Source organism: Miscanthus floridulus, chromosome 17 (assembly GCF_019320115.1).
Source record: "Miscanthus floridulus cultivar M001 chromosome 17, ASM1932011v1, whole genome shotgun sequence".
Taxonomy (NCBI): domain Eukaryota; kingdom Viridiplantae; phylum Streptophyta; class Magnoliopsida; order Poales; family Poaceae; genus Miscanthus; species Miscanthus floridulus.
This window is the reverse complement of record NC_089596.1, coordinates 86,999,016-87,071,104: the sequence shown is the minus strand read 5'-3', so window position 1 is coordinate 87,071,104 and position 72,089 is coordinate 86,999,016. Positions and strand designations below refer to the sequence as shown.

The following is a 72,089-nucleotide window of genomic DNA, read 5'->3' as shown; positions in this document are numbered from 1 at the left end:
ACGTGGATGTTTGACCAAGGCCCAGTTGATCCTAATGCCGTATCCATCATAGAAGTCTAGGAACTTCTTCCTGGTGAAGTTAGTTTCTTGGTCAGTGATGATATAGTTAGGAACACCAAAATGATAGATGATGTCAAGGAAGAACTTGACTGCCTCTTCCGAGCAAATGTTGGTGATGGGCTTGGCCTCTATCCACTTGGTGAATTTGTCCACCACTACTTGTAGGTGAGTGAAGCCACCCGGGCCCTTTTTGAGGGGTTCGACCATGTCGAGGCCCTAGACCGTGAATGGCTAGGTGATAGGGATGGTTTAAAGCTCCTACACTGACAAATGAGTTTGCCGAGTGTAGAACTGGCATCCCTCACACCTGTGGACAACCTCCTCTACATCTTGCAGCGTAGTGGGCTAGTAAAAACCTTGATGAAAGGCTTTTCTGACTAGAGACCTTGGGGCCACGTGATGCCCGCAGATTTTGGTATAGACCTCAAGGAGGAATTGTTTCCCTTGGTCGGTAGGGATGCACTTCATGAATACTCCTAACGGAATTCGCTTGTAAAGTTTGTTACCAAATGCAACGAATGTCTTGGCATGTCGAGCAATTCATCGCTTTTAGTCCTTTCTAGTGGGAGAATGTCCTCAAGGAGGTAGGTGAGTAGCGGTGCTCTCTAGTCAGCTTGATCGAGTGCTACCATGGCGATGTCGACGAGCGATGTCGTCATGGAGGCACCAAGGCCAGAGCCCCTGAGTGATAGATTAGCATCAGAGTGTGTCTGGATCGGACCTTCTAGGATGTGGGCAGGCGGCTCATGAAGGTCATTGATGAAGACCCCATCTAGAGACGAAAGCCGCTTGGCAGCCAATTTTGTGAGAAAATCAGCGACATCGTTGTCCTTTCAGGGGACATGATGTAGTTCGATCCCCTAGAATTTTTCCTCGAGCATGCACACCTCTTGGTAGTATGCTGCCGTGAGGGGGCTTTTGCAAGAGGATTCCTTCGTGACTTGGTCAATGACCAATTCCAAGTCACCGTGGATGTACAACCGCGTAGCGCCGAGCTCAATGGCAATGTGCAGTCTATTGATTAGGGCCTCATATTCCGTGTCATTGTTTGAGGTCGAAAAATGGAGGTGGATCACGTAGCGGAGCCTGCTCCCATCTGGGGAGATCAGAACCACTTTAGCCCCTGAGCCAGACGCCATCACAGACCCATTGAAGTACATCGTCCAGTACTCATGGGTGACGTCTAGGGTCGAGAGTTGGACCTCCATCCATTCAGCGATAAAGTCCACGAGAGCCTAAGACTTAATAGCGGTGTGAGGGATATACCTAATGTCGTGGCCCATTAGCTCGAGCTCCCACTTAGAGATCCATCCTGCGGTGTCATGGTTGTGGATGATGTCTCCCAGCAAGAATGAAGTGACGACCATAACTTCATGGTCGGTGAAGTAGTGCAGGAGATTCTAGGTCGCCATCAGCACGGCATATAGAAGTTTATGCACCTAGGGTTACTAAACCTTGGCATTGGTGAGTACCTCTTCGATGAAGTACATGGGTCATTGGACCTTTAGGTGGTGTCACGGCTCCTCCCTTTCGATGACTAGGGCAGCATTCATGACGTGGTTGCTTGCCGTGATATAGAGGAGGAGGGGGTTCTCCCCATTCAGGAGCGATGAGGATTGGGGCCGACGTCAGTGATGCATTGAGGCTCTCCAAAGCCTATTGTGCTTCCTCGATCCAGATGAGCGCGTCTGTCTTTTTTAGAAGTTTGTAGAGAGGCATCCCCCACTCGCCTAGCCAGGAGATGAATCAGCTCAGGGTGGCCAAACAGCTAGTGAGCCTTTGTACTCCCTTGACGTTGCATATAGGGCCCATGTTGGAGATGGCCATGATTTTTTCGGGGTTGGCCTCGAAGCCATGTTCGGCCATGATGTATCCAAGCAGCTTCCCCTTCGAAACCCTGAAAACATATTTTTTGGGATTCAATTTGATGTTGAACCTTCGGAGGTTTGCGAACGTTGTGGCCAAGTTTGCGATTAGGTCACAAGCTTGAGCCATTTTGACCACTATGTCATCTACATAGATGGTGATTGTTGGTTTTGGCCACTCGACTTGATTAGGTTGGTCGAGCAAGTTGATTTGGTCGGTGAAGCATTGCTGCATGCACCATTGATAGGTGGCGCCAGCGTTCTTTAGATCGAAAGGCATGGTTACATAGTAGTACAAACCATACGGGGTGATGAATGAAGTTGCGAGCTGGTCAAACTCTTTTATCGTGATCTGGTGATAGCATGAGTAGGCATATAGAAAGGAGAGGATTTCACATCTTGAGGTGGAGTCGACTATCTGGTCTATTCGTGGCAAAGGAAATAGTCCTTTGGACATGCTTTGTTAAGGCTAGTATAATCAATGCACATTCTCCATTTCCTGGTCTTCTTTTTAACAAGAATAGGATTAGCTAGCCAATCAGAGTGGTATACCTCCTTGATGAATCCTACTACCAGGAGTTTGGCGACATCCTTGCCTTTGGCCCTACGCCTCTTGTCGTCAAAGCGATGCAGGCATTGCTTGGCGGGCTTTGAGCTCAAGACGAGGCATAATGCATGCTCGGTGGCTTCCTATGGTATGCCTAGCATGTCAGAAGGTTTCCATGTGAAGACATCATGATTAGCGCATAGAAAGTCAGCGAGCTCGCATTCCTATTTGGCCAAGCGCTTGGCCCTGATCTGCACCATCTTGGTTGGGTCGATGGGGTCAATCCCCACCGCCTTAGTTTCCTCGAGTGGGTGAAAGGCAGTCAAGGAGGTTGGCTTGTTGTAGTCTAGGACTGCTGGAGTCAACGAATTTCTGAGCTGAGGGAGCTCGGCTGAGTTGATGACTGCAGTGGAGAGCTCATAATGCTTGTGGTCGCACATGTAGGCATGCGAAAAGGTGCTACCCACAGTGATGATGCCGTTCGGTCCCAACATCTTCAACTTGTGGTAGGTGTAGTTTGGGACTGCCATGAACTTGGCATAGCATGGCTGCCCTAAGATGGTGTGGTAGGACCCTAGGAAGTCCACTACCTCAAAGGTGAGGACCTCTGAGTGGAAGTTGGCTCGGTCGCCAAACATGACGGGTAGGTCGATCTACCCAAGCGGGTATGCCTGCATCCCAAGGATCATGCCATGGAAGGGAGAGCTTACTGGGCGGAGCTCCGATAGGGGGATGCGCATGGCGTCGAGGGTGGTGACGTAGAGAATATTAAGGCCACTGCCTCCATCCATCAGCACCTTGGTGAGGCGCTTCTTCTAGATAATGGGGTCGATGATGAGCTAGTAGCGACCCGGTCTGGCGATGTGGGAAGGATGGTCCCTCTGATCAAAAGTGATGATAGATTTTGACCTGCTAAGGAAAGAGGGGACAGCCGTTTCAGCGACGCATGCCTCTCTATAGCGCACCTTGTGCTGGCGCTTAGAGTAGATGGCATCAGATCCCCCAAAGATCATGAGGCATTCCTCGAGGTTAGGAAAATCGTCATCATCCTTGCCTGCCATGCCTCCTTTCTTGGCCATTGACTCCCTTCCCTTTCCTTTCTTTAGCACACTGGCCTGCCATAGAAAGCGCTTGAGGAGTTCACAGTCCTTGTAGAGGTGCTCGACAGGGTAGGCATGGTTGGTGCATGGGCTCTCCAAGAGCTTGTTGAGGTGGTCAGGCTGGCCCTGCTAGGGCTGCTTGCTCGCACGATCAGCCGCATCGACCAAAGAGGAGTTGGCCGATCGGTGCTGATCCTTCTTGTTCTTTTTGCCCCTTTGCGTGGAGGGGGCCTTGTCTTGGTCCATGCGCTTAGCCTTTCCCTTGTCCCGGCCTCCACTAAAGACCACTCTAACTACCTCCTCACCAGAGGCATGGTTCGTGGTGATGTCAAGCAGGTAGCAGGTGGCACAAGGCTTCAGACAGCTAAGCTTATGGATCAAGGACTCATAGGTTGTCCTAGAGAGGAATGTGCTGATGACATCCGCATCAACAACATTAGGAAGGGAGTTGCATAATTTTGAGAACCTATGGATGTAATCCTATAGGGACTCATTAGGCTCCTACTGGTAGCTCTTGAGGTCCTAGGAATTCCTAGGGCGGACATACGTCCCCTGGAAATTCCTGATGAAGATCCTCTTGAGATCCGCCCAGTCATGGATGTTGTCAGGCGAGAGGAATTTGAGCCATGCTCGAACATTCTCCCCCATGCAGATGGGGAGGTATTGAATGATGAAGTGGTCATCATCCACTCCTCCAGCTCGGCAAGCGAGACAAAAATCTTCTAGCCATATACCAAGATTCGTTTCCCTAGTGTATTTGGTGATGTTGGTAGGTGGTCGGAAGTGTTGTGGGAATGGAGCTTTCTGGATACGATGGCCAAAGGCCTATGGTCCTAGGCCGTCCGAGCTGGGACTCTGGTCATCTAGTCAGTGACCATGCCTGGGGTGCGTTTCCCTGCTCCCCTTGAAGGTTTGACCGAGGCCCGTGACACCTGCTCTTACCACCCCTTAATGGACATCATCATCACACCAGGCTTGACACTGATTGTTGATGATGCTACGAGCATCATGGTTTGCCCTGAGCCATTCACGCATAGGTGTTGGTGTGGAGCAGGCGTTGAGTCAGACCATGGTTCAGTTGTGTCCTCCTGTTCCACGCTCGATGACTGTAGTAGTGAGCGGATGGAGCAATTCGACTGGTGCGCCCCCATTCCTCTGGTAGGGGAAGAGGCCCCGAGCCGGTGTCGTGACGCAGAGCTCTTCGCCTATTGAATGGCGGTGGTTTCCACTAGCGCCCAGAGGTTCTGGTGGATCGCCTGTTCCTAGGGGTCGATAGGCTCGAGAAGGCCGCGCAGAAGCATCGCCACAGAGGCGATTGTCTGGCCAACCCAAGCAAACTGTGGGGATCGTTTCCTCCATCCATGATGTTGCATTGGACCTAACGGGCGTGACCTCGAGCGCTGCTCACTAGGTTATGCACACATGGCATAACGTGCTGCGCCGAGCATGCCAGCGTAGGTGGTAGTTGGCTCTACCGCCTTTGTTGCAACTCTTCGCCATGCTCCTACACACGAGCGAGGGCCTCCACAAAAGGGTCTAGATGGGTGTGAGTCTATAGGGACTCCGCTACCATCGATGGCTATCCTAGAGCGTCCGCCATAGCGCACTCCTGGGATAAAGGGTGGCTAGGTGCCACGATGTCACCGATGCTGGAGCCGTTGCTTTCAACCTCATCCTCCATGAGGTCATGGAAAGAGGTGGGAGCGTAGCCTGCCATCCCCATGAATTTGGATGTGAGAGGGGGTGGTGTCAGCATCTTTCAGAGCCCCACACGTACGCGTCCATGAGGGACATGAGGCCATAGGGGAACCAGTCGCATGGTGGTTGTGGTGGGGACAATGGGGTCCCTTCAGAGAGTCGGCAGAAGATATTAAATAGTGAGTAAAGAACAATATGTATGTTACTCATAGTGGGGTTTGAGCCTAGCGTGGGCTCAGAGCGAAGCATAGGTGTCTCGTCATTGAGGTCGTCAGGTGGCCTGGAGTCGATGGAGGGCGCTCCTGCTCCGACAAGCGCCAGGACAAGTGCCTCCTCGTGAAGGGGAAGCATGCTGAGCTAGTTGGCGATGAAGTCCAGGCTTTCGAAGATGGGAGGAGCCCACATCCCAACAAGTGAGAGCATGGGAAACTCTAGCGAGCTAAAGCCCATCATGATGAAGATGGTGGAAAGGTGGGCCATCTGATGACAAAAAGCATGAACATACGGTGTCCTCCCCACAGACGTCACCAACTATCAGTGCAAAAAGTGACCAATAAGTAAATATTTGTAGTTTTGCCGTACGTTATGATAGGATGTGGCCTATCACTCAATGACATAGGGTTTATACTGGTTCAGGTAATGTGCCCTACGTCCACTTCTAGTCGGTCGGTGACTTTATTCTTGAGCCTAGGTGCTCAAAGTTTATTGTGGGATTACAAACGAGTGGGAATAAGAAGGGGGTGTTAAAGGTCCGATCGGGCTCTGAACCAAAGGGCCAAGAGTGATAGGTGCTCCAACATGCGCTAAGTACTAGAACGTATGCTCTATGTAGTTTTAGAGTTCTAGAGCTATGCGACTGTTCGAGTGCTTAGAATGTCTAAAGCTTAGCAGAGAGAGAGAGAGAGTCGGAATGACTGTCCTCCTTTTAGGAGAGAGCGCATCCCCTTTTATAGGTAAAGGGGATAGCCTTACAAGTTAAGAGAGAGAGAAAGAGAGTGTGTGTGCTTCCTAGTCTTGTTGCCCACGTCGTCGGGTACAAGATAGTTTGTCGGCGCCCACAATACTATTGATGCCTAGATGCATGTGGCAGGCTCTATCGTGTTCTTCTGGTATGGCAAATGTCAGTGCCTATCATACTATAGGACAAATGTTGGGGCCCACAACACTGTTCATGTTCTGACATGTCTAGAAGGTTGAAAAGCACCCTTCTGGCATGGCCTGGTGGTACTGTCCTATAGGTGTGCAGGGTATGGTCTTCGGTATTATGGTTGACTTGAGCGTCTTGCCTTATCTGCTCCACCTGATTCTTGGGTCCTCACCGAGCGGGTGTCCTAGGTCGATCATTCCCAGTCGACTCTGACCACGCCAGTCGGAGAAGAGCTATAGGCAGAGGTTTGGTGTATTCCTGGTCGGAAAAGTGGGTCGTTGTCAAAAGCAAGTGTTGTCCCCTCCTTGGCTAGGTCTTCTGGTCGGAGACTAGATCGCTCTTCTGGCCTATGGTTAGGTATCTGGGCCGGCCTAGGAGTTGCGCGTTTGTTGTAATGTCATCTGCTGGGCCAAGCTTTTATTGGGAAGCGGGCCCTTTGGGGACCCTAGGTTTATGAACCCAACACTCAGAGTTTCATGAAGGTCTGCTCTAGGTCGGCTATGACCTGGTCAGTTGGTTTGGATTTGACCACGATGTTGTTGATGTAGGCCTCAATGGTCTGCCCGATGAGATCCCCAAAACACTTGAGCATGCAGTGTTGGTACGTAGCCCCCGCGTTCTTCAGGCTGAATAGCATTGTGACATAGCAGAATGATCCAAATGGGGTGATGAAAGATGTCGTGTGCTGGTTGGACTCTTTCATCGTGATTTGATGGTACCCAGAGTACACATCAAGGAAGCAAAGGGTTTCACACCCTGAGGTCAAGTCGACTACTTGGTCTATGCGTGGCAAAGGAAACCGATCCTTTGGACATGCTTTGTTGAGACCCATGTAGTCAACACACATTCTCCATTTCCCACTCTTTTTTTGTACAAGATTAACCACTTAGGGTGGTATACATCCATGATGAACCCCACCACCAAAAGCTTCACAATCTCCTCGCCGATGGCCCTACGTTTCTCCTTGTCGAAGCGACGTAGGCGCTGCTTCACCTGCTTGGAGCCTGACCTAATTTTCAAGGCGTGCTCGATGATTTCTCTCAGAATGCCTAGCGTGTCCGAGGGTCTCCACGCAAAGATGTTTCTATTGGTGTGGACGAAGTCAGCGAGCGCGCTTTCCTATTTGGAGAAAAGCATGGTGCCGTTGCGTACCACTTTGCCCTCGAAGCCACTGGGGTCTACGAGGACCTCCTTGGCACCCTCTATAGGCTCAAAAGACCCAGGCGACCACTTGGGGTTAGGTGCTTCTTCGATGACCTCCTCCCTCATGGCCGCAAGCTCTTTGGAGGCGACAATTGCCGTGGCGTGTTCGCAGCACTCGACCTCGCACTCGTAGGCACGCTGGAAGGAGGTGCCAATGGTGATGACCCCTCATGGATCTAGCATCTTCAACTTCAGATAGGTATAGTTGGGGACAGCCATGATCTTCGCGTAGCCTAGACATCCCAGGATGGCGTGGCATGTCCTGTGGAACCCGACCACCTCGAAGGTAAGGGTCTATGTCCTATAATTGGTCGGATTCCCGATGGTAAAGGGCAGATCGATCTGCCCAAGTGGCATGGCCTGCTTTCTAGGCACGATGCCGGGGAAAGGCGTCCCAGTCAACCGAATGCGTGATCGGTCAATGCCCATGGTGTCGAGCGTTTTAGCGTACATGTTGTTGAGGCCGCTGCCTCCATCTATCAACACCTTGGTGATCCGCTTCGTGCCAATGATCGAGTCAACCATGAGCGGGTATCTTCCCGGTTGCAGGACGCTTTTTGGGTGGTCGATCCGATCAAAGGTTATGGCGGACTCCGACCATCGAAGGAAGGAAGGCGCGGCTTGCTCGGCCGTATAGACCTTGTAGCACACAAGCTTTTGGCGGCGCTTGGAGTCGTAGGCCGCCGACCCTCCAAAGATTATGAGGCAGCCATCCAGCGTCAAAAATCCACTGTCTTTCCCCTTGGCATTGTCTGCGGCTGGCTTGGGCTCCTTCCTATGCTCCCTATTGTTGGAGCCTCCAGACAAGAACCGCTTCATGAGGATGCAATCCTTATATAGGTGATTGATGAGGAAAGCATGGTTCAGGCATGGCCCTTCGAGCAGCTTCTCAAAGTGGTTCGGGGTGCCCTTGGTGGGGTTTTGACCCCCTTACGATCGACAGTGGCCATGAGCGAGCCCTCGCACCGCTGCTTATTCTTCTTATTGTTGGGTTGTTGGAGGCGCCTTCGCTGGCATCCTCATCCCGCTTTGCCTTGCCCTTGGGGCCGTCAAAAATTGCCCTGTGCCTCCTCGCCTGATGTGTGGCTGGTGGCGATGTCGAGGAGTTCCTTGGTAGTTTGTGGGCCCTTATGTCCTAGCTTATGAACCAGGGACTCATAGGTGGTCCTAGATAGGAAAGCTCCTATGATGTCGACATCGGCGACGTCAAGCATCTCGTTTAATTGCCTAGAGAAGCGCCGGATATACCCACAAAGAGTTTCCCCAGACTTCTGTCGGTAGTTTTTAAGATCCCATGGCTTCCTAGGACATGCGTATGTGCCCTGTAAGTTTCCCACAAAGATCTTTTTAGGTCCACCTAACTTTGGATTTGGTTGGGCGGAATGTGTTCCAACAATGTTTGTGCCGAATCAGCCAGGAACAATGGAAGGTTGCGGATAATAAAATTATCACTGTTTGCTCCACCGGCTCGGCAAGCAAGCCGATAATCCTTGAGCCACAGTCTAGGGTTTATTTCCCTAGAGTATTTTAGGATGTTGGTCGGTGGTCGATACCGCAGTGGGAAGACGTCGTTGAGGATGTGTTGGCCAAAGGCCTAAGGTCCCAGCAACTCGGGGCTCGGGCTTTGGTCCTTATCGCTGTCGTAGTGTCCGCCACGACGAGGGTGGTAGCCACGGCTAGCCTCCTCCCTCTCATCGCCATAGGCATGCTTGCGGGCATCGAGGGTGTTGCGGTGTCACGGTGGAGGCTGAGACGCTCATGCACCAGGGCCGTGGCGCATGGCCTACCGTCTCACGGCGCTTGGTGGACTGACACATCCTTATCAGGTCACTCTGATGGCACGCATTGGCTGGCGTTTAGCTCATGTTGTCGGGATAGCGAGCTCTCGGCCTGCTACACCCGCCGCACGCTCGAGTAGCATGCGAATTTCACGATGGGCCCAACAATCCTTGGGTGTTGCGGGCTCTAGAAGCCCTCGGAGCAAGACCGTTGCGGCAGCGATGTTCTGGCTTGCCCGGATGAAGTGTGGGAGGGCTTCATCATCCTCGATGATCCTTCGGTTCATGTCGTGGGCCATGGCGCGCACACGCCCACCGTCTCCATGGTGCTCAAACTCTCCCTCAAGCTCCACGTGTTCCTGCTCGAGCTGGAGTCGTGCTTCTTCGAGCTCTTGGTGCCGTGCCCTCAACTGCTCTACCCATAGGCGAGGTGAGGCCCCTACATCCCCCTTGACCTCATCATGGAGGTCGTCTGTTGGGGTAGCCCCTCCCTCATGGATGCTTTTGATGTATCCCTCAGGGGTACCTGCCATGAAACATTCTCATGAGGGGTGATAGCTCCCCCTGCTGTAGTCAGAGTCAGAGGGCGACTCCGATTGTCCTACGAGAAGGTCATGGAAAGATTCTACGACGTATTCGATCATCCCCACAAAATCATCGTTCGTAGGGGATGGGGGCGTGTGCTGCGCCACAAGGTCATTCCCATGAACTCGTCATTTGTAGGGGATGAGGGCGTACGCAGACCGAACGGGAGCACTATCAGGGCGCTCTGAATGAGGTATTCCGAGGAGAGCGGCTCTCCTATGGCAAGCTGCGCCATGACATTGGTGAACGAGAAGGTGAGGCGACGCAGGTCCTCCCAAGACAGTCGGGGTTCTAGGAAGGTGCCGAGCTAGCGCTCTAGCCTCCCGTAATCGAAGCCAAGGAGCTGATCGCTTCCGAGGCCGTGGGCCTCCGATGCGTGCAGATGCAACTCCTAAAGCGCCTCGACGATCGCATCGAGGCCGGTAGAGTGGAGAGGCTGGATGGCGGTGGGAACCTGCGCCACCTCTCCCTCCATCATAACGATGAAGTCTAGGTTCCCAAAGCGCACGTGTGCGCCCGAGACCCAGCTGATGCCGTGACTAGCCATCTGAGACCTGATGTGGACGTCGAGACTCCCAAAAAGCTCCTACCTGGAGCATCAACTGTCGGTGTTTTTAGACCACCGATGAGTAAATTTGTATTTACGTGTCTAGCTCGGATGGTGTGCTCGGAGGATACAAGGGTTTATACTGGTTCGGACAGAATGTCCCTACGTCTAGTTCGCTGTTGCTCGTGTTATCGGCACTTAGTTTGCAGTGGGGTTACAAACAGGCGAGAGAGGGAGAGGATCCCAAGTCTCTGGTGGAAGTTGTGAACTGGTGCTGAGAGCTCGCTTGTCGCTCAGCCGTGTGCTCGTGTCATGCTTTTATGTCTAGATCCCCCCTTTCATGGGGCGCCCTGCTTCCCCTTTTATAGGTGAAGGGAAAGCGCGGGTTTACAGAGGAGGAAAAGGAGAAGAACGAGAGAGAGAAGAAGGCTTCCAGGGTTGCTAGGTCCTTCTTCTTCTTCATGTGGGTCCCGCCGATCCTGTAGATGTCAATAGGGATGGCTCCATGTCGTGGCCCTGTTCGGACGAGACAGAGCCCGCACCCAAGGGGTCGGGCGAGACGGAGCCCATGGCCTCGAGGTCGGGCGAGACAGAGCCCGCGGCCTCGAGGTCGGGCGAGACGGAGCCCGCGGCCTTGGGGTCGGGCGAGATCTTTTAATGCGTCTCGAGCCATCCGGAAAAGTCAGCGTGGGCGCTAACTTCCTTGCTTGAGTATCCCTAATATCTATACCCGACAGAAAGCGAGTAGAAAAGCGTGCTATAAGTTGTAAAGTAGAAACATAACATGTTGATCTATAGAATTAATTTTCATCTTTCACCTTATAATTTGAGTAGCCTTATACGTGAACTTTGGAAAGTTGTGAAATCTCAAATTCCAAGGTAAATAGCCTAATCCTTTAAATAGATTCCAATTCCTCCAAAATGAAGAGATTCAAACACTCCCTAAGTGGAAAGGGTAGTTTAATCTAAATAAAACCTTTTCTCAATCATCGATTATAACTTTTGTGTTGTATCATCAAACTTACTTCCTCAGCAAAAAATGTCATTAAACTTACTTTTAAAACTCCCCATTTAATGAAAATGAAACTTTTCATTGAGATTGACCTTAAACACATATACCTCATTTGTATACAACGGTGACACATATGACCTTAAAGACAAATTTTCAACAATGAATGTGCACGTCTCTCCACTGAGCCACCCACTAAAAGTGGTTGTTACTAGAATGGTTACTCAAGTTCTTTTTAAGAGGAAACAAAAAGAAGATAGAAGAAAAGAAAAGAAAACGCCTTCCCTACTCGATGATGATTAAATTGAATGCGCAGGATATGGTGTTGTAGCGCATTTAGGTCGTAGTGCAGATCTGTGTGTGAAGCGCAATGGTCCAAACGCAAGCTAGCTGTGAAAGATATGATTCGGGTACGAGGGTCGGAGCTAGCTGAAAGGATGCCATCATCGTTGCCATCATTAGAGGCGAGACCACGGCCACGACCACTCGGCCGATTAGTGGGGGGCCATGCATTGCATGATGCCCATTAAAAACGGTGGTGACAGTGAGCCCGATCTTCCACGGGAGGCGTGATCGTCCACCATATGGCTTCTCTACAAAATTACAAGCAAACAAAACTCCTTGTTGCTTCATGCATGGGGAAAGCCGTGTTGGAAGCTCGTAATAATTTCTACCGGATTGAGAGGGAGGGAGAATGACCTTTTGGAAGCTTATTGCATGGTTGAATGTCAAAGTTTAAAGCTCTATCTTTTACATCAACCGATGCGTCTTTCTCACCTCAGGGCACTCGTAATGGTTCGAGCTAGGTACTAGCCTGCCAAGCCAACTTCTTCAATAATGGCTAACTTCAGCACATATTTTAACAATGATAGCTTCCACATGACACTCTCACATAACTTTAAAATATGTGCAAGAGTATTAGCCCTCGATCGAAGAACTAAACTTTAATATCTCTTCTATGGAATATGAGATAAATGCTTAGAGCTGCTTAAAAATCAACGTTGGAGCTGGCCCAACTTTAAAATTCTGGTAGAACTTTTTTTTAACCTTTGGAAGCCGTTATTACAACTTTGTAGGGAAAATTAGACCTTTTGGAAGCTTATTACATAGTGATGTCAAAAAAAGAAAAATCTTAAGGAAAATGACATTTTGGAAGCTATTACATGTTTTATTATATTTTTTTTTACCTTTTGGAAGCAAATTGTAGGCTAAGTAAAAAATCATAATAAAACATACCGATGCGTCCTTTTCACCTTATATAACTTTAAAATTCTGGTCCCTACACTAAATTGCACACTCACTCGAGTGCGTTTGGTGGTAATATTATGGGTTCCCAGTACATCAGTGAAAGCTTAACCGCTAAGCTACTATTATACATGGCCCAGGCTCGGTAATCAGTGCCCCTCCCAACGAAAACACACGACCAAAGGAATTTGCCATGGCCCACAGGCCCAGGAGCCCTCTTGCGACAAAAGCAAAACATAGTTTTTTTTTGAAAAAAAACATAGATTTTTTTTAGTTACTACGGTACCGTTCAGTTCCCTCCTAAAATGCTAAATTTTTTAAGATTTTTCGTCACATCGAATCTTTGGACGCATGCATGAAGTATTAAATATAAATAAAAAATAAAACTAATTACACAGTTTAGACGAAATCCACGAGATGAATCTTTTAAGCTTAATTAGATTATGATTGAACGCTAATTGTCAAATAACAACGAAAACTGCTGCAGTGTCATTTTGCCAAATTTTTCGTCAGCTAAAGAGTCCCTACTTTTCGATTTGACGACTTCCCATGTCCTTATCGGACCGTGTGTTCGATCGTCTTTGTCAGTTGTTCACATCCCTGCCCTTGCAGGCAGAACGCACGCGCTCTCCTGTCTGCTGTCCCCTGAGCACGAAGCAATCGCACGTACATGTACGGACACGCCATGAACCATTGTAGCAGGAGCTCAGAAGAAGACGACGAACGCCTTGGTGTCACTGGCCTGCACCTGGCGTGTAAACGAGCGGCTTGACATCGCTGTGCTGTTCGTGTTTCGGCCTCATAGGGCAGGAGCTGCAACCAACACAACCACCTGCTCACCTGTTTGCTACCAGGCCTACCCGTATGGCCGTATGTATGCGCACGCGTCCATTGCTCTGCAAGAACAGAGATAGCACATCTGCACATGCACAGTTTTTGTATTTGTATGACGTCAGAATGATACAAGTTGGCACCGGTGTGCCGGCTCGGAGTGACAAACGATTGTGTTGGGAGAGGGTGCACTGTAACCACTGGTAACATTGCAGATACGAGGCAAAAATGGCGATGCCAAAAAAAAAAAACATGTCTTCACTGGAGTAGCGATTGCGACGACACGAAAAATGGCGTGGTACAATGTCCCGACACCAATACAAATTAGGTTAGGTACTCGGTACTCCTTTCATCCAGGTACGATGCTCTGAACGGCAAACTTCGTCTGTTTGGAGCTATTTGACGACAGGATCAGGCTTCGTCTACTCAAAGAGGCAACGAAACTTGTTCCATCGCCGTTTATTTTGGTATTGGTAGAGAGAATGCTCAGAACTGGAACTGCATCTCCTTCGTGTAGCCGAGATCGTCCAGGTGCGCAGCCATGGCTTTGTTCATGGGAGGAGGGCCACATCGCAATACCTGAAAACGGAAACCCCCCTAGTGTCTGACTTCACCGAGCAAAACTGATGGCTTCCAAGTTCCAGCAAGTGCTTTCAGTAACTGGAAACCTTACCTGGATGTCAGCAGCAGGCGCTGGGCAATGAGTCTGGATCATTTCCTTTGACACGAACCCGACACCACCGTCCCAGACTTCAGGAGGCTGCACGGAAACAATGCCTATTTAGTAAGACACAGACGAGCGAAACATAGGGTATCCACTAATGACAGGTGACTGGCCAAACTACTAATTCATAGAATAGAAATAAACCTGATTCAAGACATAGTAGATCTTGAAACGATCGGGATAGTTTTTGGCCATACTGTCAAGCTCTTCCTGCATCAAGCAAAATGTAAGCGCACAAAAACGATACTGTACTGTATAATAGCCCAATCAGTGGCACAAATGCATGTCAAACAGAAAATTTCCTTCGATTGCGATGGTTTAGTTTAGCAAACAAACAGGTGTCTATATACAAGAACTGTAGACAAGAGTTCCGAGTTCTACTGTGGAGGAACAAATCCATAATTATTTCTAGACAAAAGAGTGCTGCTTACACATGTTTTATAGAGGAATTCTTGCAAGAGGGCATATATAGAATTCTAGTAGCAAATTACAAATTGCCTGGTATTCTGTGACATGTTTCTGTTCTTCATGATATGATCCGTAAATTATGTGCAAAAACCAGATTATTTCCATATCTGAGAAACCAGCCCTACTAGTTTTCTATTCGTAATATAAGCTAGACAGATGGAGAGTAATGATATCAGTGTACTGTGTATCACCAAATAGGCATCATCAATTGAACCAGACCATTCTACATACAGATATATAACTGCTATCAGGCTAAGAGTCGATGGAGTCTTATCCTCTTAATGAAACGTGCGTCAACGGATGCGTTCTCGAAAAAGAGTCAATGGAGTCTGTCAGCATAAAAGGCATACCTTCAGAACAATATCCTCATATGCGACATTTGCATAGATTAGGTGTACTTTCGTATTGTCTTTTGGGTTCTCAAGAATTGCCCCTGTGACCTATAGTAAGACAGAAAAAAAGCGCTGCTGAATACTAAAAAAATATCTCAACTTTTATGCCACAATAGATAACTTAGGACCATGTCTTATTACTTGGAACATTGGAGTAATGCCTGATCCTCCGGCTATCATTCCAAATGCTCTCACTTGTCCAGGTAGGTACTTGAAACAGCCCTAGGTTAGAGAAGCATTTATTTAACTTCAATATTGAGCATATCTATATTTTCATTAACAAAATACACCCTATGATTCAAAATAGATGTTGTTTTAGCCTTCTCAACTTCATTCAAAATGTAAAACTTCTAGGTATCTTTTTGCCATTTTGTTCATTTGTTGCCTTTGCTAAAATAAATGCTATCACTCTCACAAAACAAATGAACGCCTCTTTCCAATGTAGCAAAAATGAAGGTAACAAGGTATTTGGGCCATTTTTATTTATCTTTGTGTACAACCACAGAATGACAAGTGTGATGCCTAATAATACTCAGTAACTCAGTATTATAGACAAAACAAAAATCAAGACCAAAATATGTATCATGAGAAAGGACCAAATTGAGCATGTATAGTGTGTTAGTTCGGACATGGAACATGCAAAATCTACGTACAAATACAATGTGATACAGGTATACCTTAGGTCCCTTCACAGACAGATAATCACCAACTTTCATCTCACGGAAATGATGAGACATTCTTCCTTGGAGATACATCTTCATGATGGGAAAGAAAGAAAAATAAGTGGTCAATCACAACAGTGCACAAATAGTTGCATTGATGACCAAAGATGCATAACAACACAACTGAGGATAAGATGAATGTGTCGGGTTCGTAAACCCGGGGTCCCTCGCGGACCGGCTTCCCAACAAAGACTCGGCCCAAGCAGACAACGCGCAGCTCGTGGGCCGACCCAGGTATCTAAATGACAGGGTGGAAGGGTGATCCAGTCACCGACCGGAAGGTCTGGCCGAGGAGGAATGGCGCCCGTTTTCCGTCTCCGGCCCACCTCTCCGACCGGAGCGCTCGCTTCGGTCTCCAGCTCACCTCCGGACGGCCTCTCCAACCGGAAGGCCTAGCCAAAACACTACTACCGACTCCGACCCGCGTCTCCGACCGGGGATGCGCCAAACCCATGCTCACTGCTTTTCTCCGACTGACGCGATCAGAGCCGACTAGGCCTAACCGACCGGGGACGCCCGCTCTGTAAGGACCAGGAAACAGACGAAGAAAGTAAGGCATGGCGCACAAGTCAAATTGCAACACTGGGGACCATACTCTGTACACCTGCAGAAACAGTACTCTGCAACCTTCCTGGCACAACAGAGCCCAAGCAATGTTGTAGGCGCCGACATTTTCCCCTACAGTATTGTGGGCGCCATTAACTCCCATACGGTAAGGCCCCCACGTGCCTTTGGGCATCGACAGTGTTGTGGGCGCCGTCCTTTACCGTACCAGGCGAACATGGTAAAACCCCTTACAAACCTCCAGGTATCAACAGTGTGACAGTCGCCGACGTCTGCCATACCCGAAGAAAACAACACAACCTCCCACGTGCATCTGACATCCAACAGTGTTGTGGGCGCCTACCATCATCTTGTACCCGTCGGCGTGGGCAACAAGGCTTAGAAACATACGTACTTTCTCCCTCTCACTTGTAAGGCCATCCCCTTCATCTATAAAAGGAAATGCGCTCTCTCCCAAAAGAATCAGTTCATCCAAGTTCATTAAGCTCAGTCAGATTCATTCGGATCGATCAAGTTCACTAGTTCACAACCACAGAACCGCCAGGTTCGAACCACAAGCACACGCTTGAACACTTAGCTCATAGCGGGGCTCCCGTCACTCGGGGCCCTTCCGACCGGAGTCCGACCGGACCTCTTGTACCCCCATCTTTCTTCTTCTCGTTTGTAACCCCACTGCAAACTTCGAGCACCTGAGCTCAGGAATAAAGTCACCGACCGACTCGAACTGGACGTAGGGCACGTTGCCTGAACCAGTATAAACCATGTGTCATTGAGTGCTAGGCCACCTCCGATCACAACGTACGGCAAAACTACAAATATTTACTTGTTGGTCACTTTCTGCACCGACAGTTGGTGCCGTCCGTGGGGAAGACGTTGTACGTTCAACACTTTTTGGTCATCGGATGGCCCACTTTTCCGCCACCTTCGCCATGGTGGGCTCAAGCGATACGACTCGCTTTGGCTCACTGGAGTTTCCTGCACTCCCACCTGTTGGGACGTGGGTTCCACCCGTCTCTGAGCCGTCCCAGTCCTTCCTCTTTGGCAACCTGGACTTCATCGCCAACCGGCTCGGCGTACTACACCTCCGCGAGGAGGCACTTGTTCCGGCACCCATCGGAGGGGCACCCTCCATCGGCTTCGGGATGCACGACGATTTCAACGCCGAGGCATTTGTGCTTCATTCCGAGCAAACTCTCTGTTCAAACCCCGCTGTGAGTAATGCACATACTGTTATTTACTTACTATTCTCTATTTTCCGCTAATTATCCGAAGGGACCCAGTTGCCCCCGCCGCGACCGCCATGCGACCGGTTCCCCTACGGCCTCGTGTCTCCCGTGGATGCGTATGCCCGGGGGCTCCGAAGGATGTCGACGCCGCCCCCTCTCATGTCCGAATTTGTGGGGATGGCGAGCTATGCTCCCACTTGTTTCCTCGACCTCATGGATGACGATGTTGAGAATGACGGCTCTAGCATCGGCGACGTAGCGCCTAGCCACCGTCTGTCCTAGGAGTGCGCTATGGCGGACGCACCGAGACAGCCAATAGCAGAAGCAGAGTCCTCGCAGACTCATGCCCCTCCAGACCCTCGGGCGAAGACCCCTGTGCTCACACGGGAGCACGGCGAGGAGCTACGACAACAGCGGTTGAACCAGCCGCCGACTACGCTGGCACGCTCGGTGCCCCACACTATGCTCTGTGCGCATAAACCGGCGAGCGACGCCTGGGGTCATGCTCGTTGGGTCTAGCGCAACACCATGGATAGGGGGAACGATCCCCCATAGTTCGCTCGGGCCAATCAGAACATCGCCGCTGCGGCAATGCTTCTGCGTGGCCTTCCTAAGCCGAACGACCCCCAGGAACAGACGATCCACCGGAACCACTGGGCACTAGTGGAGATTGCCGCCGTTCAATAGGTGGAGAGCTCCACATCGCGACAATGACTCGCGGCCTCTCTCCCCACCAGGGGAGTGGGGACGCACCAGACGAATCGCTCCACCCACTCACCGCTACAGCCGCCAAGCGTGGCATAGAAAGCCGCATCTCCGCCTCGTCTTGACTTGGCGACTGCTCTGAACTAACCGCCTATACATGAGCAGCTTGGGCCAAACCAAGACGCTCACAGCAGCAACCGAAGTCCCAGCCTAGATGACCCAGGACCACAGGCCTTTGTCCAACGCATCCAGCGAGCGCCGCTCCCGCAGCACTCCAACGGAGGCTGAGGCAAAGGCAAGGCAAAGCGCCAGGATCAGGACGAGGGCCCCTCCACACAGAGGGGAAAAAAGAACATAAAAGATCGCCGCCGACCGACCAACTCTGCGTTAGTTGCCACGACTGATCACATGGGCAAGCAGCCCCAGCAGGACCTTCCGGGCCACTTCCACGAGCTCATGGAGAGCCCGTGCACCAACCACGCCTACCCCATCAAACACCTCTACAAGGACTACGAGCTCCTCAAGCGCCTTCTACGACAGGCTGGCGGGCCGAAGGAAGAAAAAGGCGAAGATGCAGCGGCCTAGAAAGGGGGCGTAGTAGGAAAGGATCCGGACGACTGAAGGTCAAGGTGATCCAACCAGACGCCTACCGACTAAAGGACAACAACGACGACATTCTCACCAACGCTTGGAACAGTTATGTTGTTTCTTCCCCTAAAATTCAGTCTTACCATTGTTTACTTAGCGTTTGCTCCTATAAGAGCACCCCGACCAGAACACTTTTTGGCTCGGATCACTCAGGGTCTCCACGAGGGTGCACTACTACCTCTCTTTTTCATTTACTATCAGATGATGAAACTCCTTTCTACCCGAACAAAAGGGTAGTTCGTTCCTTTAAATTGTCTTACGTAGCTTTACTTTAAAGTATTCCGACCGATCGCACCCTGCCTCTACCTACGGTTATGAACAGCTAACCTCGCAGGCCACGTCCCGAGCTTCTAAGGTTGCAGCCTACAGGACGAACAGGCAAGTACGAAAAAGAAAGAATAAAAACCAAAATTATGCTAAGGTAAAACTAAGGAACAAAAGGGACAAGCTTCCCCAAACGGAGTGACTCCATCACAAAAAACGAAACCAATTGTAGTCATTGAGTACACAAGAACGTTTACACGGAGGCTCCCCCACAAACTTAAACTTTTTACATCTACTAAACTACTTATACTTTGCAAGCTATTGGGGCGGCTCGACGGCATCTGCTGTTGGTGCGACCGACGAAGGCGTGGGCTGCTCACTCTCCGGTGGAACGACATTTGGCTCGGTTGAAGGCGGGGCGATGTCCACTTCCAACCTAGGCTCCATGCCATCCACAGGCTGGGCGACGTCCCCCTGACGCACGCTTCTGGCCATGTCCTCATGACGGGCATCCATCACCCACTGCGTAGAGACTTGCTCTGCCACCAACCTTGCGTGCGGCAGCAAGCTCTCCCCGAGCAATTGGATGTCCTTCATGCTCAAGCCATCGACATACCCGCTGTAGATAGTGGTGAAGTCCAGGTTCGGATGGAACGTCGCCACCGAAGTCAACACCCCCGACGCTCCATAGAACAGCCCGTGTGTGAAGAGGGCCCGAACCTCATCTGAGACCTCCGCCAGCTGGATGGTGGGTGCACTGGTACTTGGCACCAACCCGAAGACCTCCGAGACGACAAGCTGGGCAACATTGCGGATCTGGTCAAGTTCCCCCTTGAGAGTATGTCGCTCTTCAAGGGACTTGGCCAGCGCCTCTACATTCTAGCCAAAAGTCGCCTTGACCGTCTCTAGGTCCCGCTCCAATGACTTCACCTTTCCGCCCAGCTCTGCAAGAAGGGTGACAAGCTCAGAAACAAGCTGAAGGAAGAAACCAACATGACGAAAAATAGAAAAGATACATACCGAGGTGGAAGTTCTCAAGGGTGGAGAATTCCTCTGCCTGCCGGGCCACCTGCTCGCGTAGCTAGGCACTCACCTCCTCTGTCCCCATCACCCGACCTCGAAGCATGAGCACTTCTTGGTCTACCTCTGACCGGGCCTTTTGCTCTGACTCTAGGGCCTTTCGTGCTGACTCCAAGGCGTTCTGCTACGACTCAAGGGTCTCTAGGGATTTTTGGAGCGCTGCCTCAGTGCCTGCTAGGGACTTCCGCAGCCCCACCTCGGTCTCCGTCTGGTGGGCCTTCACCGCCTCAAGCCCCCGCTCGACGGTAGTCGCCCGCTCTACCACACGCTGCTCCTTCGCCTGCACCGCGGCCACCTCGGTCGCTCGGTCCTAGGACTCACAGTGGGTGGACTCCAGCTGATGCTCAAGCTCGGCCATCTGGGCATGCTCCATCCGAAGGAAACGAGACTTGCGGGATGACATCTCCTTCAGACCCTACGAAAACAAAAAAAGCATGCTGAGGCAACCAACAAGAGACTAAGAGATCAAGGACCAACACAGGAAACTCACCTCTGTGGTGAGCTGTAGGTCAACCTTGACCAACCACTGGCCGGACTTAACCCGCTCCTCGGTGTCCTCAAGCTTCACCGATTGCTTGGTGAGATCAGACTCCATGGTGAGTCCTTTCCCCCCAAGGATGTCCCAGAGCTGACACTCCTAGGAATCTCAATGGACAAACCACACCTTTGGCGGGTCATCGGGGTAGGGCCACTCCAGATCACCCTTCGACAGCCCACTGGAGGGCCCAGCCTCCGACCGAACCACCGCCAACTCCCGTGATGACACCGACAGCTCGACCACATCATCCACTTCATCATCGAATGAGATCTCCACCACCTCGGTTGCGTGGGATGCTGACGGGCGTTCTGACTCTGTTCCAGCCGCGTCTCCCCCCGGTGCCTTCAGCTCTGACCACGAGGGCGAGCCATGCAGCCCTCCGCCCAGCGAGGCAGGGGTCTCAGTCTCCTCCTCTTCCGCCGTAGCTGGTGGAGGAGGGGTCGCGAGGGACACCACCGACAAAGCCTTCGCCGTCACCACCAGGATTGCCATCAACACCGTCGTCGCCGTAGCCGCTGTACTAGCAACCAACCCAGGGAGCACCACCCCCAGAAGGGAAGAGCTCGCCGCCACCACCCTATTCCCCCTACTACTCGTCGTGCCATGCTGCAGGGTGGGCCTCCAAACATCCTGCACGGGAGTTGGGGCGATGCTCAACCCCGTCATCATCCAGCCACTGACAAAGAGTACAGGTCAGTCATACTCCAAAAAAAGAGAGAAGGCTCAACAGCAAGATCAAAAATAAACAAAGAAAAACATACTGGGAGGTAACCGACACGACTCTAAAGCCAAGACCCGGCGTCGGCGAGCCCGCAGAGCGAGGACCGCTCCTAGGCTACGAGCCGCGCCCCCTCACTTCAGTCGGGGGCGAAGTTGTCCCAACCGGCTCCTGCCCGGCCAGTGGGTCACCACAACCTTTGGCTTGGGACGCGCCGACCGGAGCAGCAGGCGGGGCATCCTCCCGTTGTGAGTCATGCGCTGGCACTGGTTCCGACGACGCATGGGCGCAAGCCCGCTCCTCTGACCGCCTGGCCTGCTCGGCCACACCCGCAGTAGGTGAGGATGAGACTGGCAATGCCACCGAGGGGCACGGTGACCGTGTTCGCTTCATCTCTCGTTCGCCGACGGCGTCCGCGCTCGCAGCACGCTTCCTCAGCACGGGAACCTCGGCGCGCCTCTCCGCCTCCTGCTCATCACTAGCAGACGTCGCCGTAGGGTCACGATGCTCTGCCGAGGTCACAATGACCTCCTGGGTTTCCTCCTCCTTGGAAAAAACCATGTCATCCACCTTTGTGGGATCCTCCGACTAGAGCTCGGACTCGACGTCGCTCCTATTTTCCTCGCCATCATGCACTGGGCGATCTCCTCCTCCTTATACTTCCGCCGAGCCACCTTAGCTTTCTTCTTCTTCTTGGCATCCACCGCCTCCTTCTGGGCAGCTTGCTGGGCCATGCCCTATGGCCCCTTCGAAAGGTGTGGACAGGACCTATAAGCATCAAGTCCCTACAAAATAGGCGATTCAAAATAAAAAAGCAGGAAGGCAAAAGGGAAAAAGAACATGGAGTAAAGTGAGAGGAGCGTACCAGTTTGGACACCACTGAGGCGTTGAGAGGCCTGGGCTTTCCATCGACCCTCTCTTTGGGCTACAGCTGCAGCACCCGGTCGTGGTGACTCGAGACCTCATCATTCGGTAGCTCCTCCGACGACGCACGATTGGGGTCTGACGGGCTGCCGTACCTCCACATCGGTTGCGCCCTCTCCGCCAATGGAGCGACTCGACGGCAGTAGAGGGTGTGGAACACCCGCGCCCCATCAAGGCCATGCTGCATGAGCTTCTAGAGCTCCTCCTCGATGATCTCCACCTTCTTCTTCTCCCGACGAGAAGGGCCCCACGACCAACTATCCCGCTTCTCTAGCCTCCCACCGGTGAACGCCAGGAACGGTGCCTCCACCAGGTTCTTGATACAAAACCACTCCCCATGCCACCCTCGGTTGGAGTCGTAGGAAATGTACGTGGGATACGAGCCCTCGTGATCAATTTTCCCTACAGGGTGAAGCCCCCCACTGGCGTGACCTCGGGCGGATTCCCCACTGGCAAAGCTCACCCAGAGAAAAGCCGCCGGAAGAAGTCCGCGTGCGGCTCTATCTCGAGGAAGGCCTCATAGAAGGTGACAAAGCCAATGATATGCAGCACCCCCATCGGATTGAGGTGCTGTAGCTCTAGACCCCACTTGCTGAAGAGCCCGCGCAGTAACCAATGCGCGAGGTATCCTAACCCACGCTCATGGAAGACAAGAAAAGAAACCACCTTGCCAGGCCGAGGTTACGGGAACTCCTCCCTCCTGGGAGCCCTCCAGTGCGCCACCTCCTTCGGCGACAGAAACCCCTTCACGGCGAAGGCCTTTAGCACCGACTCCCTCACAGTGGATGACCTCCAGTTTGACATTTCGCAATAGGTTCACAAAAGGATTTGTGAGTTTTGTCCTCTCCCTCGCTCTCCCCTTTTCTTTCCTAGGAACCGCCATGGCTCTTAAAGACGCTCTCGGCAAGAAGGAAAATGAGAGGAGGCAGCAGATGGGGAATAGGCGAAGGAATAGGGTGAAAACCTTCTCCCTTCTCCTACTTAAGGAAAAGGGCACAATAGTTGGGGAAGGCGCGCCGATCGGGAAAAGTCAAAACGACAAAGTGAAAAACCCTCTCCCTTTCCCATTTAATGCAGATGGGATACGATGGGACGTGCCCTGCTAGACGGAATGATGCCTGATCAAACAGGACATGGCCTGAGTATGGCCCACCACTACCACACGTCGGGCATAAGAACCAAAGCACACCGCACATAGGTAGCTCTCCGCATCCCCAGGCGGGACTTGGAAAAACCCAAAACAGGATCTCCGCCAGGAGAGACCATCTGGCTTCCTAAGTTGATCGAACAGCTCAGAATAACATAGAGAGACAGGTAAGGAGCAAAGGGATGCCCCATGTAGGCCATGCCAACTCCATCACAAACGACGAGCATGGGTCCCGGTCGAACATTTCCGATTGGAGCTCTTCAAACCCCGTTACTCGAGTCATCAAGGTAACACTACCGACCCCCGTTATTTCCTTATAATCATTTCATACATCCATATGCGCATTCATTCCATATGCCCGTGCCCCCGAACAATTTGGGCCCTATACTTCCTAGGGGCTCAAGAACTAAGCATCGCACGTGCAGTGAAATGCATCACAACGCTCTGGGTTGCGTCACGAAGCAGCAGTTGCCTCATTCAACATGAGCAACGACCGACCGAGGTTCGAAGGCCACCCCACATCAAATAGAGTCAGGGGAGACAATGCAGATGAGCCCTGTGTGGCCCTCGCCCAGTCTGCCCCAAAGCAGATAGGGTCATCTCAACCTTCTCATTTGATCCTAAACCTCTCGCCAAGCCCACAGAATCTCCATCGAGGGGAGGCCAGTAGGCCACCTGGGTCGGTCTCCGAAATGACCTAGGCATCTGCCAGGTTGCAGGTGGAATGTCACAAGAGGGCTATGCTGACCCTGTCATGAACGACGGACCCAGATTCCACTCGATCATACCCGTTAGCTAGCTCACCAAGCGCGTCACTCAAGCCCGAGCGATCCAGGCAAGCGACAAAGCTTAGCCCCTCTGGTTGTGAGAAACCGAGCATGGAGTAACACACATAACTCAAACCAACCCCTAACAAGGCCCAATAGGGCTTGGGGGCTCAAGACACCAAAACACCTGGGTCTGTGACCCTGAACTCGCCCCATCCATCGGCTATGCTTCGACTGCACACCAAATGCCTGGGTCTGCTACCCCGAACTTGCCCCATCCCTCGTCTATGGCTCGACTGCACACCAAATGCCTGGGTCTGTGACCCCAAACTCACCCCATCAGGATCCACGAGCTCTGGCTCGTCCAATCCCTAAAACTAACTAACTGCCTCGGCTACGCAGGCTGCACCGAGGCCAGGGTCAGTGACCCCGAACTCGCCCCATCAGGATCCGTGGGCTTCGGCCCGCCCGATCCCTAAACTAACTAACTGCCTCGGCTGCGTGGGCTACATCGAGGCCAGGATCCATGACTCTGACTCGCCCAATTCCATGGCATGCACCGATGCTAGGACCTACGAGCTCCATCTCATCCGATCTCTAAACTAACTGCCTCGCCCAATCCCAAGGCACGCACCAACGCCAGGATCCACGAGCTCTGTCTCACCCGATCCGACGGTGCGCACCGATGTCAGGATCCACGAGCTCCGTCTCACCTGATCCCAAAACTAAACGTCTTGGCTACGCAATGATGCCTTGGTTGACGACTCCATGTCGACTAAAAAACATGCACACACGCCCACTGACAAACACCCCAAACGATTCTACCTGAATTGCCCGGGGGCTCGGGGGCTACACCCGCAGGTGCGCTCACACGCACCCACCGATGAAACAAAAACCTCTCCCCGCTGGTAGCACGAAAACCCCCCAGACGATTCTGCCCAAATCGCATGGGGGCTCAAAGCTACACCCACGAGTGCGCTCGCGTGCACCCACAGTCAAGACAAAAATCCCCCAAATGATTCTACCTGAATCGCTCGAGGGCTCAGGGGCTCCTATCGGGTTCATAAAGCTAGGGTCCCTCGCGGACCGGCTTCTCAACAAAGGCTTAGCCCAAGCATACAACGCGCAACTCATCGGCTAGCCCAGGTATCTAAACTATAGGCCGGAAGGGTGATCCAGTCACCGATCAAAAGGTCTAGCCAAGGAGGAATGGCGTCCGTTTTCCGCCTCTGGCCCACCTCTCTGACTGGAGCGCTCGCTTTGGTCTCTAGCCCACCTCTGAATGGCCTCTCCGACAGGAAGGCCTGGCCAACGCACTATTTCTAACTCCGACCCGCGTCTCCAACCGACAGTGTTGTGGGCGCTGGCCTTTACCATACCAGGCGAACATGGTAAAACCCCTTACAAACCTCCAGGTATCAACAGTCTGGTAGGCGCCGACGTTTGCCATACCCGAAGAAAACAACACAACCTCCCACGTGAATCTAACATCCAACAGTGTTGTGGGCGCCTACCATCATCTTGTACCCGCTGGCATGGGCAACAAGGCTTAGAAGCATACGTACTTTCTCCCTCTCACTTGTAAGGCCATCTCCTTCATCAATAAAAGGGGATGCGCTCTGCCGCTCTCTCCTAAAAGAATCAGTTCATCCAATTTCATTGTGGCAGAACCGCCTAATTTATTGCCTCACAGGAGTGCTTAGTGTCTACTAAAAGACAAGCACTCCTGTGAGGCATTAAATTAGGCGGTTTTGCCACAGGTGGTATCAGAGCGCAAATGAGGAAATAAGGCTTCGAAAACCTTTTCTAAACTAAAATTTGACAACCCATTGTTGCAAAAAGTTAGGACATTTGTACACAAAGTTATATAAGTAGCCTATTACTATGGTTATGTATGCAGTATAGATGGCACTCTGCTGACTTAGGTAGGCTTAATCAAGTTTTCTATAGGTACACTGACTCGAGCATAGTTTGACAGGATCGACTAGCTATAGGGAGAGAACGAGGTGCCAAAAATCTAAGAACGTTGCCCTATATGTTGGCAACAGTGAAAGGACATATAGGACGTGCATTCATGCATATCCCATTTGTGCATTGTAGTGCTCGTATTGCTGGTAGATACGCCATCCAGAGGTGTCACGCATGTCGTATTGTGCACGAATGACTCATTCCTATTTCAAAGTTAGGTTTGCACTGTGGCTTCGTGTTTCACGTTCGCCTGTGGTTCACGCCGGTCTTGACCCATGTCTCCCCGTACCCCTTTTCTGCGCTCTTGTCGGACCCTTGCCCTACAGTTGTACTAGTCAGTAATGGCCTCGAATGTCGCTCGCCTTGAACGTGTGGAATTTGGTGGATCCATCATAGTAATCTTACGCGGGAACCCTGATGAACTACGCCAGGACCACTGAACGTTCTACCTTTATAAGCAGAGCTTGACTTAGCCATTGGTATCACCACTCGGAGCACTTTAGCTCGCTTAGCTTTTTCTTTCAGCCAGCTTTTCGCTTAGCCTTCCTTGCAACCACCGCCAGAGATGGTAGGAGCCTAGGTCAGTACCTACTGCCTGAACGTTGAGGGTTTTCGCAGAATCATGCATGCCACCCTACAAAAGCTTGGAGTCAAAGATCATCCCGAGTATGAGGGCCGTGAGTATGAGGAGCATGGCACCGAGCGGTGTGAGGTTACAGTCTACATCGGGAAGAGTGAAGAGTTCCCCAACATCACTGAAGCCTAGAGTGTGACCACAATCGGGTTTCGCTTCATCGACACCTACCAGGTTGTGGCCCGCAAAGCCTTTTGGTACCTCTGCCAGATCTATGAAGAGCCCATTGCCCGTATCCCCATGAGGTTCTTTCCTCCTTTGGACAAGAACCAGCGGGCATGGAGGGCTCGCATGGAGGCTTTGCAAGGGCGGGATGCGTAGGAGGACAGTCCCACCGTGGTGCTCTTGACCACGTACCTGCTCGCTCTGGATGAGCAGTACGACCGTCAAGCCTTGGAACTTGGGGCGTGCCTTCAGCGCGCCGGTGAAGCCGAGATCTTCAACCGAATGCTCTAGGTGCAGCTCGCCAAAGCGCATGCCAGCGCTGCAGCTGCTGAGAGCTGGGAGGCTGCCATGTAGGAAGCCCTGAAGGAGGCTGAAGATCGACATGTCCATCAGCTACGGGTGGCCTATCTTGTCACCAGGACTGAGCGGAGGACGTTGGCTGCTGAAAGGCAGGATGCCCCGATCTTGCAAGGGATCCCTTTCCACCCACCTGAAAGAAGGAGAATGTAACACCCTTGGTGTTATGCCTTAATCAAAACACTAAACCATATCATGAGCATCATGTTTATGTATTATTGCATGTGGTAAATGATAAATTAAATTTTATTGCACTAATTCTTGAATTGAGCTCTAATTTATTCCTTGTCCAAATACTCTCCAGCACAACTCAACTGACTATTGTCATCCTGATCCAACTCCATCTCTTGCTATTTCATCTCCTTCTTGATCCCCAGAGCACGCCTCAGCACACTCGTAGAGTAAGCCCGCGTAACACATTTGCAGTACCCTTCACTAGCATGTTTCGCCACAGTGTCATTACTTCGCCGTGTCATGAATGGCGAGTTAGGCAGCAGCCTCTAGCGTGTTGCACGTGCTCTTCAGCAAACGAAGATGACCGACCGCAGCAGCTCGTAGAAATTTGTGTGTCATCCATTATTCTTGACCCCCACTAATGTACCCAAATAACATTCACTAGGATCCACCAGGTCATCACGTCCAACAAGCGTCGTGAAGTCCAAGTTGTCCTTCCAGCGTCATCTCTCTCCACGTGAGAGGTCCATAGCCACAAAGTCAAATGATAAATTATTGTCATTCACTAATTATTAGCATACCACTTGACAAGATTTATATCTCCATCAATCTCGCGACGCGCCACTGTCATCTCTCGTTGTTCTAATTACCCCGTCTTTACTTCGCTGGCTAATCACCTTGCTAAATTATCAGTGCACGCACCCTTTCCTCACGTAAGCACTGCAGCAGCATAGATTTTCAACGCATCAGTACTGTAGCAGCGCAGAAAACACTGTTCACTACGGAAACACTGTTCGCCCGCAGCCCCATCGTGCACGTCGGCGGCATGGTGGGTGCCATCAAGCTCGTCATGGATGCAGAAAAAATAGTCAAGCTTGTCGAGCACGTCTTCAGCTGTAGCGGGAGCTTTGGTCGTTTTTTTTGGGACGACGGTCAGCCTCACAACGTCTTGTGCACTGCATTCGGATCCAACCGTCAATGACTCCACCTCGCATCTCTATCATTATTGTAATTTTCACGTACGTACAGCTCCCTAGGAATCTCTCCGGGCTGTTGCAACTGGACACATACAAGTAAATAAAGTGGGAGACAAGACTAGGAATCTCTCCGGGCTGTTGCAACTGGACACATACAAGTAAATAAAGTGGGAGACAAGACTCGTTCCAAGTTTCAGCTGCTTCTCTACTATCTGCCATGGACTTTGAACATGCATGTATATCTAAGTCGCTGGCAGCAGGCCTGGTTGTCATCCTCATCCACAGCATATGCCAAACACGAACACATGATCGATCCTGTGGGATTTGCTCAGAATTTTCCACACGTAGCCACACCAAGCTGACTCACCGGCTCACCTCACGTATCTATAAATACCCAGCAACACATGAACCCCCCTCCTCCAAGTCCAAGCTCACAGTCGCAGGTACAGCACGCACACACACATCTAGCCTTTAGAATTTGTGAGCGACAGTCTAAAACAGTGCACCGTACATCACTGTAGTTGATCCCTGGTTATGGTGTTGTAGCCCGTAGAAAAAACACTGTTCACACCACCGCACACGGCACGGCCAGAGGTCAACCCTGCCAACTCATTTTGTGCTTCTAGCCTACCTAGGCTCGATACTGAACCGTTTGCTTCTCCATCCCCGTGTCTCCTGCCTTTAAAAGGACACACCGAGCCGCCGAGCTGTTCCGCTCCGCTGATCACTCACTTCTCTCAAATCAAGTAACCAGCATCTCACATCCAATTTACTGCTTCGTGTTCTACCATTTCCAAGAACACGCAAAGGTGCGAATAGATCAGTTGGTTAATCAAGCTAATTAGCCTCCTCCAATAATATCATTTTGTTCAACTCTAGAGCTCAATTGAATTTATTTATTTTTTGTGAAATAAATTTTGTTAGATTCCTAAATTCATGATCTACCTGCTAGTGTATTTAGTTCATACAGTTCTGTGGTATCTTTAGGGTTACTCTAATTGTTGCAATATGCTTGTTATTATTATGGTTATTTAGAGAATGAATTTTTGTGATGCATGGTAGCTAGTGCACCTTGTTCTATTATATAGTAAATTGATATTAACAATAAGGATGCCTTTAGTTGCTAAGATAATACATGAAATGTTTCTTACATGTTTAGTGGGAATAATAGGTAACTTTGCGTATTGGTCATTAGAGTTAGCTTAGTAGCTTGGTAGATGTATTCTTATTTTAAGAGTTGTTGTTGTATTACTAAGCATTGCATCATCATCACTGCATGCATATAGAGAACACGCCACTGGAGATCGTGACCTTCGGCGAGCAGGAGTACGACGAAGTTGTCAAAGAGTATGAGGAGGAGATCCTCGTGTAGGAGGACGTTCCGGAGCCGCCCGTCACTGACTTTGCTGACACCGTGCCCGCTGAAGGCAAGCCTCGGTGCATAACCCTTACTTTGAATAATAACTGGATATATATCTATGATGTGCATTTATGTTACAGGTATTTTATGGAAACTACATGCATAAATATATCTACCTATGAGTCCTACTAGTACAGGTCGAGTAGCTGCTATGCTCAAGATATCGGTAGCGTGAGTAACTTGCCGTTACTCGCAAATAGGTGATAAAATATGATCACACATGATAAAATGGTAAAGGTAAATGGTGACTAGGCAGGGATATGGTTGGGTTCTGGTGGGTGTAAAGGGTTGTGTCCTGCGACCAATAGGGCATAGCTCGGTTACACTTTTTCCCTATCTGTGTCAATTAAGGACCGGTCGTTGCATATGGGTCTAGGCAAGTCACAGATCTATTATCCCGAGCACATACTTGGGTATGGGCGCAGGGAAGACTTGTTGCTCTCTTATCACGGATCTGGCTCTTTCCGGACCGACTGATGGGAAGAGGAGGTGGTGGAGGTCCTTGCACCACACTGAGTCCGAGACTCAGGATGTGGGGGCTTGGAGTCCAAGTTTGGACGAGGACCTGGACACCTAGGATAGGAGAGTGATGGGTTAGTCCTGCTTGTACCTGGGGTACAAGTGGGGCGTGTGTCTTCGGGGCACCCAGCTGGGCACATTGATTCGCGAATCGCTAGGAAATCCGGTACGGCTTGTCTGCGGTTTAGCACCATAGTAAGAACTAAAAGTTGAAAAGGAGAAGAAATGGAATTGATTGCTCAACTCTTGCTTGAAAGTAGAATATGTGCTTATATAGACTGGCTAGATGATAACTTAATACGGCTGATAATAATAATACATAAATAAGGACACACTATTAGTATTGCTTTCTGCTAAAGAAAACCAGCAAGCCATATAGCTTATCATATTCCTTGGAGTCGAGAAATTATTCCCACTAGTCGGATAAGTCTTGCGAGTACATTGTGTACTCAGGGTTTATTTACCCCTGTTGTAGGTGATGCATGAGAAGTACCTTGTGTGGAGGATTCTTCTGGTGGGCTCAGATGGATCCTCGTCCCTATCGCTAGATGGTTATTTTTAAATTCTGCTGTTTATCATTCCGCACTCTGATATTTGGTATTGTAATAATGTACTTTTAAGAAACTCTAATGTATGAAATGGATAAGTATTGTAACTCATTCTCATTATTGGATCCGTGGGAAAAATGTGGATCTTTCGGGTTCTCCCTTGGGGTGTGCCCGATGGATACCGCCCGCTGTAGCTTGCTTTCGAGGTGCTTAGTGTCTGGTGGAAGACGAGCACCTCCGTAAGTGTGCTATTTCGGGTGGTTCTGCCACAGAGAACTAGTGTTGCTGCACCGCCAGCATCTCCACCCTTGGAAGTGTTAGAAGAAGAGCCCTTGGTTCCTCTCACTCAGCCATTGCCACAAGAAGATGTAAATTAGTTGCCTTGGGATGATGTACCCATAGTAGTAGTGCTTTTCGTCGCTGTCCTTCGTAGTGTACTCTTGCTGTTGTTGTCATTCGTAGTGTTGAGATCGCCCGACCGTAGGTGAATGCTATGTCATGAATGGGAGCTTGAATGTCTATACGTTGTACCCGTATAAGATCATTGGAACATGCATTTTCTTATTTTGCTATGTTTATTACATCCATCTATTTTAAGTCCCGTTAGACGTGTTTAAGGTTTTCAAGGGCGATGTTAAGTGTTTTACAAGAGAGGTTGCCATTCAGATATCAGCAAACCAGTCGTGATTGGAGAACATTGGACACTATATCGACTAATTGTGGATGTCCCAACAGAACATTTGAATCCCTTTAAAACAAATCCACCATTGGATTTGAATTCCTTGTCCCTTGTTGTGAAGGGAACCTTTGTTGTTTGAATTTTTCCTTACAATACTCCCCTTATTCAGTGGTCTATGAACCCACTGCCTTCGTGGCGTGTAAGCTGGTAGTAGTTGCTTGGTTAAAAGCTTATGGTGCCACGACGAAACCGAGGGCTCCCTGTGGAACAGCTGCCACATGTGGCGCTGCTCGACACACGCTGGTATCGAGGTTGTCGACCAAGTACCTGTACCAAGTTACACCGCCGTACCATTTTGTTTTAAAATTTTCTCCTTGGAAATATTCGGGTGTTCAAATGAGAAATCCACAACGGGTTGATGCAGAAGTGTTCTCTCTAATAAACAAAAAGGAGATGGTTTTGGAGGAAGAAAGTATGACATGGTCTCAGTCTACATGAAAGACGGATGTGGTCGAGTGAAGGAAAGAAAAAGAAGAGTACTAAAGGAAAATTACCATTGGATAGTCGGGAGTAATTGAAAAGCCTGAGTGGACGTCATGTCCCAAGCCCTGTTTTTAGTTGACCACGCTACGCATGCTGGGTCATTTCGCTACGTGCCCTGCAAACATTGTCTGTATCGGGCCCTTAGCACCCCGTTTTTTGTGTGGCCGCAGCATCGTGCCTCACTCGCCGTCCTTGTGCATTGTGCATTTTTTCTTTTCCTTAGCATCCGATCGGCTCTCGACTCTCATGCCTTGTCTCTCGTACTAGACCCCCTTCTCTCTCCTTTTTCTTTCTTCTTTTGGTGACACGGTCGCCTGCACGCCTGCCTCATCGAGCAGACCCCCTCTACTCTCCTTTATCCCCCCCTCCGTCGCTCACGTAGGAAGCGCACCATGTCTTCGACCTTATCCCCACAGCACGTACCGCCTGTGTATCCCATCCCCGCTGCACCCACCTCTAGTGTGTTGCTCCCCACCTCTGTTCACCCCTATAAATACCCTTGGTCCTTGCTCTTCTTCTTCTTCATCCCATTCCCTCGCATTTAGAGTAGAGCTACGAGATCCAGTCGTCACTCATGGAGTTAGACTCGTCGGTCTAAGGTGATGGTGTAATCTGAGGAGAAGAAAGGGTTTTGTTATTCACAGAAGTTCAAGTTCCCTTTGGTTAGTTGTTCTTAGGGTTCACGATGTTTGAGTTCTGGGAGTCCTATTTCTGGACCATATGGTGCTATGCCATGTTTTGGATAATCATCTTCTTGTTGTTTCTCCATTGTCCTCGTCTATCTCGACTTCTGGAGTAGGTCTCGGTTGTACCAAGTTGCTCTTAACCATGTATCCCTAGATCCTTGGGTGGTTTAGTATTTGAAGTCGTGTAATCTTTCGTGTAATCCGTGATCTACGAAATGTAATCGTGTTTTCCCCTTCTGGTTCTTGCTTCGAATCTCAGGATGAGATTCTTTTTAAGGGGGGTTGGTTGTAACACCCCTGGTGTTACGAACTTGTTTAGCACCATGATTTAGGCCGAAGAAAAATTTTCAAAACGAATTCTCAGGTTTTTAACTTAAAACGTACTTGAGGCGATAAGCGAATCTTGTGAGACTTAGTTTCGTGGACTCAAATCAACGTCCAAGTTAAATTACGTAGTGCGTAAAGATGTTCAGGAATGTCGAACGACAATTCTGACCAATCGATAGCGAATGGCTTATTCTATTAGATTAAGCATGAAAAGTAACTTTTATAAATAAAAATAGAATCCATTAATAAATAGAACGATATATATATATATATATATATATATATATATATATATATATATATATATATATAGCTTTTGAATCAAATTTAAATTCGCGCTTTGCTGGAATTTTCACGTTACAAATAAACCGCATATATATATATATATATATATATATATATATATATATATATATATATATATATATACACACACACACACACATGCTACGACCGACAGAAGCACATGCCGATTTAATGGCTCCAGTGAGCGATGTGGCAACGTCATCGATGAGAAAATGGGATCTGGCTCTGAGCATCAACTTTGCGTTGTGAATTGTCGTCTTTCCCCCATCCCTACTAACTTGATCAGCAATATTCGTACCGGGTAGTGCACCTGCCTGTGCACTCTCTCCTCTCTCTATCTGTCCTCTCCCTGCACTGCACACGAACTTGTTGTACTGGTGTGACATGATGCTACTCACTGTGGCACACAGCGCACAGGGACGCCCCGGCAGCCCATGCCCTGCCCGCGTCCTTGCTGTCTGCTGCCCTTGTCATGTCCTTTCACCTTCTATGCACGCGCAGTCGCGCAGCTAAAGCCCACGCTACGCCCAGTAGCCACTGCCCCCTTGCCCATCAAAATTATGATCTTGTCGAGATGTCACCGTCTGCCCCTGTGTGTCTCTGCTTCCCCTTTTCACCCTTCCAGAGCTTAGCTCCGAAGCATCGCAGCGCCCGCCGTTGCTTTTCTTTTCCCGTCGCGAGCGTACGCAGGTTCCTTGGTCCGCTGCTGTCCACGCTGCCCGTCGCCCGCTTCAGCGCCTGCTCCTGCGCCACGCTGTCATCCACACTGGCCAGGGCCGCGTGGACCCGCACGATGTCTAGCTCATCCTCGCATCCGAGCGAGCCCGCGCCCTCGGCTCTGCGCTATCGTGCCGCATCCCGCAACGCACCGCCATGGCTCCAGTCTGCCATAGCCGCCCCTCCTTCTTCCTTCCCCGTGAGCGCACACTACTTGTCTTGTTGTCGTGCACCAGCAGCCGCCCTTGCCTTCAGCATCACTACGGTCCCACGCTGGACTAGGCCACATCGCCGTCATGGCCGCGTACCATCACCGCGCGAGAGCCGTGACCCAACCCTGCTTTTCTCTAGCTCGCCTTCACTGCTGGCTTCGGCGTTACGGCGCAAGCCACGCCGCTGCCTGGACATCACAAGCGCAGGCGCACCCATGCCACCGGCGCCTCTGCTCTAGTCCACCACCTCCACTCCGTGCCGAGCCCTCACCCCGCCGGTGCTGGCTGTCCCTGCGAGCGAGCGCACCCATGCCCCTTTGTTGCTCTGCCATAACGCCCTCGACGTGTTGCTCATCCGGCCACAACACCTCATTGCCGCTCCCTCCTCTGCTTTCCCTACGTGCCGGCGCCCGTGCTCCACCACCATGCCCTGTCCCTCGCTTGCGCGCATAAGCTCCTCGGTCGCACGGGTCCTGCTGCCGCAGCATGCCCAAGCCACGTTGTCGTGCCACAGCACCATGGCCGCGCCCGCTTTTTGGTTCGCCATGCAGGAGTCATCGTCCCAGTTTCACACGCCAGCGCCTCGCCGGTCCGTTCGCGCTGGGCCACCTACTCTAACGCCGCCACCGTACCTGCTCCTCGCCGCTGAAGCGCCCCCGTCGCTGCACAGGGTCACCGCCAGCCGGTGTTTCCTATCGGCCTCTGTTTTTGAGGATGAGGCGTGGGTATAAGTCCAAGCACAAGTTTTATATGGGGTCCTTTTTGCTAAGTACAGGGGCCATTTTGCAGTTGCGCCACGCCACCTGCCCGCCTAGTCCGGCCTGCCACTGGGCTGCCTTACGCCGCTGGGCCGCTTGTGCCTGTGGGCTATCTGCGCCACTGCCAGCGCCTAGGCCACGCAGGCCGCGTCCCGCCTGGGCTGCTCTAGCGGCTGGGCCAATTTAGTTGCGTCGGCCCTTTTCGATTTATGGAGCAATTTCTAATTTAATTTATAAAGTGAACTTGTACAATCAATATAAATTTGTATAGTTGTCCAAAAATTATGAAATCAGTTTTGTTGGGTTCCTAAAATCATGATCTGCATGTTAGTAAATTTTGTTCATATAGTGCGATAATATTCTTGGAAGCTATATAATTAATTTAAGGTACTTAACATTAATTTAAGGTACTTAACATTCTTGGAAGCAAATTGGTAATAGTATTGGATCTAAAATCTTTATAGTAGGCTCCTAGCAATATTAGGTACTCACTGTAATTTTTGTGGTTCCAGAATAACTGGTTTGCTAAGTAGATAATGATGTCTTATTTCGAATATAGTAAATCAAATAAATGAAATATAGAAACACATTTGGTTTGTATAACTAAAACAATTGTTGGAAAATAACGTCTTGTTTAACAACATGAATACGTAGACCAGCGTTAGAGCTATCTCGTTAGCTTATGAGGCGTGATCAGATTTCTAAGCGTTTCGGCTGTCGTTGATTAATTGCATCTTTGCATTTCATCGCATGCATATCATATTGGTATGATGATGGATCAACGGATCGATCGAAGGATGATTGGGAATCCAAAGATGGTGTAATGGAGTTCTCTCTAGGAGATGATGCGATGGGCTTTCTATCCAGTTGATGGTGGATGATCTGAAGATGCAGATACTAACTTTTTAATATATCTTACCCAGGCAAGCCCCGGTGCATAGCCCCTACTTTTCTGTAGTTTAAATTATATTTGTGCATTAAGTTTTAAGGAGTTGAATGAAACCCACTTGCATATATATATATATATCTTTATCCTATGAGTCTTACTAGTATGACAGGATCGTGTAGAATGCTATGCTACAGGACTCCGGTAGAAGTCAAGTGATTGTCTATCACTCGCGAGAGATAAAAAATATATTACTGTATTATTATCACTTGGAAAATATAAATGGTGGAAGTGATAAATGGTGATCGGGCAGGGATATGGTTTGGGTATTGGTGGGTGTAAGAGGTTGTGTCATCGTGGATGCGGGGCATGACTTGGTTACAGTGCTTTCCCTGTCTGGTCGATTAAGGACCGTTCGTTGCATAAGACTCTAGGCAGGTCACAGACTTATTATCCCGAGCACATACTTGTGTATGGGCGCTTGGAAGACTTGTTGCTCTCTTGTCGTAGATCTGGCTCTTTCTGGACCGACTGTTAGGGTTTTATTTTAGTGGAGGAGGTCCTTGCACCGCACTAAGTCCGAGACTCAGGGGCAGGGGCTTGGAGTCCTAGTTTGGATGGGGACCTAGACACCCGGGATAGGAGAGTGATGGGTTGGTCCTACTTGTGCCTGGGGTACAAGTGGGGCGTGTGTATTCGGGGTACCCAGCTGGGGGCATTGATTTGCGAATCGCCGGACGATCTGGTACGGCTTGTCTATGGTTTAGCATCGTAGTAAGAACTGAAAGATGAAAGATGGAAGATGGACAAAGGAAATCTAATTGCTTACCACCTACTTGAAAGTAGCACAGGTGCTTACATAGAATGGTTAGTTAATGAACCAATGCGGCTATTAATAAAAATTGAACATAAGGATGCACGCTTAATGTCGATACAGAAAGTGACCAACTAGTAAATATTTATAGTTTTGTTGTACGTTGTGATTGAAGGTGGCCTAGCACTCAATGATATAGGATTTATACTGGTTCAGGCAACATGCCCAACGTCTAGTGTGGGTCGGTCGGTGACTTTATTCCTAAGCCCAGGTGCTCGAAGTCTGTAGTGGGGTTACGAACGAGAGAGAGAGAGAGAGATGGGATGTCCGGTCGGTCTAGTCGGAAGGGCCAAGATCGATAGGAGATATGCTATGAACGAAGTGTCCAACCCTAAACTTGAACTTGAAGAGGTCGACTTGGGTGAACTGCCTGTGTTTGGAGACTGTTGATGTCACTGTAAAATGTCAGGTACATGTGGGAGGTTGAGCTGCTTTCTTTAGGATTGGAGGACGTCGATACCTGCAAAAATGTTGTCTTACCGACTGGAGGTATGGCCCTACCACACTCACCTGGTATGGTGAATTCCGGTGCCCACAATATTGTTGATGCCCAGAGGCACATGGGGGGTGTAAGGAAAATGGACCCTAGGCCCATTTACTTTGGATTTTGGTGTTTGATGACTAACACAACCAAATTAGACTAATGAATTTGCAAGTGTTATGTTTTGTAGTTTAATAGGGTGCAAGACGTGACTTGGACAAAGGCGACGTGGTGATCTGATGATCAACACCATAAGCAAGACCTTAGGAGCACAAGAAAAGATACAAGATATCAAGCAAAGTCCAAGCACGAAGATAGGAACCAAACCGGATGCAAGATCGCGAAGAAATGAGCTCACAGAGGGCATAGGATGCTGCATAGGACGCTGCACAGGACGCTCCGATGCACAGGACGCTGCACTGGATGCTCCGATCAAGCAATAGCAGAGTCAATAGCAGCGACCAGACGCTGCAAGGACGCTGCACCGGATGCTCCGATGCACAGGACGCTGCATAGGACGCTAAGTGCCAGAGTCCGATCAACATTAGTAAGGTTCTAGAGAGCCGTTTTTGTGACCGGACGCGTCCGGTCAGTACTGACAGGAAGCTGGCCAGAGTCCGGTCAGTAGCAGAAAAGTAGGATTTCGTCCCCAACGGCTACTTTCTCAGTGGGGCTTATAAATAGACCCCCCCAACCGGCCATTTGAGGTGTGTGAAGCTGAGGAAACATACCAAGGGTGTTGATACACCATTTTAGTGATCTCCACTTGCATAGTGCTTAGTGTTTCATCAGGTGATTAGCGTAGGTGCTTTGCAAAGTGCTTAGGTTGATTAGACCACCGCTTATGCGCTTGCTCTAGGTTTAGGCCTAGTATTTAGTGAGGTTTACATACCTCTTACCACCCGGTGCTTGCGAGCACCATTGTTGTACATCAGAGGGGCTTGAAGTCTTGTGATATAACACCAACCGCGTTTGTGGTGTGGCCGCCACCGTGTATTGGAGGAACAAGGCCCGTGGCGTTTCGGTCGGAAGCTTGATAGTGAAGACGGAGGGGAGCATCTGGGAGAGGCTTGCCGGAAGGCACGTTGGAGACCCACTTGCGCGTGGAGAAGGCCCGAGGCTATCCATGGAGTTACCCGACCGGGAGCTTGGCCCTTGCGAGGGATTCCTTGCAAGGGGCTCCAACGAGGACTAGGGGGAAGCTTGCGCGCTTCTCGATACCTCGGTAAAAATACCGAAGTCATCGACGGGAGTTTGCATATCTCTACCTTGCTCTTTAGCTTCCGCATTTACATTGATTACTTTACTACATTTGCGGTAGAGATAGCAACACACTAGTAAAACGTAGTTGCACATTTAGATAGTTTATCTTTTGCATAGGTTTTGCTAAGGTTAGAAAAAGAGGCCATAGTTTAGAGTTAGAATTTTTAAGTTGCCTAATTCACCCCCCCTCTTAGGCGTCACGGTCCCTTCAGGGGGTCTCACCATACGGGTGTTTTTGATCGGCGCCTACAATACTGTTTATGGTAGGATGGTTGTAAAGTACTGTGCCATAGGGTATGGTCCCTGGTGCCATGGTTTGACTTGCAAGCCTCGTTTTGCCTTCCTTTGTACGCCTTCTGGTTCCATCCGAGCGGGCGTCCCCGGTCGGATGGCCCCAGTCGGCTCTGGCGCACCAGTCAGAGAATAAATGGGCAGGGTTATCTATGAACCCCGGTCAGAGGCATGGGGTCGGAGTCAGAGGTAGTCCTTGGGTCAGGTTTTCTGAGTGGAGACCGTGCGAAGGTGGCTAGGGCGTGACGCTAGCGCTCCGATCGGAGAGGCCGTTCGGAGCTGACCTGAGCCAGAGCTAGTGCTCGGGTCAGAAAGATGGACTGAAGGCAGCCAGGGCCTAAAGTGAGTGCTCCAGTCTATTGAATTTAGACTCTCGGTAATGGAAACAGGAATCCCGATCTTTCGTCAGGTAGAGGTATCTATCGTTGTGGCGGAGAATGACACACCGATCCGGCTTTAGATCAAAAGATCGAACCCTGCAATCTTAGCACCACAACTCCTCTAGTTATCAACCAAGACATGGATCCAGTTGACCTTGCCAAGAAGGCTAATCTCTACCTGCGCAATGAAGAACACAAGCAAGAATAAGAAAGCAACCAAATTGCAGATGAATGATTAGTCTCTCAAGTTGGGGTCTCACAAACCGATGAACGGCGCAACTGTTCTTGACAGAATAATCTAAGCAAAACCCAAAACCTAATGACGGCAGCGGCGTATGATTATAAAGGTCTTAGGGTCATCGCCTACCCTGGATGCGCCCCCCTAATGGGCCCAAACACGATACACGGTCCAACGGACCAAAAGAAGGTGTCGCAGCACCCTGGCAGATTCTAGATGCAGACTTGTTTCGACGATTCCTATTGATTCCAAAACGGTTTTGATGTGAAACCACTTGTATTGGCTTCCTTATCAAATTAGCTTTCCATCCATATGTGGATCATCGAAAACGGAGTCCGGATGCGTCCTAGGCGACTAGTTTAAGGCAGACTGGTCCTGGAGGCCGAGCCAGACTCGAATTCTTCTTGGACTGGGCCTCCGGCTTGTGTTGGACGTCCTTGCTGGTCATCATCACCTCCACCACTTCCTCTAAATCCTTTATGACCCTCTCCAATGTTCCTAAGCAAGATAACATCATTAGGTAGTAGTCTATTCTCAAAAGTATGAAAAGTATCGCTTACGAACGAGCTAACCTCTGAATTGAGTTGTTGCTTTCGAGCCCGGGTCATTGGACCTTGCATGATGGTTGGAGGATCAGTGGGTATGTCTCTAAAGAACGAACAAGTGCATACAATTCCTTATCATACGTGGAATAATTAAGAACAGGGCCATGCAATTTTTCACTAAAGTAAGCAATGGGTTTACCATCTTGCATCAAAACACCTCCAATGCCAACTCCACTAGCATCACATTCTAGCTCAAAAGTCTTACCAAAGTTTGGAAGTTGCAGCAATGGTGCGTGTGTAAGCTTGTCTTTCAAAGTGTCAAAGGACTCCTCATGTGCCTTTCCCCAATGGAACACCACTCCTTTCTTCGTCAACTCATGCAACGGGGCAGCAATGGTGCTGAAATGTTTGACGAAGCGGCGGTAGAATCCTGCAAGACCAAGAAAACTCCTCACCTGTGTGACGGTTTAGGGAACCAGCTAGCTCTTTATGGCTTCAATTTTCATCTCGTCCACCTCAATTCCCTGTGGAGTTACAACATAGCCAAGAAAAGAAACTCGATCCGTGCAAAAGATGCACTTCTCAAGGTTACCAAATAAACGTGCATCACATAAAGCATTAAAAACAGCACGTAAGTGATCCATATGTTCATCAAAAGACTTGTTGTAAATCAATATATAATCAAAGTAAACTACCACAAAATGACCAATAAAAACTCTTAAAACCTCATTCATTAAGTGCATGAAAGTGCTAGGTGCATTTGTCAAACCAAAAGGCATAACTAACCACTCATACAACCCGAATTTGGTTTTAAACGCAGTTTTCCATTCATCTTCAAGTTTTATTCTAATCTAGTGGTAGCCACTTCGCAAGTCAATCTTAGTGAAAATTATAGAACCACACAACTCATCAAGCATGTCATCGAGCCTAGGAATAGGATGACGATACCAAATAGTAATATTATTGATGGCTCTACAATCAACACACATACGCCAAGATCCATTTTTCTTAGGAACCAAAAGTACAGGAACGGCACAAGGACTAAGGCTTTCACGTACATACCCACGGTCCAAAAGGTCTTGGACTTGCCGCTGAATTTCCTTAGTCTCCTCGAGATTGGTTCGATAGGCAGCACGGTGGGGCAAGGTTGCTCCCGGAATCAAATCAATTTGATGCTCTATTCCTCTCATAGGTGGCAGCCCCGGGGGTATCTCAGCTGGAAAAATGTCCTCATACTCCTGCAAAAGGTTAGTGATAGCAGGAGGTACCGAGCTAACAATATCATCAAGCGAAAACATAGCTCGTTTGCATACCAAAGCATAGCAAATATCATCATCAGAAATTTCAGCAAAGTCACATTTTATTGCAAGCATAACACCACCCTTCAATTTAATCCCCTCAGGCTTAGAAATAGATGTAGACTTATCCTTTTTAGGTGGGAAAATAGAATTAGCAACTTCCTGATTTTTAGATTGAACATCATTCAAACTAGCAGCGTGTTCTCTATCAGCTTGTACAATTTAGTAGGGGTCAAAGGTACCAAAGTAATTTTCTTTCCTTTATGCACAAAAGTGTATTTATTATTTCTACCATGGTGTGTAGCATCATTATCATGTTCCCAAGGATGACCCAATAAGAGTGAACAAGCTTGCATAGGTACCACATCACAATCAACAGAATCAGCATAAGAACCAATGGAAAATAAAACTCTACAAGTTTGTGTTACCTTTGCTTTACCAGAATCATTTAGCCATTGGATATGGTATGGACATGGGTGTGGGCGTGTGGTCAAGCCAAGCTTCTTGACCAAATCAAAACTCACCAAATTGTTGCAACTACCTCCATCAATAATGACACGTGCTCGACGGTCGCTGATGACGAAGAAAATCTAGAACAAGTTATGGTGTTGTAGCTTCTCAGGTTGCTGGACTTGTGAGCTAAGCACCTGCTGTACAATGATGCTCCTATAGGACACCGTGGCCTCGTCACCAAGGACTTCACCGTCATCCTCATCTGCATCTTGGTCTCCTTCATCCTCAATGTCAGAGGTGCTGATGTAACCATCTTCTATAGCAATATATGCCTGCTGACTTGGGTAGTCCTTCTGCACATAGCCAATGCCATGGCAGCGGTGGCACTGAATACCCGAAGTGTGTCCCGTCGATGCAACGGATGAGGAACTCTTAGTGGGCACCTGCAAAGAATTTTTACCTGAATCTGAAGGTCGTGCGGGAGGTGCCTTAGGTGTAATGGAAACTCCAGAGGCTGCTGGTCGCTTGCTCACTGGTGGAGGAACCCAAAAAGTGGTTGGCTTGGTTAGCCCTGAAGATGGTGCCAAGCATGGCGTGTATGTGCTGGTGCTGACCTTGCTCTTGCCCTGCTGTTCACGCCCCTACAATTCCTTTTCTGCAAGCATAGCAAACTAAAACAACTGGTTAATAGTGTTAAATTCTTTATAATCAACAATGTCCTGAATCTCATGCCTCAAACCCGAATAAAAACGACAAATGGCATCTTCGTTTCCCTCCACAATACTACAACGCATCAGTCCCTTTTGGAGCTCACCATAGTAATCCTGTACAGATTTATCTCCTTGTTCTAAACGCATCAATCTCTTACGCAAGTCTCTATGATAAGAAGGAGGAATAAAATGATCACGCATAGCTACCTTAAGTTCTTCCCACATACTAGGTAAAGCATTCTGTGCAGCTAGCCCATTCCACCAAATAATGGCAAAATCCTTAAACTCACTAGTAGTTTGTCTAACTCTATGCTGCTCAAGTACAAGGTGGGCATTAAACTTTTGTTCTACCGTCATCTCCCAATCAAGATATCCCTCAACATCATAATGACCCAAAAAAGATGGTATTGTGAACTTAATCTTAGCATAAGGATCATCGGGCACACGGTGGTTATTACCTTGACGGTGGTGGTGGTGGACACCACCCATACCTATCGTGTTGCGGCGTAGACGTTGTCGTAATCTCTCTTGTTGGAAGGCTGCTCGACCCACATTCCCATTGGCATCATACACCGTGTCTTGACCATCAGTGTTGCTACCGGAGACGTCGTTGTTGCCCGCCATAAAGGTTTCCAACTCAGTAACCTTGTCGGTTAGCGTGGAAACTCGCTTGTCCAATCTCTCCATGCTATTGCCAATGTTGAGTTCAATGAGTGCGTCAGTGACGGCCTTCCTGATGGCCTCATTCATCCTTTTTTGGGCATCCTCTACAATAGTTTGTAGTTGCTCTTGGCTGACACACTCGCTGAAACCCTTAGGATTGTTATCTCCAGTCTGTTCACCTCCTGCCATTGAAAACATAAAAATAGGAACAAACAGGTGAAAGTTATCCCTACCAAATGACTACGTGGTTGCAGTGGTGTCACTTTTCACAGCAAATGGAAGTGTCTTACCAAGCTCTTACAAAGTTCTTACCAACACAAGCAGTGGGCGGTACAACCGGTGGCTGGTTCGTGATACCTATGAGACAGTGGTACCAAGATTGGAAGGCCCTTTGTCTGTACTGATCTAAAGAGTTTGTGGAGCTTGGAAGGCACACAAAGAGTAATATATATATCTGGCACACATGTCAGTAACAGAAAGTAATGTTGAATTATAGTCCAAAGTACTTGTTCTCGTTGCTGGTCTAAAATGTTCCAAGTACCAGGTGTGTGACAAAAGTATGGTGGATAGCAAGGTGATAGGTGTATGAAAAATAAGTATGGTGGATGGAAACAACAACACAAATAAGGAACTAGATAGCACACGCTAACATAGCTCACTTTGGTCTTCTCTATGTACTCCTCTAAATATTGTTCCTCTTTTGCCCCTCTCCTTTTTTCTATTTTTTTTGTTGTTGTTTTTTTGGGAAATTTTGACTTTTTTATTTTATTTTTTGATATTTTCCTTTACTTAGGAGCACAAAAGAAGTAACCACAAAAAATATGAGCTGAAACAAGTGAAAGACGTGGCCTGTGGAATTTTTAGAAAACTTGCTCAAAATCGACAAAAACCTTGTGACCACGAAAAGAGGATCTTGTGACCACTTTTTGACCAATTTAAAATTTTTGAACCCCGTTAAAGCAGGGGATGGATGGATCTGAAATTTTTTTTTGGTCGATTTTGATATATGGAACATCGAAATCGGAGTTCATATGCGAAAACTAGGCCAGTTTTAAGAATTGGCTCCGAATTAGAGGACAAAACGGGAACAATGTGCGCAAAACTAGTCACAACAGCAAAGATTTGATGGAAATGATGGGGGAAAACACACGAACTGGACTCTAACATGACCTAACCAGCAACGAGACCTCGACCAGGACACAAACTCAACACGACAGACTCTAAAACTGAAATATACAAAGGCTATGGCGCGGAAGGTTCTAGGACAGGAAAAACGAGTATGGCACTGGACTATGGTATGAATGTGAAACACTCAAAACTAGGGAATAAAAGTGAACCTGACTGAAATATACCTTAGCTCTAATTACCACTTAATGGAAATGGGGATCCTGATCTTCCATCAGGTAGAGGTATCTATCGTTGTGGCGAAGAATGACACACCGATCCGGCTTCAGATCGAAAGATCGAACCCTACAATCTTAGCACCACAACTCCTCAGGTTATCAACCAAGACACGGATCCGGTTGACCTCACCAAGAAGGCTAATCCTCACCTGCGCAATGAAGAACACAAGCAAGAACAAGAAAGAAAGCGACCAAATTGCAGATGAATGATTAATCTCTCGAGTTGGAGTCTCACAAACCGATGAACAGCAAAACTGTTCTTGACAGAATAATCTAAGCAAAACCCAAAACCTAATGACGATGGTGGCATATGATTATAAAGGTCTTAGGGTCATCGTCTACCCTGGACGCGCCCCCTAATGGGCCCAAACACGATACACGGTCCAATAGACCAAAAGAAGGTGTCGTGTCACCCTGGTAGATTCTGGACGTAGACTTGTTTTGACGATTCCCGTTGATTCCGAAGAGGTTTTGATGTGAAACCACTTGGATTGGCTTCCTTATCAAATTAGCTTTCTATCCATATGTGGATCATCGAAAATAGAGTCAGGATGCATCCTGGGTGACCAGTTTAAGGCAGACTAGTCCTGGAGGCCGAGGCAGACTCAAATTCTTGTTGGACTGGACCTCCGGCATGTGTTGGACGTCCTTGCTGGTCATCATCACCTCCACCACTTCCTCTAAATCCTTCATGACCCTCTCCAATGTTCCTAAGAAAGATAACATCATTAGGTAGTAGTCTATTCTCAAAAGTATGAAAAGTATCTCTTAAGAACGAGCTAACCTCTGAATTGAGTTGTCGCTTCCAAGCCTAGGTCACTGGACCTTGCATGACGATTGGAGGATCAGCGGGTACCTCTGAAGAAGTGATGTCCTCATCACTCGGGCCAGTCCAGAGGAAAAAAGGCTGTCCTCCTAGGCCGAGCCCTGGCGTGGAAGCCGGTCCCCAGGGGACCCTGGGTTTATGAACCCGACAGGAGCCCCCGAGCCCCCGGGTGATTCGGACAGAGTCGTCCGGGGGATTTTTGTCTTGTCGGCGGGTGCGCGCGAGCGCACCTGCGGGTGTAGCCCTCGAGCCCCCGGGCGGTTCGTGCCAAATCGGCTAGGGGTGTTTTTGAGTTTGTCAACGGGGGATGTTTTTCTGTTTTGTCGGTGGGTGCGCACGAGCGCACCCACAGGTGTAGCCCCCGAGCCCTAGGCGGTTCAGGCCAAATCCACTAGGGGTAATGTCTCAGCAGGCGTGTATGCGTGTTTTTTAACCAAGGCGTCGTTGCACAGCCAAGGCGATGAGGTGCGGAGGATAGGATAAAAAAAGCAGAACTCACCGATCTTAGGTGTCAATGCGTGCCATGGGATTAGGTGAGTTGGATTTTGTGAATGGACCATGGAGTCGGTGCGCGTCGTGGATGGGGACAGCTTAGTTTGGATGCGACAGAGCTCACTGATCTTTGGCGTCGATGCGCGCTGTGGGATCGGGCGAGGCGGAGCCGCGAACGGACCCAGGCATCGATGCGCGCCATGGATCAAGAGAGTTAGATTAGTTAGTTCAGGAAGCCATTATGTGAGTTTAGGAGTCACGGTCCTAGGAGCCATAGCCGAATGTCACCGATCCTATCGATGCGAGTTTGGGTCGTAGTCCCAGGGTTTCTTTGGAGCGTAGTGAAGCTATCTAAAGCCGTTATGTGAGTTTGGGAGTCACGGTCCCTGGCATTGGTCTTTGAGCCCCTGAGCCCTGTCGGGCCTTCATAGGGGTCGATGTGAGTTTATGTGCGTTTACCCCATCCTCAGTTCCTCACAACCAGAGGGGCTGAGTTTCATCGCCTGTCCCAATCGCTCGGGCTCGAAGACTAGCTCGGTGAGTTGTTAATGGGTGTGATCGAGTGAAATTTGGGTCCGTCATTTGTGACGGGGTTGGCATAGCCCTCTTGTGACATTCCACTACTCCTTTACCTACAACCTGATAGATGCCTAGGTCGTTCTAGAGACCAACCTGGGTGGCCTTTTGGCCTCCCCTTGATGGAGATTCTATGGGCTTGGCAAGAGGTTCAGGATCGAATGAGAAGGTTGAGATGACCTAGTCTACCGGACCGAGCGAGGGCCGCACGGGGGTCATCTGTGGTTTTCTCCCCTGGCTCTATTTCGGTTGCTCATATTGAATGAGGCAACCGCCGCTTCGTGATGCAATCATGGAACGTTCTGATGCATTTTGCTGCATGTGCGATGCTTAGTTCCCGAGCCCTTGGGCGGTTCATGCCCTAACCATCTGAGGGGTTCAGGCGTATGGTATGAAATGCGCGTATGGATGTATGAAATGGTTATAAAAAAATAGAGGGGGTTTTATAGTGTTTACCTTTGATAGTTTTGAGTGACAGGGCTCGGAGAGCTTCAGTCGGAAATGTCCGACCGGGACCCACGCTCGTCGCTCGTGACGGAGTCGGCATGGCCCACATGGGGTGTCCCTTTGCTTCCTACCTATGTCCCTATGCTTATCCTGAGTGAATCGATCGACTCAGGAGGCTGGTTGATCTCTCTTGGTGGAGATCTCGTTGTTGGATCTCTCCAGGTCTGGCCTTGATGACTGGAGTGACAGGGTTCAAAGAGCTCTAGTCGGAGACGTCTGACCGGGACCTACGCTTGTCAATCGTGGGTTAGCCCTTGTGTGAACTGTTTGTATTAATGAACACATGCTCACCTTGGTGACCTAAGAGACGAGGTTTAGATAGCTTCAGTCAGAAAAGTCTGACCGGGACCTATATCTCAGGTGTTTATCCTAAGTGAATTGATTGACTTAGGAGGCTGGTTGATCGCTTTTGGTGGGGATTTTGCTGTTGGATCTCTCTAGGTCTGGCCTGGGGAGACGGGGAGTCGTCCGCGTGCGGTGGCGCTTTGGTTTTTGTGCCTGACGCGTGGTAGTGGTTGATCGTGCGGTAGTGGTGGGCCACGTCCCAGTCATGTCCCACCTGATCAGGAGCCATTTCATCACGCTGGGCACATCCCGTTGGTCAGGGGGCGTCCCATTTGCATTAAATGGGAAAGAGAGACAAATTCTCGCTCTGCCATTCTGCCTTCCCCGATTGGCGTGCCCTTCCCTAACCGCCGTCCCTTTTCTTTTAAGTAGGAGCAGGGAGAGGTTTTTGCTCCATTCTTTTGCATGTTCTTCTTCTTCTGTCGCCCTCCTTCTTTTCTTGCCGTGAGCGTTCCTAAGAGCCGTGGCGGTCTCTAGGAAAGAGAAGGGAGAGGGTGAGAGCAGAAAAGAAGAACTTACTGATTCTTTTTGCAATCCGGAGTGAGGATATCAGACTAGGAGTCGTCCACCGTGAGGAAGTCGATGTTGGAGGCCTTCATCCAGAAGGGGTTTCTACCGCCGTAGGAGGTGGCGCACTGGAGGGTCCCCAGAAAGGAGGAGTTCCCGCAACCTCGTTCCAACGAGGTGGTTTTATTCCTTACCTTCCATGAGCACGTGTTTGGGATACCCTGCGCACTAGTTCCTACGTGGGCTTCTCAACGAGTGGGGCCTAGAGCTGCAGCATCTCAATCCGATGAGGGTGCTACACCTCGCCAGTTACATTACTATCTGCAAGGCTTTTCTTGGGTTGGAGACGCACGTGGATTTCTTCCGGTGGCTCTTCTCCCCAAGAGCCTTGACGGCGGGGGACTCGGCTGAGATCACGCCGATGGGAGGATTCGCCCTATAGAGGAAGCCGGGCATGGGAGACTCGTATCCCAGGGTACCACCCCTGTGACTCCAATCGGGGGTGGCTTGGGGAGTGGTTCTACATCAGGAATCCGGCAGCGGCGCCATTCCTAGTGTTCACCGACAGGAGGCCGAAGAAAAAAGGAAGTTGGTCGTGGGGCTACGCCAAAAAGGAGAAGCACAAGGTGGGAGTCATCGAGGCAGAGCTCTGGAAGCTCATGAAGAGCGGTCTCAACGGGGTGCAGGTGTTTCACACCCTGTACCACCACCAGGTCGTGCCGTTGGCGGAGAGGGTGCGGCCGATGTGGATGTACGACAACCTTTCAGACCCGGACCGTACGTCGTCAGAGGATCTATTGGATGATGAGATCTGGAGTTGCATTGGCCGGGTGCTATAGCTGAGGCCCAAGGAGAGGGTCGAAGGGAGGCCCATACCTTTCAACTCTTCGATCGTGTCCCGCCTGGTTTGTTCCCTTCTCTAATCTACGCATTTTTCTCTGCTTTTCCTATTTCTCGATTGGGGGTCATACATTCCGTAGGGGCTCATAAAGTACAAGTCCTGGCCACACCTTCCTAAGGGAACGGAGGGCCAGGCCCAGCAAGCTGCTCAGAAGGAGGCGGCAGACGCCTAGAAGAAGAAAAGAACTGAGGAGGTTCAGCAGAAGGAAGAGAAGAAGGGGGTCGTCCGGCGCATGAGGGTCAGGGAACATAGGAGCAACGTCGAGTCAGAACTCATGTCGGATGATCCTCCTATGGATTTGGATGACATGGTCTTCTCCAATGAGGAGGAGAGTCGGGAGGTCGTTGTGACCTCAGCGGAGCATTGCGGCCCTACGGCGACATCTGCTAGTGGTGAGCAGGAGGCCGCGTAGCGTGCGGCGGTTCCTGCATCGAGGAAGCGTGAAGCGAGTGCAAACGTCGTTGGTGAGCGAGCGGTGAAGCAGCCACGGTCACCGTGCCCCATGGAGGCGGCGTCGATCCCGTCGTCGTCTATGGTGGGTGCGGTTGAGCGAGCTGGGAGGTCCGAGGAGCGGACGGGCGCTCATGCGGCGACAGAACCGGTGCCAACGATGGACTTGCAGCCAAAGGAGGCCTTGCCTGTTGTGGCTGTAGTTGAGCAGTCCGAGCGGTCTAAGGGGCAGACTAGCGCCCGGTCGATACATGACTTGCAATCGGAGGACACCCCACCCGCTGCTCAAGTCGGGGAGTCTCGAGCCGGAGGTCGCAGCGACCCGCAGGCCGGGCAAGAGCCGGTCGGGATGACTCCGACCCTGTTCGAAGCGAGGGGGCACGGGTCGTAGCCAAGGAGCAGTCCTTGGCCCATAGGTCCATGGTCGTCGGAGTCTGCCTTCCGGGTCGTGCCACTCGCCACCCAGTATGTTTCCTTTAGTTGCTTCTTTGATTCTTGCTGGTCAAGTCTTTTTGGAGTGTGGCTTACCCGCGATTTTTGTCAGCAGCCAGGGGATGCTGGGGTTGAGCATCGCCTCGACCCCCATGCAGGAGGTTTGGAGGCCCACACTACAGCGTGTGGCGACAAGCAAAGGTGGCAGCGGAGTGGCGGTAGCAAGGCCTCCCCTCCTGGGGGTGTTGCCCCCCGGGGGGTTGCTGATAAGGTGGCAGCGGCGGCGTCGGTGTTGGCAGCGATCCCGGTGCCGATGGAGGAGGTGACGCTCGTGGCCCCTTCTTCGGCGGTCGCAGTGGAGGAGATGAGGGAGAGCGAACTCCCTATCTCGTCGGGTGGAGGGCTGCACGACCTATCCTTACCATCGAAGCCGAAGGCGCTGGAGGGAAGCGTGGCCGGGACGGAGTTGGGACGCCCGGCGGCGTCCCATGTGAACATGGTGGTGGAAATCCTGTCTGACGACGAGGCGGATACCGTGGCAGAACCGGTGGTGTCAGCCGCGGGAGCTGGTGGTGGTCCGATCAGAGGCTAGGGCCCTCCGGTGGTTCATCGGAGGGTGACCTAGGAGTGGCCCTTCCCCGAGGACCCGTCGATAGGTGAGGTTCGTCCTCCGAGATTCCCGGGTGTAGCCAGCTCTAGGGACATTTTTGAGGGGCTAAGGGCATGCCGCAGTGTCCGAACTCACCAAGCTATCCGCGAAGCTTGATAGTGCCCGGAAGTAGGCTCAGTTTGCTCGGTAGCTGGTTGATGTCGACCTGCAGCTCGACCGCAGAGGTGAGTTTCTGGTACTTATCCTTGACCTTTGAATCTTTTCGTTGGTTGTTTTTAGCATGCTTGTTCTTCACAGGAAATAAGGAAGGTGTCGTCCAGCAAGTCATACTTCCTCTGGATGGAACACTGCCCGGATGGCCGAGCTAGAGCAGCCGGGCGGAGTCCAGCTTGCCGTGAGTCCCAAGTCTGGATGGCCGAGGCGGCCGCGGTGCGGGCAGAGGGCAGCGTGCGGAGGAGCAGGCACTGCTCCCGAGTAAGGGCTCGAGGCGGCGAAGGCCCGCCATGAGGAGATCGAGGCGGGGCTGTGGATGTCCCTGGCCAATACTGAGGCGACGCTTCAAGAGGCCTTGGCGGCCCTTGAGCCAGAGCAGGCTGCCTTAGAGAGGGCACAGAAGGCCCTAGAGGCGGAGCAGAGGGCCCGGTCGGTGGCAGATCAAGAAGTGCTCGTGCTCCAGAGCCAGGTGATGCGGATGGAAGACGTGAGTGCCTGGCTACGCGAGTAGGTTGCCCGGCAGGCAAAGGATTTCTCCACCCTTGAGGCGTCTCGCATCAGTGCATACCCTTTTGTTTTCTCATGGTGTTGATTTTTCCCTCAGCCTATTTCTGAGTTTGTCGCCCTTCCTCTAGAGCAAGGTGAAAAGGTGAAGGCGCTGGAGCGAGACCTGGAGACGTCGAAGGCGAGCATCAACCAGAACACCGAGGAGCTGGCCAAGTCCCGTGAAGAGCGATGTGCTCTCGAAGGGGATCTCGACGAGATCTGCAATGTTGCCTGGCTCGTCATCTCAGAAATCTTCAGGTCGGCGCCAAGTACTAGCGTGCGTGCGGTCCAGCTGGCGGAGGTCCTGGATGCGATCAAGGACCTCGTCAGGAGCAAGCTATTTTATGGAGCATCGGGGGTGCTGACCTTAGTGGTGACGCACCACCCAAACCTAGACTTCGACGCTATCTACAATGGGTATGCTGAAGGTCTGAGCATGGTGGACATCCAATCCATCGGGGTGAGCTTGCTGCCGCACGCGTAGTCGGTGTCAGAGCAAGTCTCCGCCGAGTGGGTGATGGACGTTCGCTGTCAAGACATGGCCCAAAGCATGCGTGGAGAGAATGCTTCCAAGCCTGCGGATAGCCCGGAGCCTAGTTCGGGGGAAAATGTCACCTCGGCCTTGGTTGAGCCGAACATCGTGCCACCAGGGGGTGAGCAGCCAACGCCTTCATCGATCACGCCACCAGCAGATGCCGCGGGGTCGGTTTAATAGCTTGTAGAATATAAGTAGTTAGTAAACATAAAAAGTTTTAAGTTCAGTGGGGGAGCCCCTGTGTAAGACGTTCGTGGTGTGTTTTAATGACTGCAATCAATTTTTTGTTTTTGTAATGGAGTTGCTCCATTCAGGGAAGCTTGTTCTCTTTCATTCCTTAGTTCTCCCTCAGCCTAATTTTGTTTTTTACTTGTTTCTTTCTCATACCTACCCATTTGTCCCGTAGGCTGCAACCTTGTGAGCCTGGGGCATGGCCCGCAAGGCTCAGCTGCTCATAACCATAGGGAAAGGCGGGGTGCGATCAGTCGGAATGTTTTAAAGCAAAGCTACGTAAGGTAAATCAAAGGAACGAACTGCCCTTTTGTTCAGGTAGGAAGGAGTTTCTCCATATGAAAGTAAAAGTGTACTCAAAATAAAAACAAAACAGAGGGGTAGTAGAGCCCCTTAGTGGAGCCCCCTGAGCGCCCTGAGCTGAAAACGTGTTTGGCTCAGGGTGCTCTTCTAGGAGCATTCGCTAAGTAAACAAAGGTAAGACTGAAACTTAGGAAAAGAAAAAAAATGACATAGCTGTTCTAAGGTGCTTGGCGAGAGCATCGTCGCCGTTGTTGTCCTTTAGTCGATAGGCGTCAGGTCAGATCATTTAGTCCTTTAGTCGTCTGGATCCTTGACCGTTGTGCCCCCTTTTTCAGTTGCAGCCCGTTCGCCTTTTTTCTTTCCTTGGGGTGCCAGCCTACCTTAGCAGGCGCCTGAGGAGCTGGCAGTCCTTATAGAGATGATTGACGAGATAGTTGTGGTTGGTGCATGGGCTTTCCATGAGCTCGTGGAAGTGGCCGGAGGGGCCCTGCTGGAACGGCACGCCCGCATGGTCAGCCATGGCGACCAACACGGAGTTGGCCGGTTGGTGGCAATTCTTTCTATTCCTTTTTCCCCTCTGAGTGGAGGGGCCCTCGTTTTGATCCTAGAGCTTGGCCTTTCCTTTGTCGTGGCCTCCATTGAAGCATGGTGGGAACGGCGCTTGCTGGATGTGTTGGGCAAAGGTTGGTGGCCCCGGGCTGTAAGGGCTAGGACTTCGGTCGATGCTGCGCATGCCTTGGTTTGGTCCAAGGTGTGTGTAGACGGGCAGTCAGCACAGAGTGGTTGTTAAGTCAAGACGAGGTGCCGTTGTAGCTTCCTGTGCCATACTTGGTGGTTGTGGCGGTGATAGGACGTAGTGCCCCATCTGTTGCGTCTCTGTTCCCCAGATGGGGAGCGAGGTCACGACTCGGCGTCGCAATACGGAGCTCTCTGCTTGTTGAACGGCGACAGTCTCCACTAGTGCCTGGAGGTTCTAGTGGATCGCATGCTCGTGAGGGTCGTTCGGCTTGAACAACCTGCGCAGGAGCATTATCGTGGCGGTAATGTTCTGGCTGGCCTAAGAGAACTATGGGGGATCGGTTCCCCTATTCGGGATGTTGCGCTGGACCCGACGAGCATGACCCTAGGCACCATTCACCGGTCTATGCGCGTGGGGCGCAGCGTGGCACGCCGAGCGTGTTGGCGCAATTGGTGGCTGATGTGGCCACTGTCGTTGAAGATCCTCCCTGTGCTCGCACATGGGCTCAGGGATCTCTGCATGAGGGCCCAGAGGGGCATGAGTTCATGCAAACTCCGTTACCCCTGGTAGCTGTTCCGGAGCGTCCATCATAGCGCACTCGCAAGACGGATGATGGCTTGATGCCACGTCGCCGATGCTGGAGTCGGCACTCCTAACGTCATCGTCCATGAAGTTGAGACCGCTGGGACCATAGTCCGCCATCCCCACGAGTTCAGACATGAGAGGGGGCGGCGCTAGCATCTGCTGGAGCCCCTAGGCGTACGCCTCCATGGGAGACATGAGGCCATAGGGGGACCGGCCGTATGGCGGCTGCGACAGGGACAACGGTAACCCACCGGGTATTTGGCGGAAGATAGAACGTAGTAAGTAAATAACTGCATGTATATTACTCACAACGGGGTTTGAGCAGAGAGTTTACTCGGAATGAAGCGTAGAAGCTGAGCCGCTGGAGTCGCGCATCCCAGAGTCGATGGAGGATGTCCCTCCGATGGGTGCCGGGTCATGAGTCTCCTTGCGAAGGTAGAGTACGCTGAGCCGATCGGCGGCGAAGTCCAGGCTTCCGAAGCAGAAGGCCTAGGAAGGCTCGAAGATGGTTGGAACCCGCATCCCAGCGAGCGAGAGTGCAGGAAATTCCATCGAGCCGAAGCGAATCATATCACCCGAACCTGCCACGGCGGGGGTGGCGGAGAAATGGGCCATCCGATTACCAAAAAAGTGTTGAACGTACAACGTCTTCCCCACGGACGGCGCCAACTATCGGTACAGAAAGTGACCAACTAGTAAATATTTGTAGTTTTGCTGTACGTTGTGATTGGAGGTGGCCTAGCACTCAATGACATAGGATTTATACTGGTTTAGGCAACATGCCCTACATCCAGTGTGGGTCGGTCGGTGACTTTATTCCCGAGCCCAGGTGCTCGAAGTCTGTAGTGGGGTTACAAACGAGAGAGAGAGAGATGGGGTGTCCGGTCGGTCCGGTCGGAAGGGCCGAGATCGATAGGAGCTATGCTATGAACGAAGTGTCCAACCCTAAACTTGAACTTGAAGAGGTCGACTTGGGTGAACTGCCTGTGTTTGGAGGGAGCGCATCCCCTTTTATAGAAAAGGGGATGGCTTTACAAGTGAGAGGGAGAGTGAGTACGGACGTTTCTAAGCCTTGTTGCCCACGCCGATGGGGATGGGATAATGGTGGGCGCATGCAATACTGTTGATGTCACTGCAAAATGTCAGGTACATGTGGGAGGTTGAGCTGCTTTCTTTAGGATTGGAGGACGTCGGTACCTGCAAAAATGTTGTCTTGCCGATTAGAGGTATGGCTCTACCACACTCACCTAGTATGGTGAATTCCAGCACCCACAATACTGTTGATGCCTAGAGGCACATGGGGGTCTCACCGTACGGGTGTTTTTGATCGGCGCCTATAATACAGTTTGTGGCAGGGCGGTTGTAAAATACTGTGCCGTAGGGTATGGTCCCTGGTGCTGTGGTTTGACTTGTGAGCCTCGTTTTGCCTTCCTTTGTATGCCTTCTGGTTCCATCCAAGTAGGCGTCCCTAGTTGGATGGCCCCAGTCGGCTCTGGCATGCTAGTCAGAGAATAGCAATGGGCAGGGTTATCTATGAACCCTAGTCGAAGGCACGGGGTCGGAGTCGGAGGCAGTCCTTGGGTCAGGTTTTCTGAGTGGAGACCGTGCGAAGGTGGCTGGGGCCTGATGCTAGCGCTCCGGTCGGAGAGGCCATTCAGAGTTGGCCTGAGCCTGAGCTAGTGCTTCGGTCGGAAAGATGGGCCGAAGATGGCCAGGGCCTGAAGCGAGTGCTCCGGTCTGTTGAATTTAGACTCTCGGGCTGGTCTAGAGGAAAAAAGGCCGTCCTCCTGGGCTGAGCCCTGGCGTGGAAGCCGATCCCTAGGGGACCCCGGGTTTATGAACCCGACACTTAGTAATGCTTCCTGCAAATGCAATAAACCCACAAGCCACATAGCCTTGTATATTCTTGGAGTCTTTTCTTTTCTTCTATCGGGTAAGTCTTGCTGAGTACAATTGAGTACTCAGGGTTTTATCCCCCTATTGCAGGTAACAGGTGGAGGCTTGAGCTGATCTTTGTGTGTGGATTCCTCCTGGTGGGCTCAGAGAGGATTTCCTTTACGCTGCGATCGTAGTTGTTATTTATAACTCTCACCAAATACTTTTATAAATGAAAGTTTCATAATCTGTTGTTGTAGTCTATATATCAATACTTTATCATGTCATTAATAGATGTTTAATTCCGCTGTAACTCTGTTCACATGTTTCTATTCCGTTGTTCAATTAAATTGTTTATAACTCTGATAACATGATTTCATTCCGCTGTTACATTAATAAATATTATACTCTGATGTTGTATTAAAAGTGATGTAAGAAATGGTTACGAATGATGTAAGTTTTATTCTCTCATTTGTGATCCTAATGGCAAAAATGTGGATTTTCAAGTTCTTCCCTGGGGTGTGCCTGACGGAACTGAGTAATTTAGTGTTCTCCCTCGAGTGCTTAGTGTCTACTGGATGACAAGCACTCCTGTGAGGTATTAAATTAGGCAGTTCTACTACATTTATTAAGCTCAGTCAGATTCATTCGGATCGATCAAGTTCACTAGTTCACAACCACAGCACCGCCAGGTTCGAACCACAAGCACACGCTTGAACACTTAGCTCATAGCGGGGCTCCCATCACTCTTGGCCCTTCCGACCAGACCTCTTGTACCCCTATCTTTCTTCTTCTCGTTTGTAACCCCACTATAAACTTCGAGCACCTAGACTCAAGAATAAAGTCACCGATCGACTCGAATTGGACGTAGGGCACGTTTCCTGAACCAGTATAAATCCTATGTCATTGAGTGCTAGGCCACCTCCGATCACAACGCACGACAAAACTACAAATATTTACTTGTTGGTCACTTTCTGCACCGACAGAATAATTAGGAAATGAAAAAAAAAGATCCTCTTATTGAAAATTTACCTTTATAACAAGCTCAAATGATCCAAGATCAGAGTCCAGAGTAGTTGGAGTATAAGGCTTGATCACTTCCTCGCCAGCAGCATCCTGTCCTCGAGAACAATTGGGGATAAACACAGTAAGATTAAAGGAAATTCAAAACTAACGGCTGTACCTTGGAAACCCACTTTCAAAAGTGGTAACAAAGAACCCAATCCTACAGCTTATATGTTGTCTGATTGGAAGACCCAATGCAGAAGTAGGTGTTGGAAGTGCAAACTTGAACTTGGCAACATTATGACTCAGTTGCCTCTTCTCAACAAATTTAAACTCCTTGAAGTTCTCGGGGTCCAGGCGGCCTATAGAACAGATTACAACACAACCAACACAAATGAGCTACAAGAAAAAATGAGACTAAGATCACTTAAAATAAGTAGAACGGTATATGCATATACACAAACAAAGTACCAAGTAGCAAGAAAATAACCACGGTTGTAAGGATAAATAGGGTCAGTTCTCAAATGTTTCAGAATCCAAAGAAGCATGTCAACTAGATGGCCTTGGCCTAGCAAGGAACTTATCTCTGAATGTTCAGCTTTGGAATCATGTAGTTTTACTGACACTAGTGTTTAGAGGCATCAATCAACACAACTAAATCCAATTATTAGCATGAAAGAAAGATGAATCAATGGACCAGAGCACAATCACGAATTCTTTGAGCTTAGCAGGACACCAGCACGACAAGATTCAGAGCCAGAGATACATACTAATGAGTAGTGACCACACGAGAGAGAGAGACAAGTGACTAGCCATAGCAAGGGTTCTGGACACGCATGGGTTATTCATAATGGGAAGGGCAAAGGGCTCACCCCTGGGCTTCCTACTGCAGAGGAAGAGGTAGGCGGCGCCGGCGGCGATGGTGACCGCGACGGCCACCATGGTCTCTAGCCTCTGCCCTTGCAGGAACTCTGTGCCCCTGCCCTTCCCCTCCCGTGGATTGTTGGTTTGGCTTTAGATTCGTGGGCGGGGTTTGGTCTGGTCCGGTGGTGCCTGAGATGACTGACTGACCGGTGACGCCGAGCGGAGACAGTGATAGGTGTGCGGCGGAGGTGTGGGTAGGCACGGGACAACCGGTTCACCCTGATCAGATGGTGCTGGGCCGATAGTATGACTCGTGGACTACGGCCATTCCCGTCTCGTCAACCGGCCCACCGCCAACACATACCGGCCCGGCTGCAAATGATGCCTGTCCCACTGGGCTGGTGTTGGACGCGGCCTCGGTAGCCTTTTTTTCTTTTTCTCTCTCTGTCCCGAGTCCCGACCGAGCCCACGTCGCCGCCGCTATTTCTTTTAAAGTTTAAGGGCCTTGCCCTAGCCTTAGCATTAACCAAGACCACAAACATTTACAAAATTCATCAAGAATAACAAAGTACCCACCTCAACATTGAGCACAAAAGAGAAACACACCCCATCAAACATTACATCTGCCAGGCAGACTTGAACTGAGCCAAACTAAACCACTTGTTTTCCTCCGTCTCTCCAACCATTTCCTCAAAGCCAGCAAGGTGCTCCTCCACATCTGCTGGAAGAGCTTGATGTTTCCATTTGAGTACATGCTTGTAGAGGAAGCTCTCCTAATCCTTTCCTACCTAGGACAACCAGGTAACAGGTGGGATCTTGTGGCTATGATCCTCAGCTTCACCAACTTCTAATTGAACTCCAAAAGGTTTTTGTCGGGGACTTAATACTGGGATACCCAATGAGGTGGAACTAATAACCATCAAACGTTGGTGCTCCTAAATAGACAAGAAAGTAACTACACTTCTGGCCCAGAAGACTGAAGATTGGCCCCGCCTCATCCGACGGCTAAGGGCTAGCTCCACCTCACCTGACGGCTGAGGGCTGGCTCCGCCTCGCCCGACGTCTGAGGGCAGGCTTCGCCTCGCCCAATGACTGACGGCTGGCTCCACCTCGCCCGACGACTACACCCTGTTCCTTCATAATGATGAGCACAGGGTACGACAGGACATTCGAGTCAACCGTAGTACCGAGGACCATGCCCTACACGCCTGTAGGAGGTACCATCAGGATACGATGGGACAGGCGCTTTAAGCCCTTATCGACCTAATAGAGCCCGAACAGTGTTGTGGCGCCGACTTTTGTCCTATAGTGTTGTAGGCGCCGCCATCACCCCTCGGGCGCAAATACTAACATAGACATAAGACAACCACTATAGTCCAAGAGAGAACTCACGTCATCAATAGTAACAGGTGAATAGTCACTTCCTCGTCTACTCCCCGTAGAGTCAGGGCTTGACACCCTGACACACCGCACCGTCCACCGGTGGAGGATGGGACATGACCACTCGCTAAAATGAAGCCAGAGCATAGCCCTATAAGGATCAGCAAAGCATGCTATCCCTAGCGTGGTCTGCCATGACAGTAGGGCAGGCTCAAGAGAAAAGGAAGACCTAACACCTTCGAAGGGCCTTGTCTACCTTTGGTTTTTTCCTCTTTCTCCCATCTGTAACCCCTGCTCCCCTCTTGGTCTATAAAAGGAAGGGTAGGGCACCCCACTAAGGGGATAGATCAATTCCACACACAATACACACAGCCAAGCAACAACTGAGCTCTTGGCATCCTTTTGACCTTTCCATCAGAGACTTGGGACCTGTACCTCTCTCGACCGTTTGTACCCCCTACTATGAACTTTTTTGGTACTAATAACATGAGCAGTAGCAAACTAGACGTAGGGACATTATGCCCGAACTAGTATAAACCTTGTGTCCTTTAGTACACCATCCGAGCCTAACGCGTAACAAATATAATTTTACTAGTTGGTGTGTGTTCGAAACACCGATAGTTGGCGCACCAGGTAGGGGCCTTTGTGCGTTCCAAATCAGGCCTCGGATGGCTAACCACGCAATCAGCTGGGTCCTGAGCACACACGTGCATTTCGGTGACCTAGACTTCATCGTCACGGTGGGAGGAGAATTGGCGTTGGTCCACGCCGCCATCCAATCTCTCCCCTCCATCGGCTTCAACTGCGGGAGTCTTGAGCGCCAGCCCAGCATCTCCCTTGGACCCCAGCCATCTAGGTAGGACCTGCGCCACCTCACCCTCTCTCTAGAACACTCCGCATGGAGCGCCCTGATGGCGCTTCCATTCGATCTCCGCAACACCACGGCGACCATTAGCCACCTTGTGGCACAGTGCATGATCTCATCCCCCGCAAACAATGAGTTCGTGGGGATGATTGAAAGCATCACAAAATCCCTCCATGGCCTCCTCATGGAGGGGCTAGGGTCAGACTCTGGCTCTGACTCTAGTAGGGTGGAGTCATCACCCCTCCAGGCAATGTTTCATGGCGGGTACCCCCGAGGGACACATTGAAAGCGTCTCCATGGAGGAGGCTACTCTAGTAGGCAACCTCAGCGACGAAACCAAAGGGGAGACAGTGGCCCCACCTCATGTAGGGGTGGTAATGGAGATGGGGATCCTGATCTTTCATCAGGTGATGGTAACTATCGTTGTGGCGGAGAGTGACACACTGATCCGGCTTTAGATCGAAAGATCGAACCCTGCAATCTTAGCACCACAGCTCCTCTGGTTATCAACTAAGTCACGGACCAAGTTGACCTCGCCAAGAAGGCTAATCCTTTCCTGCACAACAAAGAACACAAGCAAGAACAAGAAAGAACGCAACCAAATTGCTTTATGAATGATTAAACTCATGAAGTTGGGGTCTCACAAATCGATGAACGGCGAAACTATTCTCAACAGATTAATCTAAGCAAAACCCAAACTCTAATGGAGAGGTGGCAGCTGTTTATGAAGACTCTAGGGTCGTGCAAGACCCCTGGACGCGCCCCTAATGGGCCCAAACTTGATACATGGTCCAACGGACCAAAAGACGGTGTCGCAGCACCCTGGCAGATTCTGGATGCTGACTTGTTTCAACGATTCCCATTGATTCCGAACAGCTTTTGATGTGAAACCATATGGATTGGCTTCCTTATCAAATTAGCTTTCCATCCATATGTTGATCATCGAAAACGGAGTCCGGATGCGTCCTGGGTGACCAGTTTAAGGCAGACTGGTCCTGGAGGCCGAGGCAGACTCGAATTCTTGTTGGACTGGGCCTCCGGCTTGTGTTGGATGTCCTTGCTGGTCATCATCACCTCCACCACTTCCTCTAAGTCCTTCATGACCCTCTCCAATGTTCCTAAGCAAGATAACATCATTAGGTAGTAGTCTATTCTCAAAAGTAAGAAAAGTATCGCTTAAGAACGAGCTCACCTCTAAATTGAGTTTTTGCTTTCGAGCCCGGGTCATCGGACCTTCCATGACGTTTGGAGGATCAGCGGGTACCTCTGAAGAAGTGATGTCCTCATCAGGTGGAGCGGCTAAGAGCCCGGAAGCGAGAGATCAATGAAGCCAGACAACAGCTTGTGCGGGAATACGCGGAGGTCGATCGGGAGATCAAACGCCGCAGAGACGCTGGGCACGCACGCGCCGTGGCCTGTGACGTAAACCGAAGGATCATCGCCGATGATGAAACCCTTCCTCACTTCACTCGGGCAAGCTAGAACATCATCGCCGCAATGGCCTTGCTCTATGTCCTTCTAGAGGCTGCAACGCCCGAGGATCGTTGGGCCCACCGCAAAATTCGCACGCTACTTGAGCGAGCGGCGTCGCAGCAGGCGGAAAGCTCTTTGTCTCAGCGACGCGAGCTCAACACCAGCTAGCATACGCCCTCAGTGCACCCCGCCAGGGACGCATCAGTCCACCAAGCACCACAAGGCGGCAGGTAGTGCGCTATGATCCCGATACATCAATGTCTCGGCCGCAACCACAACGCATGCAACACTCTCGACGCCCACAGACGCACCTACATCGACCCAAGAGAAGGAGTCTGCCGTGGCTATCATTCTCATTGCTACGGACACTATGACAGCGGCGAGGACAGGAGCCCGAGCCCTGGGCTACCAGGCCCACATGCCTTTAGTCGGCACATCCTCAATGCTGCTTTCCCGCCAAGGTACCGACCACCTACCAATATCCCTAAGTACTCTAGGGAGACAAACCCCAGACTTTGGCTCAAAGACTATCGGCTTGCTTGTTAAGCCGGTGGTATGGATAATGATGACTTAATTACCCGCTAGCTTCCACTATTCTTGGCTGATTCGGCATGAGCATGGTTGGAACACCTGTCGTCCAACGTAATCCAGAGTTGGGCGCATCTGAAGGAGATCTTTGTGGGAAACTTCTAGGGCACATACAAGCGCCCTGGGAACTCATCGGACCTCAAGAACCATCGTCAAAAGGCTGGAGAGACCCTTCTCAGGTACATCTGGTGCTTCTCCCGATAGTGCAATGAGCTCCCTAACGTCGCCGACGCCGACGTGATAGGAGCCTTCCTATCCAGGATGACCTGCAAGTCCCTAGTTCATAAGCTAGGATGCAAGGGCCTGCGAACCACCAAGGAACTCCTGGACATCGCCACCAGAAATGCCTTAGGGGAAGAGGCGGTCGGAGTGATCTTCGATCGCCTCGAGGGCAAGGCAAGGCAGGACGAGGGTGCTGGCAAAGGCACCTCCAATTGTTTCGCCAAAAGGAAGAATAAGAAGCAACAATGTGAGGACTCGCTCATGGTCGTGGTAGACCGCAAGGGTGGTCGGAAGCCCACGGAGGGCACTCCAAACCACTTTGAAAAATTACTCGAGGGGCCATGCCCAAACCACGCCTTTCCTGTTAAACATTTGCGACCTCATGCGGTGGTTCTTGTCCAGAGGCTCCAACAAAGGGGAGCAGGGAAAAGACCCTCCCCTACTATGGACGACGCCAAGGAGAAGGAGGATGGCTTTCCAATGACGGACAGCTACCTTATGATCTTTGGAGGATCAGTGGCCTATGACTCCAAACAACGTCAGAAGGTCATGCGCCGTGAAGTCTACATGGCCCAACCAACCACACCTCCCTTCCTTCGGTGGTCGGAGTCCACCATAACCTCGATCGGACCGACCATCTAGATATCGTCCCGCACCCGGGGAGATATCCGCTTGTGGTCGACCCAATCGTCTAGAACATCGTTGCCGCAATGGCCTTGCTCTATGTCCTTCTAGAGGCCGCAATGCCCAAGGATCATTGGGCCCACCGTGAAATTCGCACGCTACTTGAGCAAGCGGCGTCGCAGCAGATGGAAAGCTCGTTGTCTCAGCGACGCGAGCTCAACACCAGCCAGCGTACGCCATCAGTGTGCCCCGCTAGGGATGCATCAGTCCACCAAGCACCACAAGGCGACAGGCAGCACGCTACGATCCTGATACATCAATGTCTCGGCCGCTACCGCAACGCATGCAACACTCTCAACGCCCACAGACGCACCTACATCGACCCAAGAGAAGGAGCCTGCCATGGCTATCATTCTCATCACTGCGGACACTACGATAGCGGTGAGGACAGGAGCCCAAGCCCTGACCTACTAGGCCCATAGGCCTTTAGGCGGCACATCCTTAATGCTGCTTTCCCGCCAAGGTACCGACCACCTACCAATATCCCTAAGTACTCTGGGGAGACCACTGTTCGTCTAAACGGTCGTTTAACCCATTTAAACACCGTGTAAACGCTACATGGTGGTGCATCGTTTCCGTTTAATCACCTGTTTACCCCGTTTAATTGGCCGTTTAGCCTGTTTAATGGAACATTTTGCCCAAATTATGGCTAAATGGTAGGTGACCGACTGTTTACCATTTAGCGTTTAGGAAAACACTAGGGGAGACAAACCCCAGACTTTGACTCAAAGACTATCGGCTTGCCTGTTAAGCCGGTGGTATGGATAATGATGACTTAATTATCTGCCAGCTTCCACTGTTCTTGACCGATTCGGCACGAGCGTGGTTGGAACACCTGTTGTCCAACGTAATCTAGAGTTGGGCGGATCTAAAGGAGATCTTTGTGGGAAACTTCTAGGGCATATACAAGCACCCTAGGAACTCATGGGACCTCAAGAACCGTCATCAAAAGGCTGGAGAGACCCTTCTCGGGTACATCCGATGCTTCTCCCAATAGTGCAACGAGCTCCCTAACGTCGCCGACGCCGACGTGATAGGAGCCTTCCTATCTAGGATGACCTACGAGTCCCTAGTTCATAAGCTAGGATGCAAGGGCCCACGAACCACCAAGGAACTCCTAGACATCGCCACCAAAAATGCCTCAGGAGAAGAGGTGGTTAGAGCGATCTTCGATCGCCTCGAGGGCAAGGCAAGGCGGGACGAGGGTGCCAGCGAAGGCACCTCTAATTGTTTCGCCAAAAGGAAGAATAAGAAGCAACGACGTGAGGACTCGCTCATGGCCGTGGCTGACCGCAAGGGTGGTCGGAAGCCCACAGAGGGCACTCCGAACCACTTTGAAAAATTACTCGAGGGGCCATGCTCGAACCACGCCTTTCCTGTTAAGCATCTGCGGCCTCGTGTGGCGGTTCTTGTCTAGAGGCTCCAACAAAGGGGAGCAGGGAAAAGACCCTCCCCTACTATGGACGATGCCAAGGAGAAGGACGATGGCTTTCCAACACCGGATAGCTGCCTTATGATCTTTGGAGGATCAGTGGCCTATGACTCCAAACGACGTCAGAAGGTCATGCATCGTGAAGTCTACATGGCCCAACTAGTCACACCTCCCTTCCTCCGGTGGTTGAAGTCTGCCATAACCTTCGATCGGACCAACCATCCGGATATCGTCCCACACCCGAGGAGATATCCGCTTGTGGTCGACCCAATCGTCGGCCCAAAGTGTAACATCCCAGCCGAGGGCTTAACAGGATTAATAGGATACTTATACCAACAAGTTGCAACTTCTTTTCCAGAAGCCCATCTCTAAAGAACTCTGAGGTTAAGCATGCTTGGTCTAGAGCAATTTCAGGATGGGTGACCGACCAGGAAGTTCTTCTTGGGTGCGCATGAGTGAGGACAAAGTGCGCTAGAAAAGACTTGTGTGGGTCTGTGAGGGCAAGTCTATGTCCTAGAAAAGCTGCCAGATATAAGCGGGCCTAGCCTCAGTAGAGGCGGGATGTTACACAAAGTGACTCACCAAAGTACTAATGGATGAAGGCAGTGGCCTCAACATCATGTACACCAAGACGCTCGACGAGATAGGCTTTCGACCGGACACACCTCCACCCAACCCGAGCGCCTTCACGGCATCAGTGCCTGGGAAGCAAGGCCATGCAACTGGGGCAGATCGATTTGCCCATCACCTTCGGGGATCAGTTCAATTACAGGACTGAGACCCTCACATTTGAGGTGGTTGGGTTCCTCGAAACCTTCCATGCCATCCTGGGATGTCCATGCTATCACAAAGTTCATGGTCATTCCCCAACTATACATACCTCAAGTTGAAGATGTCGGCCCCCCATGGGGTCATCACCGTTGGCACCTCCTTCTAGCGGGCCTACGAGTACAGTCGAGTGTAATGGCCATGCCACAGCAATCATCGCCTCTGGAGAACTCGTCGCCCTCAAGGAGGAGGTCACCGAAGAAGCGCCCGACACGAAGAAACTGACCGGATCGTTCGAATCGACAGAGGGCTTCAAGGAGGTCCTCATAGATCCCAGTAGCTCCAAGGGTAAAATGGTACGTATTGGTACCACACTTTCCTCTGAATAGGAAAGCGCTCTCGTTGACTTCCTCCATGGCAACAAAGATATCTTTGCATGGAAACCCTTGGATATGCCAGGCATTTCGAGGGAGGTCATCGAGCATACCTTGAAGATCCATCCAGGCTCCAAGCTGGTGAAGCAACACCTACGTCGCTTCGACGAGGAGAAGCGTAGGGCCATTAGTGAAGAGATAGCAAAACTATCGGTGGTCGGATTCATTAGGGAAGTATACCACCCAGAGTAGTTAGCTAATCTTGTTCTTGTATGAAAGAAAAAAAGCGGGAAATGGAGGATGTGTGTTGACTATATGGGTCTCAACAAAGCGTGCCTAAAGGATCTATTTCCTTTGCCACACATAGACCAAATAGTCGACTCTACCTCGGGGTGCGAACCCTCTGCTTCCTTGATGCGTACTCCAACTACCATCAAATCGTAATGAAAGAGTCCGACCAGCTCGCAATGTCTTTCATCACCCCCTTTGGATCATTTTGCTATGTTTCAATGTCGTTTGGACTAAAGAATGTTGGGGCTACGTACCAGCGCTGTATGCTAGTCCAAATGGGCTGACCACCTCGTTACCGATCTTAAGCAAACCTTTGTGAAACTCCAGGCAAATGCCATCAAACTCAATCCTGAAAAATGTGTTTTCGGGGTCCCGAGGGGCAGGCTGCTCGGCTTCATCGTCTCCGAGTGTGGCATCAAAGCCAACCTGAAGAAGATCTTAGCCATCACAAGGATGGACCTGATTCAGAACATAAAGGGGATTCAGCAAATCACAGGGTGCCTCGTCGCCCTCAGTTGATTCATCTCACGCCTCGGCGAACAAGGTCTCCCCCTTTATCGACTCTTGAAGAAAGCCAACTACTTTGAGTGGACATCTGTGGCCTAGGAGGCACTTGACATGGTCAAACTGCTTTTGAAAAGGCCCCCAGTCCTAGTTCCTCCAAGCGACGGAGAATCCCTCCTGCTATACATAGCGGCCACCACGCAAGTGGTCAGCGCTGCCCTAGTGGTAGAGCAGGAGGAAGAGGGGCACGCCCTCAAGGTTCAGCATCCTGTGTACTTCATCAGCGAGGTACTATCCTGAAAGTATCAAGATGCCCAAGAGGGGGTGAATTGGATTAATTCTAAATTTCTTTGCAATAATCAAGTCCTACAGTTAGCCCAATTAACCCCTAGTGCCTAGAAAGAGTTTCTATTGATCTAACGCACATAAGTTTAGCAACCTATGTTCCAATCCTACTCTAGCATGGCAATTCTATGAATGTAAATGACAAGAATTGAATTGCTCAAAGTAAATGCTCAAAGTAAAGAGAGAAGAAGGAACACGGTGATGTTTTGCTGAGGTATCAGAGAGTCACCACTCCCCATTAGTCCTTGTTGGAGCACCCACGCAAGGGTGTAGCTTCCCCTTGATCCATGCAAGGATCAAGTGCTCTCTATGGGTTGATTCTTTGACACTCTATCGTGGTGAATCACCCACAACCGCTCACAACTTGAGTTGGGTCATCAACAAGCTCCGCCGAATGATCACCAAGCTCCCAATCACCACCAAGCCATCTAGGTGATGGCGATCACCAAGAGTAACAAGCATGAACTCTCACTTGACAACGACAAGCCTAATGAGAAGGGTGGATGCACACTTTGCTACTCTTGATCTCACTAATGAGGACTCTCTCTGGGATTCTCAAATCTCAATTACCTCACTAGGACCTTGCTCTTCTTATCACTCTCAAAGGTGTTTCTCAGCTGATGGAACGAGCAAAAGTACCCCCACACATGAATGGATGAAGTATTTATAACCATGGCTAAAAAACAAACCGTTATGTGCCTCTGCGGGGTGACCGGACGCTCCAGTCATGTTAACCGGACACTCCAGTCAGTTCTCCCCGAACTCCAGTGTTTAAGTGGTGACCAAACATGTCCGGTCATGATTTCCCCTCTCTGGAACCTTACTGGAGTCGACCGGACGCTGGGACTCAGCGTTCGGTCACTTCACCTCTCAGCATTCAATCACTTCCAGACGACTTCACCTTGATCAAATGAACTGACCGGACTCTGTGCTAGCATTCGGTCACACCGAAGCCAGCGTCCGATCAGCATTTGACCCTCCATTCACTTCCAACTCTCAATCATACGTGAATGAAGTTTGCTCCAATGGATCTAAGGGCTTTTTAGGAGCTACCTAGCGCTAGATTTAGCAAGTGTGCACCACACCTCACCCACTAGACTCACCTAGGTCAAGCTACCCGCCATACCCCCCTTAATAGTATGGCCAAAGGAAAAACAAAGTCCTAAACTACTCTAAGTGTCTCTTCCACTCCAATTGACACTTAGAACTAGTCCATCCTTAACCTTGTCGTCCATCCTTTGAAAACTGAAATGATTTCCATCGTAGGGGCATGACCACCATGATAGCCCAATTGATCTCCATTACCATGACCTAACTTAATTGCCTCTGCAAAACACACATTGGTCATAGTAATCACATATTGTCATTAATCAACGAAACCCAACTATGGTCCTAGATGCTTTCATATCTGATTCTAAGACCCGCTACTCCCAAATCTAGAAGCTCCTATACGCCATTCTCATCACCAAAAGGAAGCTACGCCACTACTTTGAGTCACACCCTGTGACGATCGTGATGTTATTCTCCCTCGGTGAGGTCGTCCAGAGCCAGGATGCCACGAGAAGAATCACAAAGTGGGCACTCAAGTTGATGGATCAAGGCATCACGTATGCCTCTCGAACAGTGATCAAGTCCCAGGTGTTGGATGACTTCATCATAGAATGGACCGAGGTCCAAACACCATCGGTGATCATCGATCAAGAGTATTGGACAATGTACTTCGATGGATCACAGATGAAGAAGGGCGCCGGTACGAGGCTGGTCTTCGTATCACCCCTTAGGATCTGCATGAGGTACATGGTCCATATCCATTTCCTCACATCAAATAATGTGGCTGAGTATGAAGCACTCATCAATGGCCTATGTATCGCCATCGAGTTGGGCATCCGACGCCGCGACATCCGGGGTGACTCTCAGCTGGTCATCAATGAAGTCATGAAGGAGTTGAGCTGCCATGATGCCAAGATGGCTACGTACTGTCAAGAAGTTCGATGGCTGGAGGACAAGTTCGATGGCCATGAACTCAATCACATCCCACGGTGCCTCAACGAGGCGGCCGACGCACTTGCAAAAGTGGCATCCGGTCGAGAGCCGGTGCCAACAGGTGTCTTCGCCATCGACCAACACAAACCCTTGGCATGCTACGAAGGGTCGGAATGGGCCGATGATGGCCCACCTGATACAGCCCTAGGGGCTAACCAACCGACAGCTCTGTCTGGCCCCTAGGTCATGGAGCTTGAAGAGGATCTAGCAATAGAGCCCGACCCTCTAGACGACTGGAGAACACTCTACCTCAACTACCTCCTCTGTGACACGCTATCGACAGATAAGACAGAAGCTTGATGGCTCGCACATCACACCAAGTCTTTCATTCTTGTAGAGGGCGAACTCTACAGATGAAGCCACACTGAGATCCTATAGCTCTGTATCCCCGTTGAACAGGGGAAGCTTCTGCTGAGCGATATCTACGGTGGGGTCTATGGTCACCACGCCATGCCTAGAACCTTGGTTGGGAATGCTTTCCGATAGGGCTTCTACTGGCCCACTATAGTAGCCGATGTTGAGCAGATCGTATGCACCTATGAAGGGTGCTAGTACTACGCTCATGAAAGCTCTAGTTTGGTTTTGGTGAATTGATGAAACCCTAAGTGCTTACCTAGTTTATCAAGTGATCATGATATAGGTAGCACACTCCAAGTGGTCAAGCAAATAAAGATCATAACATGATGATGATGATGCCATGGTGATGATCAAGTGCTTGGACTTGAAAAGAAGAAAGAGAAAAACAAAAGGCTCAAGGCAAAGGTATAAATGGTAGGAGCTATTTTGTTTTGGTGATCAAGACACTTAGAGAGTGTGATCACATTCAGGATTGATAGTTGTACTATTAAGAGGGGTGAAACTCATATCAGAATGCGGTTATCAAAGTGCCACTAGATGCTCTAACTCATTGCATATGCATTTAGGATCTAGTGGAGTGCTAACACCCTTGAAAATGTTTGTGAAAATATGCTAACACATGTGCACAAGGTGATACACTTGGTGGTTGGCACATTTGATCAAGGGTGGTGAAGTTTAGGAGCAAGGGTAAGAAACTCCACTGGCGGAGTGTCCGCCCATAGAGTGCGGACAATCCGACGGTGCCACCGGCGCTCCAGATAGAAAAGACAGAGGTCACTATGAGTGACCGGACGCTGGCCATGGTTGGACCAGTGCGTTCGATCAGATGTATCAGTGAAGATGCTGGTGTCAGTTAAATGACCGGACGCTGAGTCACTCTGTGACTGGACACTGGCCGGGTGCGTCCGGTCAATGCTGACGTATGCTGACGTGAGGCGCACAGAGGAGACGTTGAATGACCGAACGCTGGGTGAGTTCGATCGGGGATTATCGGACACGTCCGGTCGTGAAACGTTGCATTTGGAACCTTACTAGAAATGACCGGACGCTGAGATCCAGCATCTGGTCACTTTCTAACTGATGTGTCAAGTCAACTCAAGTGACCGTTGAGATCCAGACACGTGGCTATCGTCGGGTGACCGGACGCTGAGGTCTAGTGTCCGGTCAACATGACCGGAGCATCCGGTCAGCCCGTGTTGTGCCCAGTGAAGGGGTACAATAGCTCTATTTCATGGGGGCTTCTATTTAAGCCCCATAGCCGGCTCAAGCTCACTCTCTTGGCCATTTGCATTGACATAGCAACCTTGTGAGCTTAGCCAAAGCCCTCCCACTCATCTCCATCATTGATTCATCATCTTGGTGAGATTGGGAGAGAATCCAAGTACATTGCTTGAGTGTTTGCATCTAGAGGCACTTGTTGTTCAGTGTTTCGCTAGTGGGTTTTGCTTGTTACTCTTGGTGGTTGCCTACCACCTAGACTGGCTTGGAGCAGCGAGGATCATCGAGCGGAGATTGGTGAGTGTCTCTGGCTCCAATCGTGGTGATTGTGAGGGGTTCTTGACCTTTCCCCGTCAGAGAGCCAAAAGGTACTCTAGTGGATTACTCATGGCTTGTGTGATCCTCATCTTGTGTTGATTGTGTGGCACCCTATTGAGGGATTTGGCAGTGTGAAGACAATTAGTGCCGTGAACCTCCAAGTGAGTGAATCACCACAACGAGGACTAGCTTGCTGGCAAGTAAGTGAACCTTGGTAAAAATCATTGTGTTCATCATTGATTCCGAGGTGATTGGTCTTCATTGTTATTCATCCTTGTGATTGATTGGTTCCTTCATCTACATGGAGGTATAACCTTCTTGATCACTCTCTTTACATTACCGCAAACTAGTTGTCAAGCTCTTTAGTGTAGCTAGTTGTGAGAGCTTGTTTGCTTGGTTGGTGTGGCTCTTTAGTTAGCCTTTGAGAGCACACTAACATAGAGTAGTGTCATAGCTATTGTGTGAATAGATACTATCTAAACTAGAATTGTGGTAGGTGACTTGCATTTTGAGTAGGCTAGCGCAACACTTGCTTCACCTCATAATTGTCTAACTACTTTGTTAAGTGTTGTTATAGAAATTTTATTAGGCTATTCACCCCCTAGCCATTAGGACCTTTTAGCTCAGCAAACTCACCTCCCGGCATAGGCACTCTAGATGATCCCCATCACATGGCCCTTCATGGTCTGGGGGCTCGATCTGGTTGGGCCTCTCAAGATGGCGCCCAGGGGCTACACCCACTTGCTGGTCACCATAGACAAGTTCACAAAATGGATCGAAGCTCGGTTGATCTCCGTGATCAAGTCCGAGCAAGCTGTGATGTTCTTCCTCAACATCATCCATCGCTTTAGAGTACTAAACTCCATCATCACAGACAATGGCAAATAGTTCACCAGTAAGAAATTCCTTCAATTATGTGATGAACAACACATCTGGGTCGATTGGGCTATCGTCGTGCACCCCCGAACGAATGGGCAGGTCAAGTGTGCGAATGGCATGCTCCTACAGGGCCTTAAGCCTAGGATCTTCATCCTGTTAAACAAGTTTAGCACACGCTGGGTCACCGAGATCCCTGCGGTGCTCTAGAGCCTATGGACAACTCCTAGCTGAGCCACCGGCTACATGCCTTTCTTCATGGGCTATGGTTCTGAGGCCATCCTCCCAACCAACCTTGACTATAGAGCACCAAGGATCAGAGCATACGACGAACAGGGAGCCGAGGCATCCCATGAGGATGCTATGGACCAGCTAGACGATGCCCGCGATATCGCCCTTCTCCGTTCAGCCAAGTGCCAGTAGGCGCTGCGACGGTACCATAGCCGACGGGTGTGGGACTGTCGACGAAATATGGTCGGCAGTCTACCTAGGGGTATGCCCAAGGTAGTAGATTGTCAGCAGACAGATGCGCAAGCCACAAACAAGATGGTGATGCAAGATAGACACGAGGTTTTATCTAGGTTCGGCCGCCAAGAAGGCGTAACACCTACGTCCTACGTCTGATTTGTATTATTATATGTTAATGAGAGATGATTTTTAGAGGGATCCCCTACCTACCTTATATAGTCCAGGGGGCAGGGTTACAGATCTAGAAATCAATCCTAGTTAGTTACAATTGTCATATGTGGCCGGATAAGGATTCCTATTCTAACCGACCAGGATCCTGCTTGATCGCCAAATCCGCCTTGACTCCTTGTGCGGGACTCCGATC

General features: G+C 50.3%; 1 protein-coding gene across 1 annotated transcript; it reads right to left on the bottom strand.

Annotated features, from left to right (window-relative positions):
* Positions 1-14,087: 14,087 nt before the first annotated feature.
* Positions 14,088-57,597, bottom strand: LOC136518726 (NADH--cytochrome b5 reductase 1-like). Its single transcript, XM_066512413.1, has 9 exons — positions 57,528-57,597; positions 56,879-57,017; positions 56,683-56,776; positions 15,877-15,954; positions 15,341-15,421; positions 15,158-15,247; positions 14,484-14,549; positions 14,289-14,375; positions 14,088-14,194 (listed from the first exon to the last, which is right to left on the bottom strand). Exons 1-9 carry the CDS (start codon positions 57,595-57,597, stop codon positions 14,102-14,104), a joined length of 798 nt encoding a protein of 265 aa, XP_066368510.1. The 3' UTR covers positions 14,088-14,101.
* Positions 57,598-72,089: the final 14,492 nt, after the last annotated feature.

Bases quoted from the DNA above. Each gene is read 5' to 3' on its own strand.
- LOC136518726 (XM_066512413.1), bottom strand. From the start codon at position 57,597: ATGGTGGCCGTCGCGGTCACCATCGCCGCCGGCGCCGCCTACCTCTTC. The intron at 15,955-56,682 runs GTAAATTTTCAA...CCCATCATGAAG, and splicing joins CATTTGAGCTTGTTATAAAG to ATGTATCTCCAAGGAAGAAT. The intron at 15,248-15,340 runs GTAATAAGACAT...GTCTTACTATAG, and splicing joins GCATTACTCCAATGTTCCAA to GTCACAGGGGCAATTCTTGA.